Raw genomic sequence first — 72,089 nt, forward strand, 5'->3', positions numbered from 1 at the left:
AGGATCAACTAGTGTTGGTACTTATGCTTAACAAACAATCGATGGACACCAAAAAATTATCACAAAATTAAAGCTAAGTATCAATACTAGATGGACACAAACACATTATTGAAAACAATTGTACTTGAACTTCAGAAATTTAGAAGCACCAACCTTATCTCCTACTTTGATGAAACAAGCAATATAATCTTGTATCAAGTTTTTTAGATGTTGAGCTTCCTCAGTTGCCTAGCATGAAAACTTCTAAAATTAGTTAAATATAAACTTCAAATCCAAGAATATTAGTTTTATATATATATATATATATATATATATATATATATATATATATATATATTCAAGTTTTAATATGTTCAAGTTTTCAATTCAAGTTCATATCTAATTTGTAAACTTAATTAGTTCCAAGTTCAAGTTCTAATTTCAAGTTCAAGTCTAAGTTCAACTTCAAATTCTAAGTTCATGTTCTAAGTTCAAGTTCAAGTTCTAATTTCAAGTTCAAGTTCTAAGTTCTAAGTTCAAGTTCAAATTCTAATTTCAAGTTCAAGTTCTAAGTTCAACTTCAAATTATAAGTTCATGTTCTAAGTTCAAGTTCAAGTTCTAAGTTCAAGTTCAAATTCTAATTTCAAGTTCAAGTTCTAAGTTCAAGTTCAAATTCTAAGTTCAAGTTCAAGTTCTAATTTCAAGTTCAAGTTCAAATTCTAAGTTCAAGTTCAAGTTCTAAGTTCAAGTTTAACTTCTAATTTCAAGTTCAAGTTCTAAGTTCAAGTTCAAGTTCAAGTTCAAAGTTCTAAGTTCAAGTTCAAGTTCAAGTTCAAATTCTAAGTTCAAGTACAAGTTCTAAGTTCAAGTTCAAGTTCTAAGTTCAAGTTCAAATTCTAAGTTCAAGTTCAATCTAAGTTCAAGTTCAAGTTCAAGTTCAAGTTCAAGTTCTAAGTTCAAATTCTAATTTCAAGTTCAAGTTCTAAGTTCAACTTCAAATTCTCAGTTCAAGTTCAAGCTCTAATTTCAAGTTCAAGTTCTAAGTTCACGTTCAAATTCTAAGTTCAACTTCAAGTTCTAAATTCAAGTTCAAGTTCTAATTTCAAGTTCAAGTTCTAAGTTCAAGTTCAAGTTCAAATTCTAAGTTCAACTTCAAGTTCTAAGTTCATGACATTCAAACATTCATCATCTAAATTCATGACATTCATCATCTACTCATAACACTTCAATTACTAATTTCTAACTTCAAATTATTAACACTTTACTAACTAGTCCTAAAATGAAATCCAAAAAATTCCCAATTCAACCTCAAATTACATATTCTCAAGTTTAAACTAGTCCTAAAATACAAAAATGTTAATTCTTCACTAACTAACAATGCCCAATTTAAAAATGTCCAATTTTATTTTTAAAAACCCTAAAATAAAAATCTTCAATTATCTATACCTAACTAACAATAATCAATTCAAATTAACAATTGAATAACACAACCCAACAAACAAAAACAATAATATACTAACAAACAATCAATTATAATCACTAGAATTGAAAAAAAAAAACTAAAATTTAACCCTACCTGTAGTGACGGCGATCGGCGAATGCGGCAGGCGACGGGGAACGGCAACACTGGGAGAGGACGACGACCGGCGACGGCAATGGGGAGGGAGATATATATATATATATATATATATATATATATAGAGAGAGAGAGAGAGAGAGAAGGGAGAGAATAAGAGTGAAGAGAGAGAGAAGGGAGAGAATAAGAGTGAAGAGAGAGAGAGGAAAATAAGAAAATGGCAATATGTCTTTTAGATATTTAATAAAAAGTGATGGACAGCGTCTCTAAGTTCGTCGCTTTTTTTAAATATAGTTGACTAACATTTTGACCAAAAAGTGACGGACTAAGAGACACTATCCGTCGCTTTTTAAAAATAGTTGACTAGATATTTTGACCAAAAAGCAAAGGACTAAGAGATGTCGTCCGTCGCTTTTTTAAAAACTAATTAGTAAAATAAAATAAATTAAAAACGATGGACAACGTGGTTATTTTTTAATTTATATAAAATTATTTTTAATAAAAAGCGACGGACGGCATCTCTATATATATTAAATAAATCATTATTAATTATATATATATATAGCGCAAAAATCCGCGAAAAAAAGAGACGGACTAAGAGATGCCGTCCGTCGCTTTTTTAAAATAATTTAAAAAATAATTATTTTTATTAAAAAGCGACGGACAGTGTGGCAAAAGCCGTCGCTTTTTGGAGCGACGTCGTCCGTTGCTTTTCTGTCCGTCGTTTTTAAGCAGTTTTTTAGTAGTGAAAGGTGTAATTAATTTCACAATCCCCCACTAATGCAAGGATAACGAGTAAGAACAAAATTTGGACAAAAGGAAGGAACATGTACTTAAGTGTCAATATCTTTCGATTTGAATTAACACATAGTGAAATGAGGCAACAATTTAATATCCACAAAGTGAAGTACTCTTGAACTGAATAGATATGAATTGAGATCCCCATAACACATACTATATCCTTAAATTTTAAGCAACCTCCGCGATACCAACAAAGTGTTTTTATGGTCATGCACACACACATTGGGTCTTATGAGTGCTCTAGAAAGACGACATAAGTCTTTCATAAAAGGCGATCACACCCTTACACTCACGTAGGTGATTCCATCAAGTCTATCTCAAATAGACCACCTTAAGGCTATAGAATCATTAAGAGCAAAATAAGCTCAACCTTATAAAACACTGCCTCACGCCATAGGGATTGAAAATGTGGTGTATATTGAGGCCTAACATGTCCACCACATTACCTCAGTCAATGGGCTTTAGCCCCATCCCCTCGATGTTTCAAGGATTATTTTTCTTGTCAAACCCTTGATCATAGGATCCGCCAAATTTCTTTTGGACCTTACATATTCCAAGGAAATAACACCTAGTTTCAACAACTATTTAACCGCACCATGTCTAATGCAAATATGTCTCTTTTTTTCCATTGTACACACTATTTTTGGCAATTCCAATTGATGTTTGTGAGTCACAATAAAGAGAGACTGATGAAGCTTGTCTTCCCCACAATGGCATATTCGAAAGATTTCTCAGTCACTCAGCTTTTTGCCCTGCCAACTCGAGAGCAATGAATTCTGATTCCATGGTAGAACGTGCTATACAAGTATGTTTGGAAGACTTCCACGAAATAGCACATGCACCCAAAGTAAACATATAGCCACTGGTGGAGCTAACTTCATCATTGTCAGTTACCCAGTTTGCATCACAAAAACCTTCTAAAATAGCAGGAAATTTATTAAAATGCAAACACCAATTCATAGTACCTCTCAAATACCTTAGCAAGCGATGAAAAGCATTCTAGTGTTCACTACTGAGATTATGAGTATATCTACTCAATCTACTAACAACATAAACTATATCATGCTGAGTATAGTTCATGAGAAACATTACACTCCCAATTATTTTAACATATTCAGTTTGAGAAACACTAGATTCTTTATTCTTCCTCAAGTGTATGCTAGGATCATAAGGAGTTCTCACTGAGATTACATCAAAACAATCAAACTTTTTCAATATTTTTTCAATGTAATGAGATTGACACAAAGAGAAATCATTAGTAGTTCTTTTGATTTTAACTCTCAAAATCACATCTGCTTCACCAAGGTCTTTTATTTCAAATTTAGAAAACAAAAAGTTCTTGGTCTCATTAATAACATTCACATTAGGACCAAAGAATAACATGTCATCTACATATAGACATATAATCACACAATCTGAACCTATCATCTTAGAATAAACACATGAGTCAGGAATTTACAACAAAGTCATAATCCACTAATGTGATATTAAATTTTTCATACTATTGCTTAGGTGCTTGTTTTAGTCCATACAAGGACTTTCTCAATTTGCATACTTTATCCTCTTGTCCTGGAACCACAAAACCCTCAGGTTGAGTCATATAGATCTCTTCCTCTAAATCACCATTTAGAAATGTTGTTTTGACATCCATTTGATGTACCACTAAATCATGAATAGCGGCTAAAGCAATAAGAGTCATAATGGTCGCTATTTTAGTCATAATATGTATCAAAGTAATCAACACCTTTCTTTTGGTTAAAACCCCTAATCACAAGTCTAGCCTTATATTTAGCAATTGTACCATCAGGTCTCAATTTCTTCTTAAATATCCACTTGCTACTTATGGGTTTACAACCTTTAGATAAATCATACAAGTCCCAAGTGTGATTAGAAACTATAGAGTCTACTTCACTTTTAATAGCCTCTTTTCAAAATATAACATCTATTGATCTCATAGCTTCATCATAAGTCTTAGGGTTTTCTTCTATTAAATAGATAGACATTAATTCATCATTTAAAATATTAATATCAAAATTTTCAGTTAAGAAAGTAGTGATAAAATCATGACTAAAACTTGTCTCAATTCTACATCTTTTCTCCTTATAAGTTCATTTCATGCTCATTGGAAATAACATTAGAAGAAGGCAAAACATGAAAATTAACATACATAGATGTAGAAGCATTATTTTGCACATCACTCGGCACATTATTTTTCAAAGGAAAAATATGCTCAAAAAATTCTGCATCTCTAGATTCACAAATAGAGTGATCATTGAGAGACATAAATCTATATGCATCACTATTTTGAGCATAACCAATAAAGACAGTATTGGAAGTCTTAGAACCAACATTTACTCGTATAAAATCAGGTAGATAAACCTTAGCAAAACACCCCACACTTTCAAAAATTTCAAGTTAGGAGTAAACCATTTCCACAACTCATATGAGGTCTTGTCTAACTTCTTATGAGGGACTCTATTAAGAATATAGCACGCAGACAACACTTGCTTCTCCCCACATATTGTCAGATAGACCAGAGCTTAAGAGTCTATAATTCATCATTTCTTTAAGGATTCTATTTTTTCGTTCGGCTACACCATTTTGTTGGAGAGTATAGGTAGCACTAACCTCATGTATAATACCATTTTTCTCACAAAAATCTTCTAGAGTTTTAGTACTATATTCACCGCCCCTATCAAATATAAATCTCTTGATTTTCCTGTCTAATTGATTTTTCACTTCTGCTTTGAATTTCAACAACATGCTTTCAGCCTCATCTTTAGACCTAAGAAGATATACCGTAGTATATCAAGAAAAGTCATCAACAAAAATAATGTAATACTTTTTTTCACCTTGCTAACAATGTTCTTGAAATCTGCTAAATCTGAATCTATTAGTTCAAGTAATTCGGTCTTTCTACTAATAACAGATTTGAAAGGTTTCTTGACATGTTTTGCTTCTACACACATAGGACATTTAAAAACTCATTAGTTTTTATTATAGGAATTAATTTCATTTTTCTAAGTCTTTTAATAGAAGCAATATTAACATGACCTAGTCTACCATACCACAAATTAATAGACTCAACAATATAAGCAGAATATGAAATACTTGCATTATTGACAATCTCTTGAACAATGTTTAATACAAATAATCCTCCACTAAGATATCCCTTCCTAACAAAGTCTCCTCCACAAGAAATAATTATTTTATTAACTTCAAAAATAAGTTTAAGGCCTACTTTGTTGAGATGTTCTCCGAAAACTAAGTTTCTACGGAGGGAGGGAACGTACAAAACATTGTTCAGGGATAAAGTTTTTCCAGAAGTTAATTTAAGTAAAATTTTTCCTTTACCCATAACTCCAGCAATAGTGGAGTTATCCATGTAAACACACTCTCCATTGGTGGACTCCTCAAAGTCATGGAATAAAATTTTATTGGCACATAAATGCCTTGAAGTGCCTGTGTCTAGCACATAGTCAGTTTTGTTAGCCACCAGATTTGTCTCAACGACTACAACAACAATCACTTCATTACCCTCAGCAAGATGAGCTGGGAAACCACTTTGTCCTTCATGCTTTGAGTCTTGCCCCTTTCTTTATAGCACTTGGCAGCCCTATGACCAAGTTTTCCACAGACAAAATAAGGATCCTTGGATTTTTGAATTTGGCTCTCCGGCTTGTTAAATTGTTTTTTCTTATTCACATGTTCCTTTTCCAAGACTTTCTTCTGTTTGCCTTTGAACATGCCTTTCACAACAGTACCATAAGATTCAACAAGATTAGCTTTAAAAGAATTAAGAGAAAATGTTTCCATCTTATCTTTGAGACGGTTTGCTTCTTCAATCCTCATATGACTGATAAGTTCTTGCAGAGTTAAATTCTTTTTCTTATGTTTTAATTGATTTCTATAATCACTCCAAGCAGAACATTAGCCTGAAATATCTCACACATCTTCATGTCCTCGTTGAGAACATCAACAGTCAAGTTCTCATATTCGTGAACTTGTTCCATTATTGGCTTATTATCAACCATTTGGAATTTAATCCACTAACCGACAACATATTTTTTATTTCCTGCATCATCAACATCATATTTCTCTTCCAAACTATCCCATATTTCTTTAGTAGATTTATAGGTTAAACATAAATCAAATAAAGGATTAGTCATATGATTTAGCAAATGTCCTCTCACAATTTTGTTATCCTTTCCAAACTTCTTTTTAACAACACCATCAACAACTATAACATTGCTAGAATTAGTAGTGGTGTTAGAACCATTCATAGAATGTTCTTTAAATAAAACATCATCAACTTTTAATTGTTCAAAGAAAATTAAAAGTTTTTGTGACCATCATTTAAAATTATTTCCATCAAAGGCTCAAGTTTTGACAAATCAGAAAAAGTTTTGTTCAAAGAAATAGCCATTTATCAATATTGTATGTTAGTAAATTGCTTTTAAATTGTTGGAAAAAATACTACAATATTGATATTAGATTGGAATTATAAAGTAGTAAATAACTTATCACAAACACTGTGTCGTGGCAAGCCACTGCCTTGAAAGCGATTTCGGTTTGACTCCGGTGCAAATCGTTGTAGCCAGTCGCTCCCCAAGGTTCCACAGTTACTTTCAAACACGTGCACTCGTGGCTGAGAGTTTTGAGGTTGCTCAAAATCAATTGCCCAAAAATATTCTAAGAATAAGAAGAAATGAGGAAAAAGTTTTTTCTCTTCTTTTTGTTTATGTTGGTAGGGTTCTCTTCTTGTTCACAAAAGGCCATGCTTATATAGGGTTTGCAAAGAGGAGTTTCAAAGTGAAGAGCTAAATTTGTACAACGTATTGTGAATGTTAATGGCGTTAAAGGTCATTATACCACATTCTACATAAACTCTCCTTTTTGTTTTGGAACGAAAATGTTATTCTCCTTGTAATATATTTTACAAAGAACGAAAATATTGTTCTTTGCATTACACAAAATGAATAAATGTGTAATTAATTTCACAACTATTACTTATTTAAACTTTTGTCGATTATATTTTGATTGTGAATACCATTATAGTTAGATCAAATTAAAATGCTATATCAATATTCATATTTTAACTACTTTATTTTTCTCTCTTTTATTATATTATTCATTCTGATTATTTCGCTATATCTAATCAATTCGATCTTATTATTCTTGAAATTTCATTTACAAATTTAATTGTACATTTTAGGGTAGACAAACATCGTTCTCATAATCATACCGATGACTAGTCCAATTTTATATTAGATTGTGAACAAAAAGTTTAGATTTATAAAAAACGATAATTTAATCCACTATGTATAAGCTAAAATTTTATACCTTAAATCATCTACTATATAAGTAAATAGACAAATAAACAAATAAATGATCTATTAAATCTTTTATTAATGTCTTCAAAGGCGTTTTCGGGGTGTAGCATACCAAAAATGTTCTTGGACACAGGTTAAAGGCATAGGTCTATAGGGCGTAAGCCTTAAATTTGGGGAATAAGTTTCACATGTAAAAACGTAAGCATAAAAACGTACGCTTAGGCATTAATTTCAATTTTTATTATTTTAAAAATATTTTTGATTTCAATTTATTCAAATTCAAAGCGATAGACGTGTTCAATAGATACAAATTCTAATTGAGATTTAGAGACTGGTTAGAGTTGTGCATGTATGAGTAATATACAGATAGTTACAAAAGAATCTATATATTATTTTATGCATGAATTAGTTATTTATATATATATATATATATTAGTTATACAGATTTCTAAATTGTCAACGAAACATCCTATTAATTCTATACATAAATATCATATTTCTTATCTACCTACCAAATATCATACTAATCTTATATATATATATATATATATAAAGAGAACCTTAGGCCCGCCTATATGGCGCCACCACAAATCAAAATTCTCTTTTAATTTATTTATTTCCAAAACTAGCCTTCCCCTTTTAATGAAAAGTTGTGACATTTATGAAAAATTGCGATTTTTATGAAAATTTTTAACTTTAACTAGCCTTCCTCTTTCATGAAAAGTTGTGACATTTATGAAAAATTGTGATTTTTATGAAAAGTTGCGACTTTAATGAATAGTTGCGACTTTTATGAAAAGTTGTGACTTTTATGAAAAGTTGCGACTTTAATGAAGAGTTGCGACTTTTATGAAAAGTTCCGACTTTTATGAAAGGTTGTGACCTTTTCGAATGATTGCAACTTTTTCAAGTAGTTGTAACATTTCTGATAAAGCACAATAAATATTTGTTCACACTACTCTTTGTTGTCTATAAACAGAGAGATTTCCTCTCATTTTAAAACATCTAAAATTCTGAATCTCTTCTTCTTCTTCACAATTAAATATTTGTTTACTTTGCTCCTGTTGAGTAGGTCACTGATACCATTGCTTATGTTACAGATCTTGATATGTATTTTTACAGTCATTAATTTATGCTTATGTTATTAAGGATAAATGATAAAGATGTAATAATTTTCATTTTTCTTTACATTATTAATGTCTGTTACTATGTAATCTTATATGTAAGATAATATAGTGTTTTAGTTTTAATGTACCGATAGATTTTAAGCATTATTTTATAAATTCCATGATACTATTAAATTCCTGTGCGAATAATTTTACTAGTGAATTAATATACGAATAACTTATTTCTCATCGAGCTATACTTTAGTGGTATATTGACAATTATGCCCCTTAATAGAATTCTAGAAATTGTCGCATCATCCAAATTTTATTTTTTTCCCTATAGTGATTTATAAATCTTCAGAGTACAGAATTTGGAGAAGATAGAAAACCCTAAAATCCTCATAGCTATATCGCCGCTCTCGTCCTTACATTTCACTCAAAGCTCCTTCATCGTTTTGATGCCTAGTTTTCAGGTATCCATCTCTCTCTTCTTCTGCTCAATTTTGAGATTTTTATCGCTTTTCTCACCATTTTTACCTACTTTTTTCTCTGATTAGTGAAGTTGGGTAACGTTTGTAGTATAATTAACTATGAATTTTGTACTGTATATAGTTTTTTTCGAAGTGCTGTATGTAGTTGATTGTTTGTTAGCTAATTGGCTGCTGTTAGCTGAAATTAGGTACAGCAGTAGGGTTTTGGCAAATGGCGAGGTTATTGGGTTCTTTTGTTTGCATAAAGTTGTTAAGAAGCTGGTGTTCCATGCTTGAAGTTTATGATATAAACAGATTGTGGTTTCTGTTTGCAGGTCGTTCAAATTATTAGAAAAAAAAATAACTAGCTAAAATGATTGAAATTTTCTTGCTCAATTTTTTTCAAGTTTTTGGGTTTTTCTTTTTGAAAGGGTTGAGTGAGTGTCTTATCTACTTCCACTCACAAATCTTTAGAAGAAAAGTAAAAACTTCAACAATCCAAGCACATTTCATCATCTATAAACATTGTCTTGCTCCTTAAGATGTGTGTCTTTACTAGATGTGTAAATGTGCCCGAGTGTGTGTCATGTACGATAGGTAAGATGGTTTCTAGTCTTTTGAAGTGGATCCATTTTCTGTGCTCTTCTCTCTTGGGATTTGCACTCTTTTCTTAGCGTCTTTGGGTGAATTTAGTGTTTCCAATATTGTAAATAATATTTGGGACCTAGTGGCTCGATATTCCTCTGTTCTCTTTTGCAATTGGTGCTGCGTACTAATTTTTCCCTTTGAGTCAAGTATGTGTTGTTAGATGGATGTGAATTTAGCTGAGTATAACCTTTAGGGTGTGCAGTTTTGCAGTGTGTACTTAATGGTGCGGTTAGTCAAGATATGTTATGTTAACACACTTTACTTTATTCTTGTTGGTGTCTATACCCTTTTAAAGGATTGTTAGCAATGAAGATACATATGAGGTTACTCTTTTGATGGTTGGGGCTCTATGTTATTCTATATCTTTGTAAATCTTGTGTTGGCCTTGGTTTTTTTTTTTTTTTTTTTGGCTTGGCACTTTTTGACCAACCTTTTTTTGATGATTGTGTGTTGTGAGTAACTTCAAGCATATCTTTTGGTAGAGGATGTGTGCTTCATTGAATTTAGCCATATGTTACTGAATATTTTATCAGCCAGCCTTCTTCTTTGTTCTTTTTGGTTTTTGTTTGCGTCAAGTAAATGAATTTTTTTGGTGGTGGCCAGCATGCCCTTAATGCTGAAGAATACAACCTTACCAGTTTCAAAAAAGTAAATGAATTTTTTTTGAATACGATATTCTGTAGTCAATTCCAAAGTGCACCAGTTATACAATCTCCTCCTTCAACATGCTTTCCCTTGTATCTTTTCTTTCATAGTGACAGTAGAATATGTAACCTTCTTTATAGTTCATGCTCTTACTCCCCTTTTTCTTATTTGAAGATATACCTGCCAGCCTGAGTTTTTGAAGCAACAAGTTCCATAAAGATGAGTAAGAAGAAACCACAGGTGTTCCTTGATGTTTCTATTGATGGTGACCCAGTTGAAAGAATGGCTTTTGAGGTATCAAGCTATCCACCAGCTAGCTTTGCTATCCCTAAATATACGTATTTGAACTCACATAACGAGATACTTACAGTTGGCTACCCTTGAGTTATCTTATTTGCAGCTTTTCACCGATGTTGCTCCAAAAACTGCAGAGAACTTTCGTGCACTGTGTACAGGTGACAAATATAAGAGTGCTGCTCATGTATCATATATTAGTCTAAGCCTTTCAGATTGGTTTTCTAGTTACATTCCTTCTGTGACCTTTTATCCTGCCCGTATTCTGCTGAGTTCTTCTGTTTAACATACTTCTGACCTGCATTCAGACCTTATTGTGGTTCCATAACATGAAATTGGGGTTCAGTGCTGCAAAATTGTTCTCCCAAATGTGGAAATTATAAGTGATAAACTCAATCAGACAGATTGAATGGGGACTCACTTTGAGTAATTCCTAGTTCTCTCTTTTTGAAAGATCCAAAGTTGTATTTCTTTTTTGGTGCCGAATTGTTACATACCATAACATAACATAGTGAGAATCTGTCAACTTTCCTGCTGTCTTTGAATTTTCTCTTAATTGTGCTACAATAATTTCTTATATGATGCTTGCCCATGTAAAAGTAACTACCCATGAGAAGGAGGATAAGTACAATACTTTATCAAAAAGACAAAAAGAGTATAAATAATTAACTTGCTGCAAAATATTTTGTAAGCTAACTAGCAACTCCATGTAAAAAGAAAATGTACTCTGACCAGCAAACTGTCTATGGATAAAGAATTACTCGTTCACTTTCTTCATGGAAGTTTGTCTGCTCAGTCTTAATTTATCTCCTTAGATTTCTTTTAATAGAGAAGTGGTTCAGGTTACCTTAACAAGTTCCTTTGCTGGCGTATTGGCTGGTTGCTGTTGGCTGTCGGTTCAAGGTGCCATGGTCATTAGTTCCTTATGTTATAGGGTGACATGAATCGTCATCTAGTGGGAATTGATCTTTGTCTTCTTCCTTTTCTTGGATGCTTTATCCATCTCCATGTTAAGGTGCTGTGGTATCCTCAATTGACATAGGAAGAAATTGTTATTCTTCAGGGGAGAAAGGAGTCAGCTCTAAGATGGGAAGACCATTGCATTATAAAGGAACCTTTTTCCATCATATTGTCAAGGGATCTGTGGCTCAGGTATGTTTGTAGGTTATTGGTATGCTTGTTCTATTGACATGTAGTTTGAATGTGCTCCATTGCGCTGTTACCTTAAAAGAAGTGCTCCATTGCACAGCTCTTAGCTTTGTGGTTGAGCACGGCTAAGAAGTGGTGTTTCCTTTTAGTCAGATATCCTTGTTTATGCTGTAGGATGCAGGGCTGATGGTCACAACTGCATTTCTTGTGATGTAGTTTTAAGGTTGTGTTAACTGAGTCATTCGTCCTCTGTATTACTGAGCTTCAGCATATTATAAGGCTCATTGTTCATGTACTTTTGTGATAGTTAACTAATTGTTTTTTCCCCTCTCTATTTCAGGCTGGTGACTTGCTGAGACAAGATGGTATGCCTTCGATCAACATACTACATTAAGCTTTGTGTATACTCAACTGATGGTCTGCTAAAATACAGTGTTTGATGGACTAATCTTAGTTGATTCTATACTATTAATTTTAGGTTTAATTTTGACCATTTTGTTTTTGCCCTATTGAGGTAACTGTTGGTGAAATGAGATTAGCAAAATTGAGGTACCTGCATGCAGACAAAGACGAGGCGTATGTTTTGGCTTAGTCTTTCTGGGAATAGATAGATGATATAGCACACAGAATTTGTATAGGTTGAATGAGATGTAGGAGTGCTACTAGAGTATTTTACAGAAGGGAGCAGCTTCCGAACAAGTTTGATAGAATGGTTGTGTACCTACAATTTATGTTAGTGAGTGTTGGGTCTCCAAAGCTCTAATTTATCCGAAAGATGAATTGTAATGAAATGTAGGTGTTAAAATGTATGTGCGGGGATATGACTAGATACAATTAGAAACTGCCAGATCTTATACAGGGCCACTGAAGACTTGGCTGAACAGAAAATAATAAAAGCAAGGATCTATATAGAGTATACCGACTAGTTGGTATTAAGACTTGAGTATTGTTACTTTACGTCTAGTGTGTCCAGAGACTCATATGTCCATGTGAATTTAAGTACTAGGTTTTGAGAATCTTAGTTTTAGAGAATCTGTAATTCTAATTTGCCTTGACAACCAAATTATTAGCATTGAAATGAAAAAACTGAATGGAGCAGAGTGAATCAGAAATTCTTGTAGTAAACCCCAATTAATTTGGAGTTGAAGCATAGTTGAATGACTGATTGATGTGATATTGTTGCCTTGTTCCATATACAATACAGTCATCTGTTTTGGATTTGCAGCTTATTAAGTTGGAGCGAATGACATGCTTCTTCATTTCCCCTCTTTGCCCCACTCTCTACACTCTATTGTTCTTCACATAATTTCCAGTATGTCCTATCCTTGGATGTAGGGCTTTCCACAGGCATTTGAACCCTGCCCCGCTTAAATGAGTCTATATGTTACGAAGGAATCATGTTTCACAGTTGGTACTAAAATTTGTTGTTGATGATAGTATCTATGTGTGTTATCTTTTTTATCTATGTCCTAGGAAAAAGTACGACGTTAACCAGTTAAATGAATTATATGAGCTTCTTCCCGTGATATGACCCGAGACACTGAAATATGAGTAGAATGGCGGATTGTAGTCTGGTTTTGTCAATGCCATTGTTGTAGACTGATTGAAAGGGATGTTATGCATGGTTGCACCTTTCTTTGAATGGCCTCTCAGTTGAGGACATTATTGGCTGTGGTTTGTCTCTGGCATTCTCTGTTACATTTGTGAGGATACGCATTTGGCAATGTGAAGGAAACTTGGATGAATTAATATGTGAATATGTCTAGTCTAGAGCCTCAAGAAAATAATAGCAATGAATGGAAAAACAAATTGCTGGTATAAGCGGTGCTTGAGTTGCTTTATATATTAAATTTGCTAATTGTAAATCATGTTACCTTTTGTTGAGTTGAAAAATAATCTCATGTGCATATTTTACAATGAAAGTGTTTCTTGACTCAGTCAAATTTGCAAGGCTGAATGGGAACACTGCAACAGGTTCTGGTTAAAATTCCTGAGTTGATGTGCCTACTTCTTTTCAGGGAACTATGGGGAAAGCATCTATGGGGGAAAGTTTCCAGGTGAGACCTCTTTTATTATTCCCACCATAGTTTTGGAATTTGCCTCATATCTTGTGACTGCTTGATGTTCGTCTCATGTACTGAATGACTGCCCTACTTTTTTTTGAGAGGACTAGAATATAATGGATAGTAAATCAAAACGCAAACAACAGTGTGTGTATTCCTTTTAGCAAAAAAATCATTTATCTTGAAAGAAAATGGGTTTTCCTTTTGTATTGCCTGTGAAGGTTGGGGCTGACTTTGATCTAATTCTACGCTGCTTGGGAGCTTCAATTCATTGGTATTGGACATTGTTCCTCTCAGATAATGGTAGGGGACATGAAGGCTATGTTGCCTGTGCTTTTGTCGATATTGTTTTTGGTTTTCTACTTTATAGTAGTTTGAGAATTTGAAATTTAAATTGCAGTTTGCTTTCTTTTCTAGTGATTTAAGCCTTGTTTTGATTGTTCTGTATGGTTCATTTTGTTCAGAACAATCCCAGGGAAATCTATTATAACTTTACTGCAGAACCGAGGTAATTGGTTATCAGATCAGAGCAGTAGCTGTATGGTAGAATTTTGTGATTAGTCATGATTACCTAGAAAAACTGTCACGAGGGCAAAATTGCGGATTGGCAAAGTTTAGCAGTTTCTATTGTAGAAAAAATTGCCTGTTTGTAATTTTATGGGTAATAATACTTGCGTTATCTGTATATGATGAACATCTTATGTTTGCTGTATATTGACACCTGACTATTCTCTAGGTGTAGGTGATCTTACAAAAATATCTTTTGGAAGGATTTAGTAATGGATCTTTCTTATAATTTCTACATACACAACCTGGCAAACAACTATAGTTTAGGTTATGCTAATTTTGGAATAATGGCTAGTGAGGGGGCATACTTTACAAATTAAAATTATTTTGTTGGTTTTAGTTTTGTAAATCATGGTATAGTGCACTTGCTCAGGTGCAATTAGTTTGCCAATTGCATAAATGAAATGTGTCTAGCATCACCTTTTTGGAGGTGCAATATTTGCAGGGCCTATAGATTTATCTCTTTGATGTGATAGGTTGAACTAATAAATCAACAGAGAAGGGTCACAAATGCCCACGGCTTATTGCAAAAGGTCTAAATACCCTTCATCCACCTATTTTGCTAAAAAAAACCCTTTGGTTACATTTTGGGCTCACTTATTTCCTTTGACTATTGATCAACACTGAATTTTGAAAACATTTATTTAAATTCCACATGGCAGTTTATTATCGGTCCAATTTTGAACTCTTTAACAATTTTTTAATAAAAAAACGACCTCTAGAGGTCAGTTTGCATTATCCCGTTTTTGGCGCTAAAAAACCTGACCTCTAAAGGTCGATCTTGTTAATAATAATAATAATAATAAATACTTCTTATGAATTCGGAAGTCTTTGTGCATTTTTCCAGTTTTTGTCGCTGAAAAAGTCTACATCTTGAGGTCGATCTTGTTTAAAATAATTTTAAAAAAGTTTTTTCACAAAAATAAATTCGAAGAGTATAAATGAAAAAAACAAAATCTGGTAAGTGCTCAGGTCAGGTAAATCGGAAAACTGGGTGAGTGGATTTATTTTAATGAACTTTCTTAAAATTCAGCCTTGACCATTAGTCAAAGGGCACAAGTGAGCCAAAAATATAACTAGAGAGGTATTCTTAGCAAAATAGGTTGATGAAAGGGTGCATTGACCTTTTGCGATAGTCCATGCATTTTTGGCCCTTCTCTGTTAAATCAATTGTTTGAAAGAAAAAAGACAGGCTCTGTAACAAGTGAAATTTATTGAATATTTCAGATGAGTCGCCGAAGATAAAACATGATTCCCAAGGTCTACTATCTATGGCTATTGCTGATCGTGATGCACGCGGTTCTATATTTTCCATCACCTTTCAGGCTGACCATCATCTTGACAGGTTTGTTATAATTTCTCAAGAAAGTTTAGTGCCTCTTGTAGATGCTGATTGTAATTTCCTACTCTGCTGGAAGCTTGCTTTTACAGATTGCTGCATAATATTTTTCTTGACAGGAAATGTGTAGTCTTTGGGAAACTTATTGATGGCCTTGAAGTTCTTAAGAAGATTGAGAGTGTGGGAAATGAAGAGGGAAAACCTGATGTGACTGTGAAGATAATCAATTGTGGCGAGTTACCTGATGGTGAGACTTCTGAAGTTCCATTGCTCTTGGAAGCTTGCTTTGGAATACTCCTTTACTGTTGTTTCTCCATGTAGTTTTTGTTAATTGAAAAGTCTGCAAGTTATGAGGCTTTATTTAATTTTACTTCTCCTTGGTGCAGATAAGAGAAAGCTAAATAAATTGAAAAATGGGAAGCACAAAAAATCCTCCAAAGAGAGAAGGAAAAAGAGGAGGAGATATTATACATCAGAATCAGAGAGCTCTACAGATAGTGATACCGAGTCTTCTGAGTCTGAAAGTGATTCTGACTCAGATGTATCTTCTGATTCTGAAATTAGCTCATCAAGTGATGATAGACGGAGGAAGAGGAAGAGATCTAAAAGAGACAGGCATAGACGTTCCAAAAGAAAGGAGAAGCGACGTGAGAAAAAGCGCAAAAGGCGTGACAAGAAATCTAAGCGCAAATCAAAAAGGTTGTTCTTCAGTATTCTATCTTTTGTTCCATATGTTGTTAAGTTGCGCAGTTTGAGATGCCATATGTTCAATAATGGGGGTAACAATTGGAATATTTTCTTTTATCTCTGACTATAATAATTTCATTCCATGTGGGAATTTAAGAGACTGAAGTTCTTTTCATTCCAATATTCTTTACCAGGGCATCAGACAGTCCTTCAGAAAGTGAGAGTGGACGTGATGGTTTAGAGGAAGATGGTGTAAGACGGTCTTCCGAAGGAAAGCACAAAAGTATGGAAAAGAAAACAGGTATTTCAAAGAATCTTGTATTTGCTGGTCTCTAGCCCTCAGTTACGTAAACATGCTCCTTTGATCGTTTCTGGTTTCAGGAGTCGATTCCAAGTCTGTATATATGCATCAGATTTTTCTCTTTTTCGGATGCATTAAAACTCTATTAATTTGGGAGTTGTAAAAGTTGGCATGCTTTTGTATCTCTTGCATTTTCAAATGATGGTTCCGTCCAGTATAATTGCACCAATAGGCCATGCATAGTGGTGAGAATGTTGTTAATTACTGTAGAATTTTTTGTGTAGGTATACAATAAGACCAATATTTTTCCGACTTGATTCTTAAGGTTTATCTGTAGGATTAAAAAATGCTAACAAGCAAGCAGGTCTAAGGTTACATCAAATAATAAGCCTAACCGCATGATTCCCCAGAATTACTGTATTTTCATAAGTTTTATTTGAATCTTTTCCAAGTCAACGTTCTTTGTTAGGCATGTGCAGCTGGATTCTTTGAGTTTCTTTCGCATCAGGCAAGGTTCTCAGCCTATCATTACTGAACAATTCTAAGAGCCTGTTTGGATTGGTCAAACCCACTTTCAAGTCATTTTTAGTTTTTGGAAGTGTTTGGCAAGGTTAAAATAACTTAAAATAAGTTTAAAATGACTTAAAAAAGTTAAAAACTAAAAGTAAGTCTCCCCTACTTTTTATTTTTAGACTTAAAAGTCATTTAAGTTCGACTTCTTATTTTTTGACTTATAAGCTACTTTTTTTAAGTCAATCCAAACGGGATCTAATTCTGGAGGGGGAGCAGACTGCAGTTGATCTTTTGATCTATAATCCCGCAACTCACCAGCAAATTCTATTTCACCACTTTGTGATTTTTCATGAAAAGTAGATAAATTCTTGAGCTATCCATTTATTTCTCTTTCTGTTTCTAGGTGTACTTTCTTATTCTTCACTTGTTGCTGTCAAGTATTGATCCTTTTTTCTCTAAATTTTACTAAGATTTTTGAAGTTCTATAATATTGTTTCTGGTTTCATAAAGTTCTTTCTATGATGGTACTACATCTGATTCTTCATCTCCCCATCCAAAAGGTTTTCTTGTACACACTTTCTAGTTGATGGGATTATGTTTTGAAAATCTGTAATTCGCTGAAGTTTTTGCATTTACAGTATGGATATTAACATTTAATCTATACTGGTCATATTGCAACCTTCTTGACTCTTTGAAAATCTCTATGATGTAACTTGCTCGTGGTTAACTGGTTTACGGACATTTTGCAGAAGGAAATCATTCTCCTTCGCTTGAGGAGGGAGAAGCAGTTTCTCTTCATCACAAAAAAGAGGCAACTGACATTTTTGAAGGAGAGGAGGTAGAATTTCCCAAGGAGAACGGAGAGCGTCAAAGCAATAATACCAAAATGGAAATTAGATCTGATAAACCTGTTGATAGGCAGCCTGATGTGGTGGATGATCACCCTGGCAAATCTAGGTTTACTCTTCATTTCTCATTGCTACTCGGTTATTCTTTTTGCTTATGGTTTCTTTCAGAATCAGAATTTTATTAGAAGTCATTGAGCAGGAGCAGAAGCATAAGTCCCAAAAGGACAATGAGTAGGAGTATGAGCATTAGTCCTCGGAGGAGTTTAAGCAGAAGTCGAAGTGTTAGCCCAAAGCGTAGTGTGAGCAGAAGCCCAAGTGTGAGATCCAGACGTAGTGTAAGCAGAAGTCCAAGTCGCAGTGGAAGTCCGCATCGCGTCTCACAGAGGAGGAGCAGCAGCATTGTTAAGAGTCGCAGTGGTAGTCCCGCAAGAAGCATTAGTACAAGCCCAGTGGGAGGCAAGAGGGGAGGAAGTGTCAGCGTGAGTCCTCCAGCAAGAGCTCATTCACGCCGAAGGAGCAGCAGAAGTCCCTCAGCATCTCCTAAAAGGCAACTTACCCCAAGTCCACCCAGAACCTCATCAAGGAAATCAGTGAAATCAAAAAGCCGAACACCAGTTAGATCTGATAGAAGGAGTCCAAGTGGAAGCCCTGTTAGGCCTTCTCGAAGGAGCCCAAGCAGAAGTCCTGTTAGGTCTTCGCGGAGGAGTGCAAGCAGAAGTTCGGGTAGGGTTCCTTCAAGGCTTAGGCCTTCTGGAAGGAGCCCTAGCAGAAGCCCTGTCAAGTCTTCTCGACGGAGTGTAAGCCGAAGTTCAGGTAGGGTTCCTTCTAGGCGAAGCCCAAGCCGAAGTCCAGGTAGGGCTCCTAGCAGGAACAATCGACGCAGCTATTCAAGAAGTCCTGGTAGTGCAGGTCGTAGGGCAAGATCTCCAGTGTATGATCGTGCGAGGAGCTCTTCAAGAAGTGCTTCAGTGGATGGATCTCCCAAGCGCATTAGGAGGGGAAGGGGCTTTAGTGAGCGTTACTCCTATGTTCGTAGATACAGGAGTCGGTCTCCTGATCGGTCCCCTGCTAGGCCATACCGTTATGGTGAGCGTGACAGGTGAACATCACAAACCTTTCTAATTTGTACAGGAAATAAAAATAGAAATCTTCTTTCATTAATTTTCTTCTTTTGCAAGATATTCGAGATACAGGAGATCACCTAGGCGTTATAGGAGTCCACCTAGAGGAAGAACACCACCCAGGTCTGGTATCTCTGCTACATGCTACTTTTGTTAGATTTATCTTTGGCAGGGAGCTAATCTGTCACTGCCAAAATGCAGATACAGAGGCAGAAGAAGTCGAAGCCGCAGCGTCTCACGTAGTCCAGTGCGTTACCGTGCTCGCCGTTATAGTCGAAGCCCCGTACAAAGTCGCTCTCCTGTGGACAGATATCGCAGGTCGCCATCAGCTGAACGCCGTAAATCACCTTCTCGGAGCAGAAGCCGATCAGAGTCGAAGTCATCTCGGGGCTCACAATCACCAAAGCAAGTCAGCAGAGGCAAGTCAGTATCATCCTCGGCGAGTCCCCCTGGAAAGGCAGGTCTTGTTTCCTATGGAGATGGATCTCCTGAATCGGGATAGGGAGTACATGTAGTTGCTGAGTAGAGTGCACTGGACATACGTATTTGAGTTTTCACCATTCTGCGACTATGGCTTGGCCAAATGGATAGTCTTTTCCTTTGTAGTGGAGTGTGGACAACGTTTTGGATACTTAATACTTGTGTGCTTGGTGAGTGCGTGTGATTTATGATGCCTTTGAATAATTTGTCATGCTCGGCTATTAGAATTGGCATAGGGAGTAATGTTCAGACTGTTTGCTTACGAAATATTGGATGAGCATCATCACGCAATGTTATCTTGGATTTCTTCCATGGAGGAATTTGGGTTCTTCATGTCAGTGAAGGCCTATTTTGGACTAGTCATTTGTTGGTTTTGGTCGACCTTGATAACTTCCATGGCTTGAATTTGCAGCGGCAGAGCTCTTATTTGTGCCCATTGATATTCTGCATCCTTGTCTCTTTTCTTCTAGGTATATTTTGAAATAGTTCCTGTGTTTCCCTTTTTAATCTGTGGGAATGATCATCTTCAAAATTCAATTGAGAGCCATTTCAGGTTGCTGGCTACAACTTGCATTTGGCAGCAGGGAAAAATTAGTTATGATGCCACTGCCTTGCCATTCTGGTATGATAATCTGTATTGTTAAGCTGATGGCAAAGCGACTTTTGCTTTCTACTTTGGGTAGTGGAAGTTAGTTTTGGGTTTCCTGTTGGGATGGTGGGAAGGAAGAGGCACAAAATAATAGAGATGTAATATCGTTTCCCCTAAGGTGCTTGCTGGGTAGGGATGTTCCCGGTTTGGGTAAAATGTATCCGTATGAAAAATCAAATCAAATCATTTTTTATTTTTTTTTGTATAGTTTTACATTTTTAAAAATTGATGGTATTTGGTTTGACTTTTGTTTTGTTCTAAATAATAGAAGGAATGATTAAATAAATGAATAATTTTGAATGTCTTGTAGTTATTACTAAGATTTATTTGTGAAAGTAAGAAAGTTCAAAACAAAAAGGCCAGCAAAAGGTCAAATTTGGTTGAAGCAGCAAAAATAAAACGCTCATCTTTTATAACTCAAGGCAATTGCTCTGAATATGGAAAGAATCAAACTAATTTTTAGTTCCCATGATGTAATTGACATCCAATGCTCTCTGTATTTATCTACTACATCTACTTTACCGTCCTGCTTGGAGATGACATGGTTCAATTAAAGTTCTAATATATTTCATGATTTCTGGAGATTCTTGTATTAGATGTTCGTCATGTTATTATTTTATGCGGTAATCATAGGATTTGTTATATTCTTTTTGAATGAATTTTGTTGAATGATCGTTTCTTTTATTGAACAGTTTATCATTAATTATCGAATCATGTATTTTATATATCTTTGCCTTTTTTTTTGTTTCTTCTTTGTACATGCTTTTTTAGAGTGGTATCTGATAGGAAGGCCTCTCGAGTTCGACTAACACAAATTATTTGGCTTTTCAAAAGAATATGACAACATCTGGGTACTAGTTTCAATGCCAGGATTTTCAAATTCCATATATGATGGATATATGCAAGCCAGTTATATATCCTAACAATACATAAACTATCAGAAAATAAAATGAAATCTATCAATAGAAAAGATTGAGAAAACAATAAGAAGATACCTCACAAATATAAATGGATTAACTGTGTGCAACATTTTCAGTGACAACAAGTACGCCTCAATCTCGACAATCTCAGTGAGACTCGAAAAAAATCGATCAATACAAACATGATAATTTTTCGCTTAGGAGAAAAAGTTAGACAGATTTGTCAGTACAAATTCATAACCTGAGCTTTAGATTTAAACATAAAAGAAGCAATTGCATCTGGCTTTGAAATCATCATTATTCATTCATGTACAGGCCGTTAACAAACAAAGAGCAATAAATATCAATTAATCATGTTTCAAGGGCCATGTTTTGGCACATCCCTGTCTGTCACTCAATGCTCTCATATGTAGCAAACAGTTCCTTTTGTAACATGTACTTGCTCACCACTATCTGCAGGAGGTTGCTCCCATCGATGAAACGTGGACAAGAGCTTGTCAATCTAACCAAGCATGAATGATGAGACCACACATTAGGGTCAGTACGAAGCATAATTCAAAACTCGGTGGATAATGAGACCGTCCATCTGAACACAGGCTTAGGCTTTATGTTTGGGGAACGGTCAAACCAATGACGTTGCTCCTCTTTACATCGTTTTTTAATAAGCACATCCACGCTACTCCTTCCTCAAGAGGTACATTAGTTGCTTATATTTTAGAATTCAATTGCTAATAATCCAATCGAATCTAACAAGTTAAGCTAAAACACATATTCTTCATTCGATAACTTATGACTTTTTTGTACAAATATAGGGGTAATGAAGATAGAGAAAAACGAGTACCATGCAACCATTCAACAAAGATCACGCTTTCATAAAACTATAAAATCGATATACATTTTTCAGTACTTATTACAATATAGTATTCTTTTTTCAACTGCAGTATTTTGGATCAATAAGTAAATTTCACCATTTTTTTCAAGTACATCCACCATAACCAAACCCTAATTTCTCACCAGCAACATCATACACAATCTCCATTGTCTGCTGTTGTGTGTTCCCGAAAATCCCAATACTATCATCATCTCCATTTCCAGCGAAAGCCAAGCAAACCTGAGATGCACCGTTTACGAAGAAAATACCATTTGGAACCAAGTCCATCTTCGTATTGCCATTGAAGTTGAAGCTGATTTTTGGAATGCTAACGGTAGTGTAGTTGCTTAAATCATAGCAAGTATCAAGCAAAGATAGATCTGGTGCTCTGGGATACTTGCTCATGAACTCCCGGAAAGTTGCTCGCATATTAGCATACGCCGTAGAAGGTAACCGGGTAATCACAGTACCGGAATCTATGATTGTTCCAGCGTTCTTAAACACCATTGGACTTATCGCTAACGCTTTTCCACCAACAGAAATACCCAATACATCAATGAAGTAAAACGATGTTCCTTGTGATGAAGCGAATGGTGTGAACTGGAGGTTCGATTTAGCTCCATTTTTGCCGAAGGTTAAATGGCCATTAGATCCTCTTCTGGTAGGAAGGCAGTAAGAGAAGTATTTCCCGAATTTCGCAGATGTTTGTGATACAATAGAAAGAGGATCCCTGCCTAAACCGATTAATCCGGCGGTTTTCCCGAATAATCCTTTGTTATCTTGCCCACAACCGAACATAAATCCATCAAACACATCTGTTGCTGATAAAGTTAGCTTATCCTTCGCGAAAAACCCAATTGAGGACGATGAATCACCATACTGGATACCGTAAACGCAGGTAGATGAAGAACAAAGAGGAGTATTTCCGGTAGCTGATTTAAGCCCAGAACAAGCTGTGGAACTGCAGGAAATGTTGGAATAAGTTGAAGAAGACGATGGGTTGAAAATTGGTTGTTGTTGAGGAAAGCATGTTTTGAAACAGGGTTCGCATTGAGTCCATGTAAGGTCACTACCGGTGTCGAAGATGAGTGTGAGATCCTTCTTCGGAGTTCCGATTCCGATGGTGACGATGTAGTTTCCGGTGCTAAGAGCGGTGCCGGGTTGCGCCGGGAGAGTGGTTTTTGAGTCTTTTGCTCTGTACTTTTTGGAGGTTTTTTCTGTCTTTCTGAATAGGTTGAAGTTTTGGGCTGCGATTCGGGTTTGGATTGAATCCACTCGGGCTTGATCATGGGCCAAGATTTCTGTTAAAGTTTGGCCTTTTTCACCCTTTTTGTTGAGTTGAGAACATGGCCCATGTTTGTTGATGACCTCCAATGATGTCCCTCCTCTTTTACCTAAAAATGATAATATAAAAAAATTAGTATTAATGTAATAATACTTTTTTTTAATATTATCTTGATATGTTCTTATAATCCTAAAAAAATTCATAGTAATGTTACTTTTCAAACATCATCACATAAATTGAAACGATTAGAGTATCTTTTGTGTGTCTTTGCATCATGCGTGGAGTTAATAGCCTACATACAGGTTTGGCTGGACTCACTGATTTTGTTTAAATAATATATTTGTATTGATAAATTCTTTAAATATGTATGTATGTTAAGCTAGAGTCCAGTTATAAAATTCAAAATTTATAAAGTTGAAATCTTAGCGTCACCGGCTGGGAGGGAAAGTTCAAATATTATTTCCGATATAATAAGTTGAAATTTTTGTGCATATGAAAACAAGTTTACACCGCAAATACAAGTAAGTGATTGGTTGAATATAATTCTTTAAAATCTAAGAGAGATAGTCATAGTTGTTAAATTGCATTTTATATATAATATATCAACAAGACCAGCATGAAGTCTTTCTCTTTCAAAAAACAATTAAAAGGTGGTCAAATAAAAGTCGGGAACATATGGAATAATTTTCCCTAATTTTTTTCTTCAGTATTTGAAGTAATCATTTTGTTTTATTTATAAGATGACAATAACAACAGCGTATCTAGTGAAATTTCATATGAAATTTTAAAAAGATAAAGTGTATCTATCATATCCCTACTTCGTAGAGGTAAAGAGATTATTTTCGGATAAATAAAGACAAGACTATTGTTTTCAACTCTCATCATTTGAATCCTATTTTTCTTAGTTGAAAAGTTAGGCAGAAATTAAATACTTTGATTGATTGCAAATAAAATCATTAATATATACTGATTGCATTTTGACTTCTTGTTAGGTTGTATTTTGAATAAGTCTTCACCAAATTTTGGATAAATCTTTTGTTTATTTTAATCTTCACTATTAGTTAGTTATCTCTATTCTCTTTTTTTTTTTTAAAAAAAAAAAAAACTTGTCCCCCATAGTTGTTTTACTTTTTGGAAACTTGCATGACAAGGTGGAGCTCCAAATAATTGAGAAAGTGAGACAACAAATAAAATAAATAACAAATAGTGAATATGAAAACATCAATAATTGCAAAGTTATAACATGATTAATCAAGATCCTTTTAATATAAGTAGGATTATAATTTAAAACTTATCAATCATTTTTGTAACTATTTGAATACTATTCATGTGAATTTATATATAGGTAAGTTTGTAGAGTAATTAATTCTTTTTGAATTTTTAGAATGTCTCCATCAATAATCTATATTGGTAAAACTTTGGTCCCCAGCATAAATATAACTTCTTATGGGTAAATTAATTTCAATTCGAATATATTAGTAGATGGATTATTGCTTTATTATCAACCCCACAACTTTTTGTAAAGAAAATATCATCCATTCGTTGACCACAACCCCACACCCATCCAACCTCATTTTCACCCCCCCTAAAACAAGAGACAATTAAAAAGGAAAATTACAAAAATAAAGTAGGTTGATGTGAGGTAATATTAAATTAATTTTATTTTATAACATAATGTTTGACTAACCGTAAAATTTAAGAATAAAAAAAAATCTTTTTAACACATAATTAAGAATACTTTTAAATTTAATTTTGTGAGCTTAATCGTATCATAATTGTAGTTTCATGATTATGAAAACAGGTCGTATCTTTTTTACTAAAATACTAAATAAAAAAGAAAGTCACGGAAAATGATACGAAAGGACGACAAAATTTGCCCTCCCTTTCTTTCCTCATCTAAGCTTAGGCCATCACACCACACCACACCAAATAAAAAAAATCAAAGTAGATGAATATTTATAATGAAAATGGTGATATAGCAATGTACAACATTAATATACAAACGTATTAATTAGTATGCCAAAATTAAAACTAAATATATATTGTTTTGAGGATAATATAAAAGGGAGATTTAATTAATTACCTTTGCTAGAAGGCTTGCAAGAAGAAGAAGGAAGAATAGAGGTGAGTTGGATAGTGTGGAAATTGGATTCAATTGTTTTTCTTCCTTCCAAAGCATTGCTTTTCTCCAAAGAGAATGAAAGCAAAATGAGAAGAAAAGAAGAAGAGAGCAACACACTTCTAGTGGCCATTGGTAAACAATAATAGTATTTGGATATTTGACAAAAAGCCCTTTCATCCTATGCTTATTATATAGAGAAGTTTTTTTGGACCTTCCACTTAGACAACTCTATTTTCTTTTCTTTACTCTTCTCTATTATAAAATAATATTCTAGGGGTGGGGTGTAGGGAGAGTATTGGCAAGGGGCAAAGGGAGAGTATTAGTTTCGATTTCAAAATCACAATCTTCAACATAGTATCATAACATGTAGAGTTTCTAGGGGTGGGGTGTAGGGAGGGAGGGGAAGGGGGTTCGGTGGTGGGGGTGGTAGCCGCCGCAGGGACAAAGGGTTGAAGATTGTGATCGTCTCATATAAAAACTTAAGTTGTTTGAAAGAATATACTTTTATTATTAATTTAATTATATTTTCAATACAAATTTATTAAATATGTATGACTGATTCAATGGAAAATTCATAACCCATAAACTCTAGATTGTGATTGAGCCTTTTTGATGGGTTTGTTTCTATTATTAAGGAAATAGTTATTAGATTGAGAAATTGGTAAATTTAGGTAATTTTGCATCTAATAAGATGTCAAGGATCTTAAATGGTATGAACATGAAAGGCAACGCTACCCTTCCTTCGACCGTTAAAATTAGGGAAAATTGTATGAAATAACAAATTATTAATTCAAATTAAATGGTATAGTCATAGTTTATTTTATTTGTAATTCGCAGCAAACATCTCATTTTTTTGCCATCTGGTTACATATAATTTGCTATGGAGCGCAATTATGCAAACTATAACTATAACATATAAAATATGATTTTTATGTTTGCTATATGTGAAAGTTGCTCTTTTTTTAGTCCATCTCAAAACAAAATATCATTTTATTATAATTAGAAACAATTCTACTTTAAAATTTATCTTTTATCCTTAATGAAATAATTTACCACCACACAAATATCTAAAGATTATTTTAAACCACAAGTTTTAAAAATCTTCCTTTATTCCAAACATCATGTCAAGTTAAACGGTGCCACATAAAATTGGAAAGGAGGGAGTATCTAATTTTAGATAATTATCTCATGGATTAATTTATTTAAACATATGTATATATTATCTTAGCTATATTTATATATATATATATATATATATATATATTCAAAGTAAATAAAATAATTCTAGAGTGAGGAACAAAATAGTAGTACTGAAGTCCCTTACTAGACGCAATCAAGTGTATGATTTTGTATCCATTGGAAGGGCATTTAATTTCTAAAATCTTTTCTTAACGTGTGATTAAAAAAAAAAAGGAAAAATTCTCTAAATATAAAATTTATTTTATCATGTTCTTTATAATTTTCTATCATTTGAAAAGAAAATATACAAAAATCTCTATTCTATGATACATCACGTTACGTGATATATCAGTCGAATACATCACTTTACGCGACATATTAGTCGAATACATCACTTTTCGCGATGTATTAAGACATACACGATGTATCGAAATGTTGAGTGATGTATCTGAAACTGAGACGAGATGTATCGGGATATTGAGAGATGTATCAGAAATCAAGACGCGATGTATCAGGATGTTTTGAGATATTGTATCCGGATTCCACCAAATTTAAGAGATTTTGGTAATATGAAAAAAATGGAATATGATGTAACTAGCTCTTAACACTGTGAGATTTGTATAAAATCCCTAAATGAAATTGAACATTTTTCGATTTGTGCTTAACGTCCTTCCGGAAGGCTGTGCCAATTTTATTGAAACCATAATACATAAACACGCCTTGAATTTCAGATGACATATATGTACTTCAATTTTGGTTGTCCATAAATAGATACTTAAATTTGTAAAAAGTACACACTCGTCCTATATAGAAATTCGCGTGAAATATACTCGAATTGATTTGTATTATATATGTCATGTAGGATGTTTGTGGTTATAACTACCTGTTAAACTTTAAGCAAATTTAAGGGTCTATATATACACACCCAAAATTGAAATGCATATATAAATATCAGTTGAGGTCATGACACGTATATTAAACCTCCGCAAGGACTTTAACGTGCTATACAATCTGATTTTTTTTTTTAAAAAAAAACCTCTTAGCTGTCGATTAAGAAAGAATGAACTTTCATTGTCGATCCTGTCAATAAAAATTACTTGCTAATGACACCATAAATGTTTTTAAAAAATTCCTTTAATTGATATGAGAATTTAATGAAAAAGAGTTTTAAAGGATCCATCAATTATATAATTAATTAACAGTTGGCAAATTCAATATGAGTACTAGACAAAATGTGAAAGCTTTTCCAAAGAGTCACCATTCACCATGCCATATATCCACCAACCAATAATATATGGCTTTAATTTGTTTCATGTTTTGCTGTTTCTTACTCATTTTTTCTTTCTTCTTTTCTTTCTTTGTCATTCAGTGTTCAGTATTCATATTAAAGTTCGACAAATTCAAATTTACGTTACATAAAACCTATTTAAAGAAGACATTTTCTATCAAAGATTTTTTTATACTATTAGGAAGGTGTTATTAGAAGGTTAGTACATAGGAGCCAAAATTGATATTATATTTATATATTTTATATCACATTTTCTAGTTCTTTTTTCAAATTACAAAGACTTCAAGGAAAAATAAAATAAAAAACATTTAAAAACTAAGAAGAAGTTAAAGTCGTTGCAATGAAATTAAAATATCGAAGTTTGTACTAAGGTTTGTATATAAATAAATCATTTTGATGACGCTTGCTCTTTGGAAGTAAACTCCATGAGTGAATTATCAGATATTGTTTTAGATATCCAAAAATCTCAAATCCATTAAGCTGTTTCCACTGAAATTTAATATCACACAGACTTCTTTAAAAAATTAAGGTTATAAATATTGTATTTTATAGTGGTACTTTTAAATAATTATAAAATATAGAAAAAATATGTAATTTTATACCATCTTCCTTCCAAGAAAATGATCTAGTTTGACTTGGAACAGAGTTTAAGAAAATAAAAAAAACTTATCAATCTTGTGGTCCTAAATTAAAATTATGTCAAATGTACCAAAATGCACTTTAATCTTGTGGTTTTAAACATGTCATGTGGGAAGTTGAAATTAAAATATTGTCAAAAAGGGAAAGGGGTTTTAAACAAACTAAAAAGGAAAGGAGATCATTCTTTTTTAAACAGAGAGAGTAATACATACAATATTATAGACATAATATATAGCTCAATTGGTTAGCCACATGAATTTTCACCTTATTAATGAGGGTTGGATTATCTGTAATCCCCTTCCCGTTTCCTTCAACTACATACACACATCTATATCCAACTTTTGCTTTAAAAACACATGCGTGCACATACAGTTGGTCATACATACGATCAATTAACTTTTGCTTTCAGTGTATTTTGTTACGTTTGAAAAAAATCGATATGTTTTACAAAAACAAATGCTAAATGCGTTACTCCACCCGTCTCATATTAGTTGATTACTTTCCTTTTTACACGCATATTAAGCATAAATACAAAGATAATGTTACTAATTCACCCTTTAAAAAACTTCTTGGAAATTTTACAAACAAATGTGAACACTTTAAAAAAGAATTAATTGCAAGGGTAATATAGAAAAAATTAATTAATACTTTTTTAATTTAGTAAGGTGATCAACTAATATGAAACAATTATTTTTAGTAAAAATATAGGACAAATGAGTATTTATGAAAATTATTTTGCCCTACATTAGTTTAATTGGCCCACGGAGTTTACTTCTAAATATTTCCTATGTTTGAATGAGAATATATTGAAAGATGTCGTATAATTCTTTTTAGTTTTTTGATGTGTACATTGGTTGACTATCACTTTATATATACGTAGACTTAATTGTCCCACTAAATTTACTTATAATATTTCTCATGATTGAATTGGAATGTAAGGACAGATGGAAAAGGTGAAATATAAATTAAAAAAGAGATCGTAAGAAAATAAGAAAGATGAATGCGTAACTTAGTTATTCTATCAGTTTCAATTTGTGTGATACAAATAGAATATGTAAAGTCAACCAAATTTCTTATATTTTTTTTAAAATATTTCAAATTGTTAATTAATTAAAAAAATAAAAAATAAAAAATACAAATAATATATGAATTATTGGACCCTCGCATTGTTTAGAAATATAAATAATACGAAAAAATTAAGTCCAAAAAAATAATATTGACAATTTCATTATAGTTTGAGAGATTCTTAAACCTTATCCCCAGTAACCATCAACTATTTGGAATCATTCTTAAAGAATTTAAATTCTAACACTTTAGACTTTATATATTTTACTATTTTAGTATGTGAAGATATTGGAAACAAGTATTAATTATTGAAAGACTTAAATTTTTCCATTGTATATAACATTAATAATAGTATTAATGAGTATCATCTTAACTATAAACTTTGTTTCTTTAATTTGTTGTCTTTTTAGATGGTGAAAAGGCGTATTATTGGTTAAAAAGTTGCCCTATAAAGTCCACGACTACAAAATAACCCTAGTTTTTATTAATTTTTACATTTTTTTGCCAACATAACTAGATAATTATGGTAATCAGTGTATACATAATATACTTATTATATATTTATCATATACTGAATAAACACCGACGATACACTACAAGTGGTTGTAGTTAAATTAGGTGAAATAAACTCACATTTAAAAGTCCTTCAATTGAATGGTTTTGGGTCATATTAAACTGTTGAATTCTTTTCACACTTAGTTAAAAGTAGATTAATTATGAAAAAGAAAGTAATAAAAATAATATATGTAGTGTGATTGAATAAGTAAATATGAAAAAAGTGAAGTGTATAAATATCACATCTCTATTTCGTAGAGATAAAGATATTGTCTCTGAAAGACTCTCGACTTAAGTAACGTACGTCAAAATCGCTAAAAGAGAAATACAAAAGTAAAAAGGACATAGCAAATAACAGAGAACACATCACATTCAGAAGAAGAAGAAAAAAAAAAGGAGCAATAACAATACGTCATCACCGAACACATAAAATTAGGAATGGACGTTCAATTCTTTCGAATTTTTATTCTATACTTTGATTTACCGATTTGTAAATAGTATATACCGAATTCATATATAACTTGGAGAACGTTGAAAAGAAAAGGAGGTAAACTAAAGTTAAAAAAACGACAACTAGATAAAGGAAAATAGAATTGAAGAGAAGATAGACGAAATAAATAGAGGTGAAAGTTATTAACCAATAGCCATAAAAATATTGAATATTAACGTTAAAAAGAGTCTCTAATTCTTTACCAAATTGTCACACAATATTTTATATTTAAATATTATATAAAAATAGAATTAAAAATAAAATTGAAATATCAAAATAAAATTGAAGGTAAATTTTCACGCGTTGGTTTAGTAGGGACCAAGACAAAAACAAATGGAAGCTGTCGACATACAACGTCAATTCAAACTATAAAGTATAAACTATGTAGTAATTTATCACGGGAAAAAAATATTTTTGTTGTTATGTACCCAACTATACATATGTAATTTAAAATTATAAATTTTGTATCTTAATTTTTTTCAAAAAATATGATTTGAGATTTAAAAATTTTAAATGTAGAATTTAATTAATAAATTTATATTTTATATAAAGAAAAAGACCCGAAATTTTACATTTTGTAAAAGAAAAAGAGGCATGCTTGATGTAAATATGTTACTTGTAACATGTGAACGACTTATATTAATTAAAGAATAATTTGTTACTATTATTGTGGATTAGTGAATTTATTAAATTATGTATATTCAAAAATTTAAAATATTTTTTTATAAAATGAATTAAGAATTGAGATATGTAACTTAATAATATGGCGTTTTAGCATATTGTGATATCTTATTTACGAATTACGATTTGCTCATTTAGAAAAATTGTAAAAGAATTGATAAATTTTGATAGGTCTCACAACCTATAGCAATTTTGTATTTATGATAAATAATACAACCTAAAAGTATTTTTAAACAAAAACTTTAATTTTAAATAATTAGGGGAGAAGGAAAATAAAACCAACGAAACTTTGTCTAATATGAAATGAAGAAAACTTGAACATTAACTCTTTTCCTTTTGTTTATTTCCCTTATCTTCTTAGAAAATATATTTTTTTAATTGGAAAAATGACAATATATATAGGTCCTACTAAACACATGCAATTTATCCTAATTGCTAAATATAATATTATATATTTATATTGGTTGGCCTATAGTGGAATACTGGAAGTTGTGTAGTGATAAAAAGTTGTTTGTTGCCAACTAATGCTTGAACGTAATTCTGCACTAACGATTTGTTAATATTATAAAATCCATCATTTTCTTAATTATCATGCTTATTGAACTAATTTATTTAATTTGCCAATTGTGAGTAGTGACCAATAATTGTGTTGATCAAATTTCTGTCTGGTTAGTGGTTAAGAGGCAAATTTAGAGTTGTCAAAAAGTAAAAATTTAATGAAATTGACTAACCCAAAAAAAGAAAGATTAAAAAGTGTAGCACTATGGTTTGGTGGAACTTTTAACTAGATTAATTTATGGTCTACTACAAAAATTCTTCCAGTTACATGATCAATTTATACAGAAATTTTGCATGTTATAAAGAATGAAATCGGTAAAATAAATAGATGTTTTCTGTAAAGTTATTTTCTTATATTCAAATTATCAGTGGTCATAAGAGATTAAAATATTTTTCACGGGAATTTTTTATGTTAAAATACAGGAAATCATAATATTGAGTATACACAAAATGTTTTATTGTATCGTTCTTTTTCATTAAAATTATAATTGATTACTATTTTGTATCCAAGGTCGGCTCGAGGATCTCAAGTCACTAAAGGAAGGCAAACTCCAAAATTTTGGGGGGATCAATTATTTTTTTATCCGATGTTTGATAGTAGTATTGAATTTTTTTTATTAATTCAATATATGTTGAATTGTTGAGGCATACAAGGCTGATAAAAAAGGAAAACACTTCTTAACATAAAAAATTTATATGAAGCTTAAACTCAAGACCTCTCGTTTTAAAAAAAATATTAAAATTTAACTTATAAAAAGTTTTGAAAATTAATTTTTATTTTAAAAATATCAAGCTTAAGCCAGTAATGTCATTGAGTCGTTGTTTGTTTAGTAGGTTGACCGATTCAATCAAGTGTATGATGACCAGAATGAGAAAGGGATGTAGAAAAGAATATTGGAAAAAGGACTGTACGCTTATTTTCAAATTGAAGATAGTCGGACGCAGGCTAGGAGGTTAGGTACGAGTTCAATTGAATTTAATAATTTTAGCTTAAATATAATATTTTTAATAAAAAAAATGATTGAGTATATATAAATTGTTAAATTTAGAATTCAATAACTTGGAATGAGATGATGGTAATTGGATGAGGAACTGAAATGCGGAAAATATTTTAATCAATTAAATATAAGAAGATCTATATGTTTTTAACAATATTTTTTTCCTATATAAAGCATGCCCAGAAAGTAGGGTGAAGCTAGCAGATTGTAGATTACGAGTTTAACATAATTCAATAATTTTGGTGAAAATTTTATAGTTACTTTAAGAAATCTATATAACATGTACTCCCTCTGTTCCATATTGACTAATCACCTTTCTAAAATTATTTGTCCCAAATTACTTGATCACTTATTAAATTAAGATAAAATTAATTAAAATTTCTCATTTTACCTATAATTAATATCATCATCATGCTTAATGTTTCCATAATTTCTCTTTGAAAATTTAAACAAAATTAAAGTTTCTATTATTTATCTTTTCAAAGAGTTCATTAAATACTTAATTAATCATTTGTACTCTTGTTTTCACCAATTTGGAGTACTTATACCTTTTGTATGTCATATGTCATCATAAATTATCTTAATATTCATCAATATGTAAATGAGTAAATTAGTCAAACTTATTATTTTATTTATGATTGCTTATGTACAGAGTAAAATAAAAAATGATCAATTATTATAAAATGAAGAAAACATAAATAACTTATTAAAAAATATTTTTAAAATTTAAAATTCACAAACTCAAAATTCTATCCGGACAAAAGCAATACTGAAAGAAGGTAATAGAAAGACTTCATTAGCCGCAACTTACGCAGCATATCTAGGTTTATTGGGACTAGAGAAACGTACACATTGAAGATTATAGTTATATGTCATATAATGCTGACTTTCTCTATTTTATATTAATTGATTTTAAGGTAACAAATATTTATTAAGAAAGATATTTAAGGATATAATTTAAATTATATTTTATTTATTTTGAATTAATTGAATTATTAAAGTATTTTATACTCTTTAAAAAAGAAGATTAAAATTAAATTAGACATAACTTTCCGTTTTTATCTTTATTAATTATTATCAAATTCATTATTAAAATAACTAAACATTAATTATTCCAATACTATTGTTTACTTTGGGTGTCTTTTACTCTTCATTAGTTAGTATTATAATAACTAGTTTCAATACTAACTAATGAAGAGCAAAATTGTAAGAATATTCTAAAAGTAATCTTGAAGATTGAACAATTAAGTTAATTTGAAAATTGAAAAATGTCTCAATAATTCAATTATTTTGAAATGGATGAACTATTGTTTTTTGTGAAATCATAAATACAACTTTGTAAGTAGTGCAATTTATCTCTTAGAAAATATCAAACACCATTAAAGAAAAAAATAAATATGTAAAAAGTTTCAAATATTCATCTTAAACTTTGAACAATTCAATTATTTTAAACAATGAAAAAGAACTCAAATATTCACTTAATAAAGAATAGAAAAGGAAAAATCCTTTTGGCCAGAAAATTTGGCCAGAATGATATTTTACCTATGTTATTTTACCTTTTTAAAAACATTTTTACTCTTTAACTTTAATACCTTTTAATTAAAAAATGGAAAAAAGATCAGTTTATTTTAAAATAAAAAAATATCATAATTTTTTTAAATTTCTGGCCAAATTTTTTGGTTATTTAGCATTATCCAATAGAAAAAAGGTACTCCATTTATCCCTAATTACTTGTCCAATTTTCCTTTTTTACTTGTCCCTTTTTATTTGTCCATTTTGACAAATTAAGAAAGGACAATTTTCTTTAACCTATTATATCCTCAATTAATTACTTTGAAAAAGATAAAATTTCTTGAAAATCATAAATTTTTAATTAATCCACTTCATAATTAATAAAGGTAAAATGATAAACTTACTATGTCAATCATTATTTTCTTAATAAATATGTCAATTTAAAAGTGGATAAGTAATTAGAGATAATGAGAATACTAAATAAGAAGTTTCTTAATGGTGCTAGACCTTCTAAGTCAATGCCTCAATGGTGGATTGAAAAAAAAAGAAAAACAAAAAATCTCATCAAGTTGGATTGCAAACAAACAAGCGCACCTCCTTACTTTTAAATTAAACTAGTCTTGGCACACCTACCCACTAGCCGGTCTTTGTCTCTAGAAAGAAAAAAATGATGGAGGTTTTCTGGATCTTGGTGTGAGAGATAAAAATAAATAGTAATAAAATAAAAAAATATTGATGGGATAAATTTTTTGTATCTTGTTTGATTGTCATGTTTGGGATAACTTATCCCACTATTTATATCATAGTGATGTGATACGTTATCCCATATATATGATGTGATAAGTTATCTCAGGATAGCAAACTCCAGGATAACTAATCCTGGGATAACTTGTTCCCAACCAGTTATGTTTGATCATGTTTCATTTTGAACTTTTGAAATAAAAATTTGTATTTTTTAAAAAATGATGTTAAAAGAGTTGTGTTTAATCATGAATACAAATTAAAGTAACTTTTAATATTTTATAAATAATTTAGACGGAAAAAAGAAAAAAAATACATTTTTATAATTTCTTATGGTCAAACGCCCTCTAAATTGCCAAAATTGTAGGGAAATGGGGAATTCAACTACATTCTTTAGATTTTTATTTTTTTTTATATAAAAATAAAAATTATATAGGGTAAAGAAAGAGGGACTACAGGATGGGAATATAGGTAAGACTGATATTTGAAAATTTTAATATTTACTTTTTAAAAATAGTACTATCATACCAAATTTTTGACATTTTAAAAGTTTGTTTTTTACTATTTTGCAGTATGATAAATTAATACTCCATCATTAGTACTCACTCTCATTATCCTCTAAGGGTGTCACATGTTAAGCTACCCGTCTGTGGTGAAACGAAGTATACTTGAGGAGTGTCGACTGATGCTGATTACTTTATTGAAAAAAAATATGCTTTTTAATATATATATTATCACTTCTTATTGACTATGCAATTTTTTTCTTTATATTTTAATATTTTGTAATTAAAATTTAGAGGAGAAAAATATTAAAAACACTCTTAAATTCGACGCAAATTATTAGTTTCATCTTTGAACTACTGACAACCTTAAAAACATTCTTTTACTTGACTAACTGAATTTAAATACACTCTCAATCTTACAATATGAGTAAAATACACTCATGTTTCAACACTTTTCTCGTCTTTTCATTAAGAGCATCATGCTCCTAAAAGAGTTTGAGACCACTTGTTATGTTATGTGATAGAACGAGGGTGTATCTAAATTTAGTTAATCAAGTAGATGATGATTTTAAAATATGTCAATAATTTAAGAATGAAATTAATAATTTATGCTAAATTAAGAGATATTTTCAATACTTCCTATTCTGCCATGGCTATCCATAGATGACAATTGACACCTTGATTCTTATGTATGCAAGGCCAATGGCCAATTTTATCCGACACAAATGCAACAGTTGCTATATTAGAATGATTTAGGAATCTTCGTTGATTAGCTTCTTGTTATTAATTGTTCCTTACTTTTTTATTAATTGATCTATGTCCTGCGTGAATTGCGTTACAAATTCTTATACATACTCTAAGGTTAAGAATTTTATGTTAATATGTGATAATTCTTTATATTATTCAAATTCCATCCAATGGCTTGTTTGGATGGCTGTTATATTGTATTGTATTTTTAATTCAAATACAATAATTGTTTTGAAAATATAATATTAATATCTCAAAAATATACTCTCTCAATCCTATATTAGATTGACTTGACATCTTATAACAAAAAATTATCTAAATCAGAATATTATTTATTTTTTCCCATTATCCCTACAATTGATATGACCTTTGAGAGTTTTAAACAAATTTTGAAGATCCAAAACTTTCTTTTTTCAAGAGGCTAATTAATATGAACAAAGAACAATTGTAAAGTTAATCAATCTATTAATGGTTTCTTAATCACCGTATAAAATAAAAAATGTCAATCTAATATTAGACGGAAAGAGTAATAATTACTCCTTCCGTTCTTTTTTACTTGTCACTTATTCCTACAATAGATTTTCATTTTTAGTTGTAATTTTTGACATATCAAGAAAAAATAATAATTTTTTTTCTATTATTTACCCTCGGCATTAAATACTTATTTTTCAAGACATTATTTAATAGGGATAGTTTGGTAAAATACCTATATCATTAGTTATTTTTTTAATGGATGTGCCAAGTTAAACTGTGACAAGTAAAAGTGAATGAAGGGAGTATTTTTGACATTTCTCTACATTTAATTGGTCTTTATGACTTTCATTATGAGAATTATTGAACATTGATATACATTTCTTCAACAAGAAGTTAAAGCCAATTGTATCAGATTCATTATTCTGCTTAATTATATATCCATTATTCTTAATCTAGTGTTGGAGGCTTGGAGCTCTTTAGTCATTTTATGGTATGATCTTTATGTATACACTCAAAAGTCATTCCCTTTTTGGCCAAAGATGATATCAAGAATATATAAAACTATTTTCTTCCATCGGATAAAGTATTTTTAAGGATAGTGCTATATGCACACTAAAGCTTATTACAGTTTTTGTGATTTCAATATTTTCAATTGTTTCGAATATTATTTACACTTAAATTTTATTATATGGTATACTAATACTAATTATTATATAATGACGAAATTTTTTATTTTATGTAGAGATTGATTAGTCTAATGGCGTCATTATTTTTTTTTCTTCTCATTTTTTCTATGCTTATTTCCTAATAATTTTATTTTATTTTTTACCCTACTTTATTATAACAACTTTAACACGTACCTTACTTCCTTTTTGTAGTTTATCTTTCAAATTGTTGATATGTGACATTATGTAATAATGAAAAGTCGAAAACGATAAAGTCTATTTAATTATTATATTCATAAAAAATATACAACAAAATATAAATATAAGGGCAAAGGACATAAATCACATACTTTTAAGGCAAAATTACCATTTGTCCCTTATAAGTTTATAATTACAGAAATCCCTCAAACGGATACAATAATATAAGCGCTGATACATTAATCTGATGCGCGAGATACATTAATCGTAAGTAAGATACATTATATTTTATATATGATACACTAATCTGATGTACATTTTATACATGATACACTAATATGATGCGCGAGATACACTAATCTGATGCGTGAGATACACTAATCTGATGTGCAAGATACACTAATCTGATGTGCGAGATACATTAATCTGATGCGCTGATACATTAATCTGATGTGTGAAAATGAGAGATTTTGGGGATTTGTAAAACTAATAGGGGATAATGGTAATAAGAGAACTTAAAGGTGGGATTTCTGTCATTTTTCCTAAATACAATGTGATAAATTGTGAAACGATGCCTCCATCTGTTCCAATCTATGTGTCATTTTTCATTTTTCGAGAGTCAAACAGTTTAAGTTTGACCGAAAATTTGCACGTGAAATCTTCAAATATTTTGAAATGAAATTTATATATTTATAAACTATGTAAAAAGTACTACAAGTCACAATAATTGGCAATTTAAACTAATTAAAAGATATATGAAAAACTTACGGTCAAAGATAACCTTGTTTGAATCTTGAAATCCAAAAAGTGCCACATAAATTGAAACGGAGGAGGAGTAATTGGTTATGGCTTTACCTCAATCGCCATTCTTAAACTCCGCTTTTGAGTTAATCAGATCGGATTAATTAGGAGTCTTTGTTTATTACTTTTTTAATTATATGAAGATGTTTGATTATACTCGGCTATATATCAATTATTTTATTAATGATAAAATGAAAATGTTTGAAAAGAAAAGAAAAGCAATTAGATTGGAAAAAAAAAGCTCATGGGCAATATACATATACCTCAAGAAAAAAAACATAGTGATAGTATTGCTATTTGTAACAAATTTATTATAGAAAGACCAGGTCTTGAGGATTTATAATAAAATACTCAAACTAGAAAGTTAAAATTAGATACTATAAATGAGTTAGAGCCTCTTTGGATTGACTTAATAGTTGATTAAATTTACTTTTAAGTAATTTTTAATTTTGGAGAGTGTTTGGTAAAATTTAAAATAACTTAAAATAAGTTTAAATGATATAAAAAAAGACGTTAAAAGTTAACAGTAGATACTCCCCTACTTTTCATTTTTAACTTAAAAATTACTCCCTATTTGCTTGTTTATTTTTAACTTGACACACTTATTAAGAAAATAATATTTGTTACCATTTTACCCCTATTAATTGACAGAATTTCAAAATCAATTTATCATTAAAGAGTAACTAACTTTTTCAAAAATATTATCTCTCTAAATAAATTGAGGTTATAAAAGATAAAAAAATATCGTCTTTTCTTGATCTGTCAAAAATAACAAGTAAATAAAACAAATAAAAAATTAAAACTGGACAAATAAAAATAGGACAGAGAGTACTAAAATTTGATTTCTTAAAAACTACTAAAAATCTATTTTTTCTTCCTAAAGTTAAGTCAAACGGGCTCTTAAAAAAGTCAACATTTGTAGACATAATTTTACGCGTAGAATATAAAGAATTGAATCTTCTTCTTTTATTCAATTTTACTTTTTTATCTTAAGTATGCTTAGGTTATTAATGCAAAATATTCACTTGGCATTAAAGCAACACGAGATAGTATATGTAAAAGATGGTAATTTTTTTGAGGTTTTTATTTAATTATTTATTTATTTATTTATTAATTCATTGACTTAGTGTTTGCATCAAATTAGTTAGTAACCGGATAAGGAAGAATTTATGCAGTAGTTTTTGTATAATTTATATGATGTTGGGTAGGTAGATAGGAACTCAATACGATGTTTGATTGACAATTTAGAAATCCATATAAGTAATACATGTATAAGTTATCAGGGCTGGCTCTATGTATACAAAAATAAGGCATTGGCCTTAGGCCCCCAATTTTAGGGGCCTCAATTTTTTACCAAGAATAAATTATGTTTTAATTTTTTAAAGAAAAATATTAATTATTTATGATAAAAAGTATATATTTAAAATTATTATTTTATTCTCTTCAACCCAATTCAAATTGAAAAAATCAAGAAAATATTGTTTTATTTTCTTACACTCTCTCTACTAATACTCACATTATTTTCTTCTTAACTCCTTTTACACTCTCTTCTTTAAATTGTTGATAAGTTAGAGTAATATTCTGTCAAAAATATCAATTAATAGTAAAAAAGTGTGGAACAAATTGAATTGTAAATTCTTTTTCCATTTCTTCTTAGATTTTCAAGCATTACAACAATCATAGTAAATTGTGGGGTAACCAAATTATCAACTTCATCAAAGCTATGGTTTTAACTCTTATATTTATTTGAAATTTGTCAACTTATTACTTGTAGAACTATGTTAACAATTCATATAATGATTGCCCGAGTAAAATAATATTTTTCAACGTTAAATTAATAAAATCTTATTTAAAACTAATAATTGAAAAAGAAATCGAATAAATCATTTATATATATAAAAAAATATTAGGTAATACTTTGCATTTAAAAATGTAAGAAAAATAAAATTTAAATAAATGCATGTGAAGTTTATTTAGATTTTAGGCCTCTAATTAAGATTTCGCTTTAGGCCTCCGATTACGTTGAGCCGCTTCTATAAGTTATGAGGAAATCTATGTAGTATTTTATGCAGAATAGAAGATAGAATTACTAGTACATATGTATAATTAATATATGCATAACTAATACTTGCATAAAATAATATATAAATTCTTTCATAACTAATTCCTACATTACTAATATTTTTAGCACTCTAACCAACTACAACTATCCCTAAATACATGACATTGGTCGTTCATTTTTACTTGAATATTTCTAACTTAGTGTCTGTTTGACATTACTGCTAAAAATTGCTTATTTCTAGAAACACTTTTTTAAAAATAATTATTCAGAAAAATGCTTTTAATAAAAATTAATTTGTGTTTGACTAATCTTTTTAAAAAAAGTGCTTTTGGAGTCGAATTACGAAAAATGACAAGTATCAATGTATTTTTAATATTAAATTATTTTATAGAGAAACTATTTTGAATATCCATTATAAAAAAATAATTTAATTTTTATTTATATTAAATTAAAATGTATGTACATATTAACTTCTTAATCAATATAATACCCCTTTTCTGTAGGATTGAAATATTTAATTGTTATTTTTTTTCCAGTATTGCAAAAATATTGTTATTACTTTTTTTTCTATTTCTGCAAAATAATACGTAAAATAATAAATAAATAATAATAATTAGTAAGATTTATTGATAATATGTATATATGAAAGAAATATTTTAGTCTTGTAACTTTTACTTTTTATAAGAAGTAGTAGAATTCTTAGCTTCTCCACAACAACAGAAAATTACTTTTGCTTTCATTTGACAGCAGTGTTATTGATTTTTCTACGCTTAATTTTTCAAAAAAAATATTTTTAACCTCTCAACAATATCGACGAACATGCTCTTAATCGAGATCAATTACGATGTATCTCATAACCTTAAGTCTTTATAAACTGGTTAAATTATTAGTTTTGATCGTATTCAACAAGTTGGGAATTACCTACTGCAGAGTTGACTGATTGACTACTATTTTCTTCACTACAAAAATATAATAATAATAATAATTCATAACAATCAAATTGCGTATGGAAACTGACATCCAATTATCTATGGAATGTTAGTTATATTGCTTTACTTTCTTTTTGTTTGTCCTTTCTTTTACCAATCAACGTCCATTTCAATGGGTTAACGCGTTTTCTTGTGTGCACATTGCATCTTTCTTGCTTGCTAGGGATCGTTTTCAATTTTAAATTTATATCGTGTAAGATTCATTTAAAGAGGAAACATATTATTTACAGTGGCTAGGGAAAAAAAGTCTAACTGAATCTCCTTTGTGTCAAAAATTTATAATGCATAAATAAAAGAGAAAAAAATACTCTTATTATATGTATACACTATTGTTAATGAATCCCCTTAATACGAAGAAAGATTATGATATAATGATAAAAGTTGTTGAAATTTCAACATGATGTCTTAAAAATATCTGGTTAAGAACGAAAAAAATTAATAAATCTCACCAAACTCATTATTGATAGGGACAATCAAGTTAGAAGCAAATGTTCATAATAAAATGGAAAAAAAAGTTGTACATTATTATAGATTGGCTGATTGGCCACTCTTAGCATAAACTTAAAGTGGCTTTTGATAAAGTGCTCTTACTCATTACTAAAAATACTAGAAACTATTGTAATTACAACAACAATCTGCCAAAAAAATAAATATGAAATATCGAACTATATCATAATCAGAAAAAGTACAATAACTCCCAAATTTAAACTTTCAAAAATTTGTTTGCCAGTTTATAATTAAGAATAATATAGTCTTAACAATAGTTTTAAAACACCCAATTTTAGTTAACGAATGATTAAAACTTAGCCACATATATATGACAAGAAATGAGATAAAAATCTACCAAAAACTTTAGGATAAAAGTGCAACAATAATAACATATCTAGATTAAATGTGTAATCTCATAACAAGATCTCAAAAGAGTATACGTACATAGCCTTTCCCTTACGAATATTTCCAAGTATATCATATACTGTATATGTGCCACAAGTTTTAGATTAAAATTTAAATTCCTATGAATATATTTCGTAATCTTAGACAATCAAATTACAATAGTAACTATACTTGGCATGAATTTGAATTTAGTTAGACTTTAATGTGGATATCGGATACCAGAGGAAAAATAAAGAAAGTAACTATAATTTTTTTCTATACAATATTTCATGCATGATGCAGGGTATTAACGAGGATTGCAATGGGATGAATAATATCCCTCCATTCTTAAAAGTCTAGTGTTCAACCCCTAAAAATGAAAAATGATGTTAGAAAGTATTTTCACTTAAGACATTAATATTATGCAACACGAATCTAATATAAAAAAATACTCCAATAAAAATATTGACCACCAGATAGAAAATAACAAACAATATCAAATTCATGCTGCTGGGACAGCTAGGCAGACAAAAGAAAATGGTTATAGAGATTATTCTAAACGTCACACAGCGTGGTCCATTTCCAATTAAAATGTTAGGAACTTCATTTTTCAACTAATATTATAGTTTTAACTTTTTCAAGATTTTGTCATTTGCTTCCAAAAAAAAGTATAGTCATTGTCCACTTGGTTAGTAGAATAACAAAAACAAAGAGCCTTAATTTTCCCAACAAGTTAGATACATACAATTCATATATAAATAATGTGCCATTCAATTATGCCAGCATGACAACTCTTACTTGTCATATTCCATTTCCATCCAAACAAAATAGTCTTCATTTTTTTGTGTGTAAAAATGTTTTCCCCTTTTAAAATTTTGTGAAAAAATTAGTAAATAAGAGTGACTTAGTAAAATATATTTTATGTTTATTTTTTTAATAGGCGTGAAGAGTTAAAATAACGGTTAAAATGGAACGGAGGGAGTATGAACTACTTTACTGATTATTTATAGAGATTTTTAGAAGTGACAATTTCAGCCTAAAAAGTGTTACTGCCCAAATTTAGCGGGTTCAGTTACTAAGCAAAAACAAACGGGGTCAAAATGAATTGAGCCCATACAGCTAACTGGACTAATAAATGGATCGAGATGATGTAGGTTGAATTGAAAATGAGAACTTCCAAAAATAGCAAACATTAGGTACTTAATAGTTATAATTTGCTTAATTATAAATAATATCAAAGTGCTAGAGGAGGAGCGAGGAGGGAGGCGAGCGAGATCTGGGAGAGAGGATAGAGTGTATTTTCTTGTGAATTTTGGAGGAAAAAAAAATACAAATACAAATTGATTTGTATCCAAATAAAACATATTAAGAGGAGAGAGGCGAGTAAAATCTAGAGAGGGAGGAGACATGCGAGCCATATTGAGAGAGGGAGGAGAGACTATTGTATTTTACATTTACTTTACACTGTATTATGTATTTATTTTGCATTGCATTCTGTATTTATTTCGTATCAATTGTATTTTGTATTTATTTTGCATTGTATTCTCTATTTATTTTGTATCATTTGTATTCGAAATACAACGAATACAATGGTATTCATCCTCTCTTTGATTGGATACAAATACATTTGATAGGGAGGATGATTGCATATTGTATTCGTATGAATACAAAACAATTGATACAAAATACAAAATACAATTTTTCGAATACAATTAAAATAAAAACACAAAAGTCTCACCTATATTTGATTGAATACAATTGATACATAATATATAACATTTGGATGGATTTCATCTTATTGGTGAGAGAGAGAAAAACAAAGGGCGAGAGAGAGGAGAGGGCAAGAGAGAGAGGGAGGAGAGGCAAGGGAGTTATTCCTACCGTCAACTATCAGTGATATTGCTAGTGCTAAGCCAAACCCAGATTACACACATTGGATACAACAAGATCACTTGATCCTTAGTCTTCTTATCTCATTCCTATCCAAAGAAATGCTTCCAAAATCATTGGACTAAATAAAACGAAGGCGGTCTCAGACGCACTTGCAGCTACTCTATCTTCTCCATCTAATACACGAGTTCTCAATTTTCGTATGCAACTACAGAACTTAAAACAAGACGATCTCTCTATCACACAATACCTACACAAGGCCAAACTCATCTCGGATGAATTGTTTTGTATTGGACAACCACTTACTCTTGCAGACCAAAAAAAATATATCCTTAAAGGGTTAAGCTCAGAGTTGAGGCGCGTGAGAGATGTTTGGATGTCACAAAAGATAAAAAAAGTGTACAAAATTACAAAAAATGGGTTCGGAGTGATAATAGGACTGTAGTTTAGTTAAAGTATTTCTCTAAAAATTCGGTCATAATCTCGAGAATTACTTGTGGCTTATCCCAATTATTTTTCTAGTAAATTTAAAGATGCATTTATTTTTCTTATAAATGGATAAATCACTAGCTAGTTTTGTCTTTAATTTTGAAGTTATATATGGTCACAGGTAACAATTGATATTTGATATGTTATTGAGTACACATTGATTATTTATTAGGAAGTATTATTATCATTGTTGTTGGGATAAACAATCATTTGGTAGTTTTTCATGTTACCTTTGTGATTTGTGAACATTCACAAATATCAGTTGTTAATGTTAATTATTTTTCTTATAAATGGATAGGTCACATTTGTCTTTAATTTTGAAAGAGTAAATACATCAAATTCCCTTTGAGCTTGGTAGCAAAATTTTCTTTAGCACTTTAACTATACATACGTTTATTATTTTATTTATCGCCTAATTCACTTCACATAAATTCAATATACCCCTAAGATTAAAATACTAGTCTCACAATGGCAAGCACATTCCACACACGCCATATCATCGACAAATCAAAATCACATCATTATATGTGGTGGGTTCCCCAACTCATTATGGAGGTCCTCATAAAGTTTTTTTAGAAATTTTTTTTGGGTGTTCCGAAACGCCAGATTCATGGGCATTAACATACGAAAAATGAAGGAATTTGGGTAATTTCTAAAAAGGAGCCTGTAAATGCGGAAATAAGCGTTAAAAATAGTGTGAGTTTACGTAGTGGTTCCCCAACTCATTACATAGGTCCTCATAAAGCTTTTTTAGAAAAAAATTTTGGGTGCTCCGAGACGCTAGATCTCCATGGGCACACGAAAATTGAGGAATTTAGGTAATTCCTAAAAAGAGGCATGTAAATGCGAAAATATGCGTTAAAGATGGTGCGCGTATACGTGATGGTTCCCAAACCATTACGGAGGTCCTCATAAAGTTCTTTTAGAAATTTTTTTTGGGTGCTCCGAGGCACCAGATCCATGGGAATTATACACATGAAAAATTGAGGAATTTGTGTAATTCCTAAAAAGGGCCTGTAGACATTAAAAAAATGGTATGAATAAACGTGGTGGTTCCCCAACTCATTATGGACGTCCTTATAAAGTTTTTTTAGAAAAATAATTTGTCGCTCCGAGGCGCCAGATCCATGGAAATACACACGAAAAATGAAGAAATTTGGGTAATTTCTAAAAAGGAGCCTGTAAATGCGGAAATAAGCGTTAAAAATAGTGTGAGTTTACGTAGTGGTTCCCCAACTCATTACAGAGGTCCTCATAAAGTTTTTTTAGAAAAAAATTTTGGGTGCTCCGAGACGCTAGATCTCCATAGGCACAGGAAAATCGAGGAATTTGGGTAATTCCTAAAAAGAGGCATGTAAATGCGAAAATAGGCATTAAAGATGGTGTGAGTATACGTGATGGTTCCCAAACCATTACGGAGGTCCTCATAAAGTTCTTTTAGAAATTTTTTTTGGGTGCTCCGAGGCGCCAGATCCATGGGAATTATACACACGAAAAATTGAGGAATTTGTGTAATTCCTATAAAGGGCCTGTAAATGTGGAAATAGACATTAAAAAAATGGTGTGAGTAAACGTGGTGGTTCCCCAACTCATTATGGACGTCCCATAAAGTTTTTTAGAAAAATAATTTGTCGCTCCGAGGCGCCAGATCCATGGAAATACACACGAAAAATCAAGGAATTTAGGTAATAGCATGTAAATGCGGAAATAGGCGTTAAAAATAGTGTGAGTATATGTGGTGGTTCCCCATCTTATTACAAAGGTCTTCATAAAGTTTTTTTAGAATTTTTTTTGGGTACTCCGAGGTGCCCGATCCATAGGGATTTACACACGAAAAATGATGAAATTTGAGGTAATTCCTAAAAAAGGACTTGTAATGCGGAAATAGGCGGAAAAATGATGAACTACGGTTCCCCGAGGCCCCCCCTCCCCCTCGAGGCGCCATGCCTTGAGGCCCCCCGAGGCACGGCACTGTGCCTCGAACCCCCAACCCCTAGCCTCAAGGCGCCACCCAACTCCTTAATTACTCAAAGAAATAAACAATATTCACACTTGGACATTTTTTTTAAGGAAAACACATATTTTTAATTATATTTTTTTTTCAAAGATTAGTTATTATTATTATTTTAATTCTTTTGGGCCTAATGTGCTGATTTTCTTTGGACCTTTTTCTACTGTCATAGAAAAAACTAACATAAAGACTGCCAAAAGTGAGATGGGATTTTAGCCCAAGTTATATCAAAATTGTTGCTGGAAATCTTGGGAGCTTTTGGGCCTATTTCTGCCACTATACAGTGTGTATCACCTGTACATATCAGATATTAAACATATTCTGTTGTATACTGCGTATATACAACATATTTCCTACTACAAGGCCCTGTAATGCAATTTTCCAGCCTTAAATCTGGGTCTTCAACCTATATTTCAACGTTTTGACTTGTATATCAATATATATACAAAACATATACAACCCATTTTTTGGACTCTTGAACACTTGTAAGTAATTTTTAGCCTCTCGTACATCTGTTTCTGACTCAAAAAAGGGCTTGAGCCTCCTTGGCTCAAAGTGAAAGGTAGAAGAGGCAAAAAAAATGAAGAAGTCCGCTGGACTTAGAGTCGCATGCTGATAAGAAAGAAAATGAAAAACAGTAGAACAGAAGCAAACATATACTACTTTGATAATCACAATCTATATATTATACATATGATATATAGAATCTGTATAATACGAGTTTGACTAAATCAAAATAGTAGAACAGAAGCAAACATATACTACTTTGATAATCACAAACTTACACTAATCTGGGAAGGATGTGGGATGTTTGTAAAATCACTTTTATTTAGTCTAATTCCAACTTCATGGTGACAACTTTAATAAACTTTAAACAAATAAACTATTGCAAATCCCATGACCTCCTAATTCGACATCATAAGAGGTTTACTAATAAGAACAAAGTAAGGAAAATTATACTAAAACATACGAGAACCACTGATCTTTAAAAAAAGGACAGACCCATTATATTTTATCATACACATACTTGAAATGATGCTAAGGAGACAACTTAGTTTACTAAATTTTATTCAGAACATTATGTTATACCCCATTTTAACTGGGTTAAAATAGTGTACAACATTTTGTAGATTTCTAAAGTTAATAACTAAGTCAAGAAGTCGCCACCTAATTATTACGGTGAATTAGGACACCTAAATTGATTAAAGTTATTTTCTAAAGTTAACTTCATTTTAAGGTCTACTAAACTTAAGATTCTAGGTAAGGGTTCAACTAATCTAAAGGGAAGGGGTTAGGCATACTTTAAGATCCATTAAAAATGGTTAATCGGCCGAGCTTAAATTATTTAATTAGGCTAAGTGTAAGAAAGTAGGAATTAAAAAGACTCAAAGAAATTAGCTAGAAAACATTTGTTTAATCACATTTTTGCAAACTTGAACGAACTCTATGAATTTGAAATAAATGACAGAAGTAAAAAAAAAACAAAAAAGAAAGAAGAGGAAATAACCATTAGCATAAAACAAACTTTACTAGCCTCCAAACTCTATGACTTAAAAATGGAATACAAAATCTGATTTGTACTTACAGATATTTGTATATTTTAAAAAATGTCTTAAAAATCAATTTGAAAACAAAAGTTGATTCCCTTTTAAAATCTTTTGGAAGTGGAAAGTTATGGTTACATAGAATAATATATTGATAACTAAATTATGAATAGCTAGGTGATTATGTCTAACATGCTCATTTCTTCTACGTTAGTTATCCATGAAAAAAAACAAAACCAAACATATTCAAATCACACAAGTTAAACATGTAAAAAAAACAAACACATAAAAATGAATAATGCTAAAATAAAAACTATAGAAGACAATCCCAAGTAAATTTGCTTGGTTTGCTATTTGGACAGTATGAAATATCATAGACTCCATGTGCAGGTATGATGGTATCGAGTCATGAGACTCGAATTTGCTAGAGTCTCGAGTGAAGACTCTATTTTTGCTCCGGAAATGTTCATGCAAATAAAACGAGAATGAAGAGATTAGTAAAACAATTCGACTTTAAATAAATTAGATATAAGATCAAGTAAAACTATATATCAAATATACTATTCAGAATAAGAAATATACAAGCATCTGAACAAGACACTCAATTAGCATTGATGATTTCTTCCAACTAACAATGGCTATATCATAAAAAGAAAACTATTTTTAGTACAAGATAAATCTCAATTATATTAGATTTTAACTTTAAACGAAATATCATTTCTATTAAGCATGAACAATGGAATACGATGCATGAGTCTTGGCGGAATTTTATGACATTCACTTAAAAATGACAACTTATACACAAGCTTATGTTAATCGAATATACACCGAAGGTCTAAAATAGTGTTCTCACAAACATGAAACAGAGCTAAAATGATATCAAAAGACGTGATCTATAACTAAGAAAAATAATGAAAATCCTTTTAAAACAAGCTTCTGTTTAGGAAAAAATAAAATAAACTACAAATTCCTTATTATTATAAAGTCACCAGATAAATATTAAAACAACAGCAACAACTAAATTCATGTAAATATGTAATCCTAAAACCAACAACACTGTTATTATGACTAAAGCCAACATAGATCATTTTTTTTATATACATAACCTTCTCCAAATAAGCATCACATTTAATACAGTAATGAAGAAGCAAAGACAATAGACATTTTAACACGGCAATGAAGAAACAGAGAGAATGGGAAGGTGAATATCACATGTTGCGGGGAAGTGAAGCTAGGTCGTCGGCTTTGAATCTACTCTCTCGTTATGAACAAATTCGGACTTCAAACTAAATGAGTTTTAAAGAAAAGTAAACAGAAAATGCCAGAGTTTCAGGGATGATGATAGCTAAATGTTATGTATAAGTTCGACCTTGTATGATGATGTTCTTGTGAGTATTCCTGTCCCTCTTTTGTTAAAGATATGAGGTCGTATTTATTGGAGATGAAAGCTGGAATTTTGGGCGGGATTTGAAAGGTTTGGTTGAGTCAAAAGACCCGTTTGAAATTTGAAAGAAAAGGCTGTTGAATCTGCCTTCTCTGTAGAAAAATCAGAAGTTTTAAATATTTTTTGGACTCATGTTTGACTAAATCTCTGAAGGCGAGGAAGCTGTCAAGACTTGCACGAAAAAGGAATGGTTGAAGTCTGCCATTGTTGAAAGTTGTATGCGTTTCTTCACAAAAATAGAAGAGGGAGAAAAATGACGTATGTAACTTGTAGCGGCTGATTTGTAGTATTAAAAAATAGGACTATATTAAGATGTTAAGTATAATGGACTTGTTCTTTTAGTTGGGCTGCTGCGTTGGGCTGTAGTAGAGTATAGCCAAATTGCTGAATATTTTAGACTTGTAAATGGGCTGAAATATTGCTGAATTACTGAATTGTTGGAGCATTTTGGGCCTTTTTTCTTCTTTAAATTAATTCAAGTGAGCTTCTAATTCAATAATTAGTATAATATATATTACGTAAAAAGTTTAGTAAGTAAAAAATTTGAAATAAAATAATGACAATCTATTTTAAACAAAACGACAATAAAGTACTAATAGTAACATTGATAAAAAATATAATTTTGAAATAGTGAAAATGATACTAAAGATGATAAACATAAAAAATAATTAAAGTTAAAGTAATATTAATAATTACGATAGCAATAGTGATAAATGAAAAATAATTAGTGAATTATAAAGTATTCGACTTATTAGTAATTTAGTAGCTCAACGAAATAAATTAGAAGAAAGGAGGGACAAAAATTGGTGTCAACACATTATAGTTCTGATCGAACAATTTCAAAGCGAGGTCCACGAGTAAAACTATGTGATTCCCAGTATTCAGGAGCAAGTAACAATTCAAAATAAAACTCACGCGGGGTGAAAATATAACAACAAAAGGAGCATTTTAAGGGCAGAATTATCAAAACCAAACAAACCCAAGACTTTTGAACTCTTTAAAGATGAGGATAATGGGGCACATATGGAGTTACTTGACAGATTCACTACCCAATCGTATAACTTAAACAAAACAGACAGTAACTAACATAGGGGGGCACCAAAAGATGTCGAAATTAACAAAGGGAAACAACGAGATTGAAAACTCCAACAGACCAAGACATAGAAAAAAGGAGCAGGTTCAACAACATTCAAACAAAACAGATTTAATACCAAAAGAGGAATAAACACACATGATTAACTTTGTTAGCAACTACACATGCTTGAACAAAGGAAGACAAGAAGATATCAAATAAACCATCGAATTAGCTAGTTTCTAATACCCCTTTAGCTACACGAGGACAAGTATCAACAGTGACGAAACTAAACGCAGAACATTTGAAGCTTGAAGACGTATGAGGTATGAAAATCAAAGTAGGACAAACATGACTCAAAACGAACATGAAAATCAAGCTTGAGTACAGATTCAAGTTCATACACTAGCTTAAGGAAACGAATGAATGACACGACATTGAATATTGATCATTGACACTGGTTCATAACCACTAAAAATAAACTAAGATAAACAAAATAACTCATGTCTAATCATGATACACTTCTGGACAACATCTATTAATTAGAAAATGCAACCATTTGACAACGAAAATGAATGTGTTCGAAATCGAGCCATAACAAGAACTCGACTCTTAATCATGGATTTTTGACCAAACCAAAATCATGAAAAGGAATAACTCCGGGCAAAGAGAAACAGAACCAACACAAAATGGCAAACCAAGAACTCAATGACAAATAACAAACATCATGGACCTTGAGATGCTGGCAACACCATATAGAAAAAAAAATCAAATGAAGCACTCTAAAATCACGTAATGAAACATTGACGCTAGACCACTAATCTTTTTTAGCATGATTGAAATTTGCACCAATGAACCAATAATACTGTATGTTGGGGAAAACCACGAATCAAGCCAAAGAAATAAAATAAATAAACCCCTGGGCATACTAACTAACAACATTAGATGACAGAGATACACTTCCTAAAATGAATGAAATAGTAAGGATCAATCCTTTTCTTGTGGCTGTGAAAGAAGGGCCCAACAGTCTAGATTTAACAGAGGAAACAAGCATGTATGAATTAATTATATTTAAACAATAACAATTGCACAAGAAGGAACTATACTTAAACTAATCTTCTTTTAGAATAAGAGCATAACACATTAAATCAATTTAAGTGAATACACATATAACTAAGGGACTGGACAAGAAAGTTAAAAAGAAAAACAACCATGCCACATAAATATCCATCAGATAATGCTACTTGTTTTACATTTAAAATTCAACCAAGTTGTACCAAAATATTTTCACTCCAATCTGGAGCTAAACAAACCATTTGGATCGAACTATTCAATAAAACTTGAAGACTCGTGGTATCAAATATCATTCAATCTCATCACATATATGATGGCTAAAATAAAGGACACATGAAAAGATTATGCTAAGAACACACTGTTAACTTAAACCAACATGAAATTATATTCACATGATACTATAACACACCTCAGATTATGAAGAAGCACATTAACATGAAAATGGATACCTAAAAAAAGAACAACTACAGTATTGAATAAAATTTCCAAATTTTGACTAATGAGTAAAACTTAAAATAAACTGAGCTACACTTGGAAAAAAAAGGCAACAATCAGATTTTTGCAGCCCCATTTTGAAACCTAAAACATTTTCAACAAACAAAGAAACAAACACCTATTTAGAGGTGATTTAACAATAAGCATATGATCAAAGTTAAAATGAGATTACCTTTCTTGGAGCAGTAAAACTGAGACCGAGAGAACATGACTTCTCACCGACTTTGAGAGATTCCGACGGAAATTCGAGTTACAAGCAGTAGACCCAAAACCTCAATATATGAATATCAATCGCCCTAGATTCTACCTCGTGTATTCTCTAGTGTCTCCAACCTCTATATTTTCCAACTCTAAAACTGAAGACAAAAGGGGTTTAAACAGAGGGTATTTTTGGATTCGAATTGGGGGGAAATTTTGGGTAAAACGGATAAGAACTGGAGATATTTGGAATTCAAAAATTGAATTTTCGTTTTAGTATAAGGAACATGACTGATTCTTGTACAAAATTTAAATTCTCCAACAAATTTGCATTGATAGCTATGTATTTGTTGTTGTATTAACGAGCCATTTAGAGATGTTGATGTATGTGATCGTTGGCTGAGTTTCGTAAATGTTGGTAAGCTGCTGTGTACTGACGTTGGAGTTCTTTTGATGTGGGCTGGGTCGACTTGGAATCCAGAACTGAGGAGTTGGGTCGGTAATTAAGAGTTGGGCCGGAGGAAATGGGCAAAGTTTGGGGTTGCTCATTTGTATTGTTAATTTTGGGTCTTAATAGTTTTAAAATAGGAAAAATCACCCCATATATACATTTAAGAGTCAATATTATAGGTTTTAAATCGACTTTTAAAAAATTCTTGCTTATAACAGTTTAATTACGTGTTATAACATATCACTAATTATTATAAATTAATTAAATTTTACTTTATTAAATAAGTAATTTTTTATAATTTTATATTATTATTAAATTATTTAAATAAAGAATACCCCATAATTATCTCTTACGCAATTATAGGGATTTGCATTGATTATTGTTCCTTTTTTACCGTTACAAGTCATACCCCCACACCCCACCTATATCCCTCATCCCACGTTAAAAAAAAACAGAAATTCATCTTTCATCTCTTTCATCCATACTCCATTGAAGCCGGTTTTTCAACATCTAAAAACTGATTAGGAGAAATATATTCTCCATACAATCAAAACAAAAGGGCAGATCTCTAAGTTGTAATTTTCAATAATTTTAGTATTTTGGAGAAACCCCATTTGATAATTGTATTGCAAGAAAGTTTATTTTACCATTTTCATGGAGGTGAATCAGAGGTGTTTTGAGGTTGATCCTTTCTAGGTTTTGCTGATTTGAGTTCTTACTACGTGGGGAATGGTAAAAAATCGAATCTTTATTGATTTTGCTAATGTTTTTGGGAGATTTATGGCCATGTGTAGTGTAGATTGGAGTTTATTATAGGAGGTAAAGATGTTTTTGAAACCTTATGTTGTTTGGACTCTTGGAAAGTACTGTTGAGTGTGTGTTGTGTCCTCCAAAAGTTAATTGGGTTTTTTACTACATGGGATATGGTTAAATCAATTTAGTAGATTTTTTTTGTTAAAATTGTTATATTATGCATATTATTGGTATGAAAGCTGACTTAATATATGATTTATGAATATGGTATGAATTTTGTCTAATGTTGGCATGAATTGGTATAAAAATTGTATGATGTATTACTTATATTTGGTGTGAAACTTGTTTAAATCTTGTATGAAGTTGGTACACAGTTTAGAGGAAATCTATTTTTTTTGCAAATTATTCTTATTATGTCTACTAATCTTGTATGAAACATGAATAATATTGGTATTAAAGCTGACTTAATTACGTTACGATTTATGAATATGGTATGAAATGTGTTTTAACATTGGTATGAAATTGATTTATTGTTGGTATGAAAGTTGACTTAAGTTGTGTATTATTTTTATCAAAAATGGTTTGATATCAGTGGTCCAATTATGTGAATTGATTGTAGTTTGTTAAATCACCCATTTCTTTTTGTATAAATTATGACTAATGTTGGTATGAAATTGGTATTTTCTTATAATACCTATTTTTTATAATAAGGTCTCTTTTTCAATTTCTCCAACTAGGTTGATGGCAATGCGGAAAAACAAAGAACGATGATGGCGCGATTAGTGAGAGTGAAGTAACTGGGATTGTTGCTAGCAAATTTGATGAATTCCGCATAGCAAAAGAACATGCTCCAGATACTAGCAATTATCCTACACCAAGACTACGCAGATCAAATTTGAGATAGTTGATTGCAGCTTAGACTCTTTAGTATTTCATGTCTTTTTAACTTTTGAACGATATATATTTGTTTTTGATACAGTTTTAAGTATTGAATGATATAGAATATGCACTGTTTTCTTCAAGTCAGTTATCAATTACATATGAATTACAGATTGACTCTCATAATTTCAGGATACGAGTTATATACAGACTGCATATCAATTGGATACAAATTTCTGGATATAAGTTATATACAAATTACATAACAATTGGATACATAAACAGTTTAGTTTTGATATTTAATTGGAGATCAAAATGAACACTATATAATTGGTATCCAAACTGTATATAGTTGACATCCAATTATTCATACCAACATTTATTCAACCTGAAGGATCCCATGTACCACCATGTTTAATTAATATAGATAAGCAGTCGTCCATCACAACAAAATCAAGATTTTAAACAAAAAAAAACTTGATTTACACAATTCTGGAAAAAAAAAATGAACTGAGAGTAACGTAGAAGAAAATGGATAAAATAAGACTTTTTAATTAATTTTAACAGATTAGAGTGAATTAAGGAAACTAAATATTCCTAATTAGTTTGAATCTCCTAAATTTATGCTAATTAATAATTATCATCAATCAATTCAAATTTTATTAATACACCTATTTCCATTTTTTTCTTTTTTTTTCTTCAAAATCGATTTATTTTCCTTTTTTATCTTTTTATTTTTTTTCAAAATCGATTTTTTATCCTTTTTATTTTTTTCAAAACAGATTTTTACAATTAATTAAAAAATCTTTTTTATTTAATAAAATGTTACAACCTGAATTTTTTTATTGTTACAACTTGAAAGTTTTATTCTACTGCTATAACTTAAAAATACTAGTCTAATAAATGTCATATATGAAATTTTCACTTTAAAATAAAAGGGTTAGGGAGATTATACAAATTAAAATGGCTAAATGGATTGCAATTATAGCCATTTTGAATTCAAAATATAGCCGAATTGAATTAATTTAGTGAATCCGGCTAGAATTAAAACACGATAGAGTTAATACTAATAATTAATTAACAACCTTCTTAATCTCAATGAAAACAAAATAATGAACTTAATTATAAAATAAGTTATTCACTTGTATTAAGTTTGTGACTTGTAGATCATAGCTGGCTAGATCCCCGCTCTTTGTATTTGTGTGTACCCTAAGCTTGACATTCTCCTATGTCCATTTGAATCTCGTCTATCAATTCTTAAATCTCCCGAGACGTTTTTCAGTACTTTTGTAGATGTCAAAAAGATTAACCGATGAGAGCAAATCCTCTACCAATTTTTTATTGGGGAGGCAAAAGTCGATAAAGCAATGCCATCTTCATTTCCAGAAAGTGCAAATCTCAAGCCACATTCTTACTAAAAGATACATAAATTCTTGGAGGGTCTTTGGATTGCTTTAATAGGCTCTAAATAAAGTCAAAAATACATGGCAGTCCAAAGTGTAAACAGATCTTTGTATTTGATGTTTTCAATTCATTTTGCATTTTAATCTAAAAGTAATTTGGCCTTATTGTATCAGTTGCATGTCTTTCTACTTCATTAACAAGAAAAAGACATAGATCAAAAGCAAAGAGTTTGTGAATATACAAAACAAGAAAAGCTACACAAATTCAATCCTATGTAGTATACATATAACTTGTCTAAAGTGATAGTCTATACTTGATACCTGCTAAAAAGTAACTAAATTGACTAGTAGTGAGTACTACTAAAACATGTCTTGGACATCGTGATGCTAAAATGTTTGTTATTTTGATAATAAAGTTTACATCAATCTCCAATCAACTTGATATTCTGAGAACATAGACTTGTGTATCTATCAAATAAATATGACCTGGAACGAAAAGAGAAAATAAAGAGGCAAACTCTGTTGAATAGTAAATGTTACAAAAAGTTGTATTTTTATAGAAGAGAACTTTTCCTAAAAGCATTATTAAATATCCCAAACTAGAAAATCAATCTGACAAGTCAATGGGGCATTTGAGTTTCTAATCTCAACTAAATTCCATTGATGACTAAGAGGTGTATTAAAGAATTATTTCAATTCCAGTTCCCATATACTCCCAAAAGACAAAAGAATTTGATCCTATCCTTCAGTCTAGATTTCCTCAAAGATAACATGGTAAACAATGATATCGACGTATTTATTATATTCCATCATTTTGAGCAACAAATACAGAATCAACGTCCCGTAAGAATGAAGCTATTTATCTTAAAGATCATCTGCTCATATCTTCTTATTTCAAAATGAATCAAGTTGGAACGAATTTTAGTCTGTTGAGCCTTAAAACCTTCTACATGTAACTATTTTTGCCTTTCAATATTTGTCTGCTTACCCTAGGTTAGATAATCCTTTTCTAGAAAAACAATTGGGCAAATTTGAGGCAACCAATGCTATAGTTATTTTAAGATGGATAACAGCAAGATGAAGGCACACAATAGATTGAAGCATTAAGAGATTTTAGGTGGACTTTGAAATCTTTCTAGACCTTGTATACTAAGTTGATACTTACAAAAAAGTAGTAATTCACATACACATTAATATCTAACCTGATATGATAACCACATGACATGAGGAAGTGAGACATTCCTTTTATATACATTTCATATCTTTCAAAAGTAAAATGTTGAATACAAGACAAGCCAAAATTCAAACGTATGCTAAAAAGAGAAGCAAAACAAGAACCATAATGGAGTTTCAACACGAAAAGTCTTATATGATATGGTACATTTTATTTCAAATTTTTAATTCTTGATCCAAAAGCCTCACTGAACACACACACACACACACATATATATATATATAGAATAAATAAGTTGTAGAACCCCAATCAAGAAGCAATTAAATTGTCAATAACATACCGTAATAATTATTCCACTAAGCGGACGATTTCTTAAGAATAATATTGTTCCAAGAAACTATGCTTCAAACATTTTTCTCTCAAACTAATAAGTGATAGTTTAGGTATAAAACTCACATTCTCAACAGTCTAGGTATGAAATAAGAAAAAAGGATAGTTTAAATGTGTTTTTGATATTTATCTCAATAAACAAACGTTACTAGTACTAACGTTTTAAGCATAATATGTTACAGCCAGTAACGTTTTATAATTTATTACTCAGAGATACATTTTACCGCTAAAATGTTACTCACGGTAACCTTTCTTTAGAATTTAAAATCAAATAGCACAAATTTAGAATTAAGCATATTTATCTATAAAACGTTAATTTCCTTTCACTTAGCTGTTGTTGCCCAAGATACCAACAATGCACGTCGTTTATTTTCTCCTTGTTCTCCCTTTTGAACAAGACTATTGCTTGTGGGCAGTCATGTTCAATTGGATCTCTTTCTTGTAAAAAAAAAAGATCAAACAAACAAATAACAATAATGATTTTTTCATATTTCTCACCTAGCGTTCGATAAATTATAATGATAGATTATTACCACCTCAGATTAATACCCTGATGAGAGAAACATTCTCTCAAGTTAGAAAATCAATATTATACATGTTGAGAATACTAAGTGAAGCCTAGCTGCTGCTAGAAAACTTGATAAGCTCACCATATTTATAAAAGAATAATTCAAATGTCATAGACATGTGCTCACAAGATAATACACTTTAACTGAGAAACCCCTGCTCGTGAATCCATGTCTGCATATATTTGCCCAAGAATTTCAATTACAACATAAGTATCGTGGTAGGACAGGAAAATTCAATCGACAAAATATGATTTTATCAGTTATAACAAAGTATATTTGCATAACAATTTTGAACAAGAGTATCAAAATTGGTTACGAATACGACATGAGCAAGAGTATCAAAATTAACTATTGAAGCAACATGGAAGTCAACGTTTTAAGTGCGAGCTTGTTTTAAGTGCAACTATAATTGTGAGCTTGTTTACTTTGTTGGTTCCAAGATTAGATAAATTCTCATAATTAATGGTGATGCAAGGTTGCTACAAAGAAAAGTGATTCAATGTCAACTACCTTACTAACATTAAGTAATTCTTTATTTTCTTAAACTCAATGTCAACACAAAATAGGTCAAACAAATTTTAAATGGAGAAAGTACATACTACTAGTAAGGGTGTGTTTGGTATGAAAATGTTTTCCAATTTCTCATGTTTGGTTGGCTTAAGAGTTTTGGAAAATATTTTGTAAATCAACTTATTTTCCTAAAATTTATGGAAAAAATGACTTTCCTTCAAAAATTAAGGAAAATATTTTCCAGAAAACTCTCCTCCAACCTCAAATTAGTTTCTTAGCCCACCCCTTACCCCCGACCCTTCGCATTCAAGAAAAAAAACTAACAATTTAAAATTTTATTTTTAAAAAATAGTTCAAATTTTAAAATTTTTGGTTTTTTTATCCCGCCCAACCTACCCCACCCCCTTGCCCAGCGCCCACCCCCTCCCCAATATTTTTTTAAAAAATAAGTATTATTTTTATTTTTTTTACCCCATTCATACCCCCCCCCCCCCCCCCCCCCGCAAAAAAAAAAAGTAATTAGAAGTTCTTTTAGAAAAATATTCTTAAATTTTATTTTTAGCACCACCCTATCCGACTCCCTTACCATCCCCCCACCCCCCGAATACACACAAAATAAATGTAGTATATATATATTTTTTAAAACAAATCTCAGTTTGAAATTTAGGTCCCGAATCGAGTATGATTGGATTCCGACTCAAAAGTTGGGGTCAAAATCTCAATTTGAAAATCGAATTGGGTCTCACATTGATTATTGGTTGTTGGGGGTGAGTCCCAATTTGGAAATCAGGTCTCTTTTCGTATGTCAAAGTCGAAAACCGAATTGATGATTGTGATCAAGTTTGGGTGTCGGGGTCAGGTCGTGGGTCAAATATCCCATCTCAATTGGAATGTCAGGCTCAGATCAAAAGTCGAAGTCAGATCTCAAGGTTGAATTTCAGATCGACCATCGGGGTTGTGTCCGAGTTCACGTGTCAGGGCCATGTCCTAGATCGATTATCGAGGTTGGTTTCAAAGCCAAAAATTATTTTCCTAAAAAGTATTTCTTCTCTCTAGTAAAAAATTAAAAATATTTTTCATTCACAAACCCAACACTAAAAACTATTTTTTGAAAAATATTTTCTACTTGCTAACCTAACATGAGAAAATAAATCAAAAATCCACTTATTTCCAAAAAAATATTTTCCATGAACTTAAGTAATACTAATAGATTATATTAAAATTTGTGGATACGAACATCTATATTAACTATCCATTGTGATTAAGGACAAAATGAATTTGGCTTTACTGGTTTCATGATACCATTGGTGACCTATTCCGAATTTTCCATGAACTTAAGTAATACTAATAGATTATATTAAAATTTGTGGATACGAACATCTATATTAACTATCCATTGTGATTAAGGACAAAATGAATTTGGCTTTACTGGTTTCATGATACCATATGGTGACCTATTCCAAATGTACAATGCTGCAAGTGAAAATTACATGAATTAAAAATACTACTCAAGGCACCCATTCGAGAGCTGAGCAAGATGCTCTTCAGTATCAGTAAAAAAAATAAAACAATTGTAGTCCGCCACAAAGATTGTGAGAGTAATTGGTGATATAGTACTCTCTCATCAGCCCTTATAAACGCCTGAAGGATCAACATTCTGCACAATCCAAGCATGCTCAAGTACCTTTTTCATCTGTATCCCACAAAGATGAAATCAAAAGAACAAGTTAGGCCCGAGACTACGAGCTGTTGTATTTCAAAGCATTTCAATGGATTAGAGAAAAACCTGACTAATGAGGTTTTTTGAGATCCACTTGCACAATCCTGTCATATCCACAGGAAAACCTTGTCAATTACCCACAGACCCACGAGTGTTCAGCTAGTAATATTATAATAGTCTCCTGCCATTTCAAACTCATCCGTGCAAGATTTTGAAGTTGAGAAAGATTCTGAAAGTAACTAGTGACTGAAGATTTGAAAATAGCAATTCACACATTTTCTAAGAGGGGAATTGTGTATAAAAATGTATTATTTCTTCTAAAGTAACGTCATCTCACCTCCTATATGTATCGAGGTGTTCCTTTGCTTCAAATGGGACATCCCGTACAGAAACTCAAAGCATAGGATACAAAGGCTCTAAATGTCCACACTTGCATCATGCCAACACTTCCCACTGCAAGTTCAACAATTAACGTATCAGAAAAAAATGTAAAAACAGATAACGAAATGCTAAAACCTAAACTCTAATACATGCCCATGTGACGGTAAAAAGCAATGTACAACAAAATAAAAGAAATTTAAAACGAAAAAACAACACCACATGAAGTCATGGTAATATAGTAACCCTTCGGGGTGGCCCAGTGGTTTGAGCTTGGGACTTCCATGTTGGAGGTCTCAAGTTCGAAATCCCTTGCCAGCGAAAGCAAGGGGTTTGCCTTCTGGGTCGAGCTTGTCGCACCAGGCTTGCCTAGTGCGGGTTACCTCTCCTATGTGGTTTGCGAGCTATTGCATAGGAGCGGGGGTTTTATCCTGTGCGCACCCAAAGGGTAGCGGCTGCGGGTTTCCCTTGTCATAAAAAAAAAAGTCATGGTAATATATTATCTCTGGAAAAAACTTCTGACATCTTGTATAACATGAAAACATGCTAATGTAACTTTTTTTGCATATAACATTCGTATCATATAACATGCATACCCATCTCAGGTGGCAAATAGTCTAGTGCCACACATAGTACGCCTTCGATTAAAGGTATGCACTGACCACCCAAAGTCGGTAATTTTGAGTTCACCCTAAAAGCAGAAATATGCAAAAATAATTAATTTCAGTTGTCATTTTACTGCAATGCATTGTATACTGTTTAGCAATGCTAAATTTATACCCCAGCACGCTAGTCGACATAGCAACGACGCGAAAGGTAGCTTAGACACCCCAGAAAGGTGACTCATTACTACTATCAATGCTAACGTGGGACAGGAGCAACTCTCTCTCATATGCAGCATTGGTACAACTAGTCACTCCTCAAAATGGAATACCAGGATCTACGGGAGTTAGAAATAGCTTCTCTCCCTTATCTGGTACAGAATTGGAAGGTGCGCAGGGTGGAAAGTCACCTGAAGGGAGGAACAAACAAATGAGCATATGAATTGGTTGTTTTGGACCGTCAGGGCCTTAAATGGGCCCTTCAAACAAATGGAGATGAGGACATACCTAAAAAAACATAGAATAACACTTGCAGGACTAATAGAAACAAAGTGAAGCATCATAATTTTAATAAAAGCATTGTACAGGTGGCACATGGATGGAGTTATGCTCACAACTCTCAATTGGATTATATGGAAAGCTGCTAAAATTAGAGTCTCAATTGAGGAAGTGCATGAGCAATAAATACATCCATTGTAAAATGGTTGATAAAATCCTCAGACTTCCAATGTTTGATAATTGGTATACACAAAGAATACAATGAAAGAGAGGAAAAAGGCTTTGGGAAAGGGACTGTATTGACTAGGCGCAAGTATAACTACACCTTGGTGCAGATGTGCTGACTTGAACAGCCCACTTAAGCACAATGATAGAATTGGAGGGCAAGAGGTGGCAGCATGTGAGTTCAAAGATTTTCAGCAAACAGTAGACATCTTGCAGCTCGAAGTCTACATGTCAAACATACACGTGGTCAAATGGACATATCTGCACTATAGATAGAGCATTATGTAGTGATCCATGGATGATGCAATTTGGAACAATTACAACGCAATTTAAAGAGAATGGGTTCTCTGACCATTCTTCTATACATATTAAGCACCACAGATGTGGGGACTATCTAAAGCGGCCTTTTACATTCTTACGGAGCAGGAAGAGTTCATACAGTAGTGACCAACGTATGGTACACACAAATACAAGGTAATGCCATGTATGTGCTTTGGCAAATACATGGCCCCCCACCCCAGGAAGGCCTCGCCCTGAGATCAGCCCCTCTACCCCAATCCCCCCGCCACGAGACCCGCCCCTCCCCTTGAGGCCACCCCACCCACCCCCACCCTCGAGTAGGCCTCACCCCGAGCCCCGCCCCTCACCCAAGAAGGCCTTACCGCGTGGCCCGCCCATCCCCCAAGCCAGGCCTCTCCCTAAGGCCTGCACCACCCCGGCAGGCCTCGCCCTGAGGCCCGCACCCCCCGATAGGCCTCTCCTTCAGTCCCGCCCCTTCCCCCAGGCAGGCCTCGCCCTGAGGCTCGCCACTTCCACTAGGCAGGCCTTGCCTTGAGGCCCGCCCCTCCCTCAGGCAGGCCTCACCTTGAGGCCCGCCCCTCCCCTCCAACCTAAGCAGGCCTCGCCCCTCCCCCCACCCAAGGCAGGCCTCTCCCTGAGGCCAGCCCTCCTACACCCAAGGCAGGCCTTGTCGCGAGGCCTGCCCCTCCCTCCCACCCCAGGCAGGCCTTCCCCTGAGTCCCACCCTTCCACACCCCAGGCAAGCCTCGCCGTGAGGCACTCACCGTCACCCTCGGCAGGCCTCGCCCTGAGGGCCGCCCTACCCCACCAAAGGCAGGCCTCGACCTGAGGCCCTCCCCGCCCCAACCTAAGGAGGCCTCGCCCTAAGGTCCGCCCCGCCCAACACGAGGCAGACCTTGCCCCACCCCGGCAAACCCTGTCCCTCCCCCAGACAGGCCTCTCCCTTAGGCCCGCCCCTCGACAGATCTTTGAAATGAAAGATCTTAGTAAGACAAAATTTTGTCTTGGCCTTCAGATTTAACATTTGACAAATGAAATATTTATCCATCAATCAACATATACTGAAAAGATTTTGAAGCGATTTTACATGGATAAATCACACCCATTGAGTACCCCAATGGTTGTGAGATCTCTTGATATAAATAAAGATCCATTCCGACCTTAAGAAAAGGACGAAGAGATTCTTGGTGATGAAACACCATATCTCAGTGCTCTCGGGGCACTAATGTACCTTGCCAACAATACCCGACCAGATATTTGCTTCGCAGTTAGTTTATTGGCGAGATTCAGCTCATGTCCAACAAGAAGACATTGGAAATGTGTTAAACATATATTCAGATATCTTCAAGGAACAATTGATATGGGGTTGTTGTATTCTAATGCATCCAAGTCAGAATTGATCGGTTATGCAGATGCGGGATATTTGTCTAACCCACATAAAGCTAGATCTCAGACAGGCTATTTATTCACATATGGAGGTACAACTATATCATGGCGTTCAATGAATTAAGCAAACAATAGTTGCTACTTCTTCAAATCATGCAGAGATAATAACCATTCATGACGTTAGTCGTGAGTGTGTATGGTTAAGATCAATGACTCAACAGATTTTGCAATTATGCGGTCTTTCCGTGCAAACAAAGATTCCAACAATATTGTATGAAGATAATACTGCTTGCATAGCTCAATTAAAGAGAGGATATATCAAAGGAGACCGAACAAAGCATATTTCACCTAAGTTCTTTTTCACACATGATCTTCAACAAAATGGTGAGATAAATGTTCAACAGATTCGTTCGAGTGATAATCTTGCAGATTTATTCACTAAGGCATTGCTAACGTCAACATTTGAGAAGCTAAGATATAAGATTGGAATGCGTCGTCTCCAAGATATCAAATAAATTTTTCATCAGGGGGAGTAAAATACGCGATGTACTCTTTTTCCCTTAGCCAAGGTTTTGTCCCATTTGGTTTTCCTGGTAAGTTTTTTAATGAGGCAACACTCAAGGTGTATTACAAGATGTGTGTACTCTTTTTCCTTCACTAGGCTTTTTCCCACTGGGTTTTTCCTAGTAAGGTTTTAACGAGGCACATTATCTATAAACATCAAAGGGGGAGTGTTACAAATCCATTTAATATGGATGTTTCTTTTCATCAACCTAGCGTAATGCATGTATTAATCTAATGTAAGAATTAAAGATTACTAACGTATTTTGGTTAAGGTAGTAAACGGATGATTTCTACCTCTTATAAAAGGGTCTTCTTCACCCTTAAGACATACACAATTGAAGAGATTAAAATAAAGCTCTCAACTTTATACTTTCCATCACACTTTGCCTTACTTTCTTGTTTAAGTATTCCTGCATTTTTCTCTTGTTTTACAACATAACACAATTTAAATGCTACTTTTTAATTATTAGCCTTTATTTTGACTATTCTCAAATTATTAGGAGGGAGGAAGAGAGAGAGGGCGGGAGGAGGGGGGGAGAGAGATTAAAGTTGAGAATGGGAAATAGCGCCACAACTACGAACCGAAAGCACATTTATCTATCACATTTTATTTAAATTTTAACTTCGCATTACTACAAAATAGAGATAGAGATAGAGATATTGATGGGTTGACTATTTATTAAATTATAATTTCATATTACTGCAAAAATATAAATTGATAAATTTTGTATAGCTTGAGAATGTAATTTTCCTACCTAAACTATCATCTAATAATTAGCAAAACACACTTAGACGCTGACAAGACCAAATATCTATCTAGGAATGGTTCTAGGCGTGTTTGTTAATAAAATCTTTGTTCACTTGACATATATAACAACTATATTATTTGCCGACACATTATTTTTTTCTTACTCTATTTAAAATTGACTTTTTTAAAATCCTAAACTCTCCTTCTTTCAATTTAGAGATATCGATATCACGACTGAGGCGAGACCATGACTAAGAAGGCGGAGAAGAACATGGTGGATGTCACGGTTGAAATAAATAAATTTATACGGTGATTGTTTTTACCTTTAACCTTAACTTTTAATATAGTACTTACCATGATAAATTGTTTTTTAACATGACAGAAATTTTAAATAAAAAGAGAGCATATGCACATCACTAGAAACTAATCGAGTTGTGTTTTACTAACTATTGAATAATATTTCAAATAAAAATTCACATTTTCAATTATTTAGATATGAAACTTAAAAATTAAAATAATTATCCTTAGCTCTAAATTATACAATAATATTATTAATGTAGAAGATAAAAGAAACAAAGAATGAAGAAAATTATGGAGATCACTATTAACGTGGGGAGATGAAAGAAAGAAAAAAAATTAAAAAATAAGTAGGGTGATAACTAAACAAATTTACATCTACCCAAAACCACCTGGTGTGGACTGATATTAAAAAAAAAACGATAACTATGGGTAGATAGAATAATACTCCACAATCAGGTTCAATGTATAAAGAAATAATAGTTTAATTGAAATATTTTTTTCCTTAGGAAAGAATGATTAATCAATTTTTAAGGAACATTTTAGTAATTCAATTTTTTGTTTGGGAACTTTCATTTTTAGTATAGTGTGATGATTATTAATTTTGCTTCTTTTCAAAAATATTTATTGTTTCGTAACTGTCAACTGTATTTATAGCATGTATACATTACATATTTCAATTTTGTTTATTTTTTATTTCATTGCATTAAACTTTCTCCCGATGAGGTGTATTCCAATTGATGGTTCATTAATTGTGGTTATACACCATTGATATAACCTGAAATTTCAATGTTTTTTTTTCAACTCCATATGCACTTCCACGCCAATGTCATTATATACTAGTATATTTAATTATTTATAGACATACAACTCCATTCGACGGTATAGTTGATTTGTATTGTTTTACGAGGCTACTTCATAACTGAAGCACCAAGGTCTACGTACGAAACATGCTTTTTGATCACGATACCCCATCTAATTGTAATAATGATATAATAATGTCACATTCTATTGCTCAAATGTAGAAATAAAAATTGTTGTACTTCACAATTTTGTTGTTTTCGAAATGATGAGATAGTGTGATTTAAGTATTCTAAATTATGAAAGAGATATTTTAATGGTGGACAAAGGTTGTATACGTGCTCCAAATTACTGTATCAATGGGAGATAAAATCTTTATCTGCTTCAAAATTCTGTATCAACGGTAGACAAAAGCTTTATATGCTAAAACAGAACTCAATGAAGAATTTTCTTTTCTAAATTCCACAAAATTTCCAATGGAGATTTCAACAAATGTATCGAATTCAATTTTAATTGATGATTCAACTGGACAATTTTATTACCTACGATTTCAATGGATGATTCGTGCTTTACAAGTGTGTTATAATTTTTCAGTACTGAGAAATATGTTTCATTTTTATACAAAATCTTCTTAAAAGCGCGATTCACACTAAATCATAACAATTTCAATTACGAAAATCATCTTATATCATTGCCAATCAAGTTATTATATATACACAAATACACTTATACTGGCGCACGAATATAATACATCCACAAAAATTCAAAATAAAATACTATTTACATATTGTAAATACACAAGCTATTGAAATATTGATCCATAACAATTAATCAAATCTAAAACCACGTCACGGTCACGGTCACGGTCACGGTCACGGAGAGGTGTTAATTTTTCTTAATCATAGGCAAAACTAGTAATGTAGTGGTAAAGAAGGGCCGAAGTTGGCGTTGGGCTTTAGCATACCAGCCCTGCAATATTTTTTGTTTTCACCCTAAAAATGGCTTTCCCGCCCAAGCCACCTTTTACTATTTTGTTGCTATTTTTTCCGTAAATCTCTCAGAGATTGTTTATCATCATCATCCTTCTTATGCACATAATTGTGACTTACCAAAGTTTTCAGGAGATCAAAGAGAAAGAGAAATGCAGAAAGAGCATAATTACTTCTGTTGTTACTTGAGAACTAGGGTTACACTAGTTCAAAATGGATTCCCCTGAGCCTTCATCAAAAATCACCGCTACCATCAATAATACTTTGTCTTCAGACCCTGTACCTGCCCAAGTAAAATTCACATATGCATTTTACATTTTCTGTCAAATTTGATTTGATTTAATGGGTGGTTATTGGATGCTTTTGTTTTGTTTTCTGATTGCTTGGTGTAGTAGGTCTACGTGAAGGTGGAATTGGGTTGAGTTTTTTTGTTTTCTTTCGAAATTTTGTTGGGATTTTTTTGTTATTAGAATAGTTTGGATTTTAGGATTTTGTTTTGGGTTGAGATTAAGTGCAAGTTAATTTCAAGTGGGTTGAGGTATTCTAATTAAATTTGTTGAATTAATTCTTAGGTAACTCATTTAGTTTCTGATAATTTGATTTAATGAGATTTTGTGAGTTAGAAGTAGGATGTTAAGTGTTTTCAATTGACCAGTGTTTGGGATTGAAGTAGGATGAATATTTGAGTTCTAGGTCTTGTAGGAGGAATCAAAGATTGTATATGCTAGAGTTTATGTTCTGGCTATTGGATTTGATTGATTCTTAAGTTTGGATCAAAGACCATTCTCCGATTTTTCGGATTATCTTGTTCAATAGGATTCTAAATATTTTGCATTGTTAACAATTGTGACTTATAGTAAGTACTTTTTAAGTAGTTTCTAAATATGTAAAGTTTTGTTTGAAAAAAAGATTAAAGATTCGCCAAACGGTAGTTAGTTTGACCTTCGTACTCCGAATCAATCCAAACAAATTGAAACAGAGAGAGCAGTGTATTATTAGATACTTTTCATATCCTTGTCGTAACCACTCAAATTTTGCTTTCAGTTAATTTACAATTTCTTGAAGCCCTCTGCATTGAACCCTGAATTATTGTCAACTTAACCAGTTTCTAGATTAAGGGTGTATGTTGGTTGCTCTAAGGAATGAGTTGTTTCCTCATTCAATGTATTTCTCTTACTTTTTTATTTTGGTCGCAGGATTCACCTGTCTTCAATTATATTAGCAACCTCTCTCCCATACAGCCTGTCAAGGGCGCTCCGATTGTGCAAGATTTCTCAGGGCTGAATTCTCCTCCTCTTCTGCTTACCTCACCCCGAATTAATACACACAGTCGATCGAGCCTTTTGAAAAGGTGTTATAAAATTATCTTTAAGAGTCTTTGTATTTATAATGTTGATAAATTATACTATTCATTCCCATCAGGCAAAAACTAACTATTTCAGAACCTTAAACATATCTCAGGAGCCAGTTTCCTAAATTATCCACTGAAGTGTTTTCTGGGAAGAATGAGGATTATAACAATGCTATCACAGATTCAGATGGCACTGGAGTATTTTTTTCTCCATTGAGAAGTGGACTAAGCCCTTTTGTTCAGAAAGTATCTGATAATAACATCTCTGTACATGAGCAAAGTGGGACTCCCATAAGATGTGTGGAATTCTTAGTTGATGTTTCAAACTCAGAGTCTGGCAATCCTTCGAATTCAAATAATACGAGCCCAGAAGTAGCTGATAGTATTCCTCAATCTCCTAATAGTGCAGAAGATTCAAAGGTGTCTGTCGTTAACAATGCAAGTAAAGATGAAAGAAAAGACGAGATTCCAGAAGATGCAGCCCGTGTTGTTGTAGAGGAAGCTGAAGAGGACAATAAGGGAAAGTTCCCATCCAATCAGAAATATACTGGGGTTTACAGTACCTCCGATCCTGACCTGCCATCTCATGGTTTCTGCACAAAGATTGTTCCCGGCTTGGCTGCTCATAGTTCGTTGCATTATCATTATGGTGACCAACAAATGGCTCAGGTAAATACCATTCCTTTCTATTTGATTTTGGTAGGAACTCATGTTCTATGAACTATCTATGTCATTTGAATTTTGCAGCTTTCAACAGCTGGCCACACTATGTTGGACGAGGCTTCTAATATACCGATCAAATCTCTGGAGACTGCACATGATTGCAGAGATGATAGTGATAAGATTAGAATGTCAATTGCACCAGATGAAGGCATTGCGCTGCATGATTCTCAAACCAAGGTATGAGATATTCATATCTTGATGCTATAGCCCAAAACTGAACCAACATTGGTACTTATGAAAATTTAGTGAGATATAGGAAAATGAGTGATATACTTCCTCTTGCAACTCGCAATGTTCTTATGTCCTGTCAACATGCTTGCTTAACGTTTTAATGGTCATTGGCTCATACCAAAATCCTCAGTGCATAACTTGTCTTTTTAATTTATGTTCAGTTTATTTTAGCTTTGCAATTCAGTATATTTTACTACAACTCACTTCAACATCAATAAGCTTATTATCATTGTTTCAGAAGATGAAATAAGACATTCCTTTTATACTAATGAATTGAAGTTAAAATCATGAAGAAGTTCATTTATGTTTTTGATAATAGAGAAATCCCTCATGAGTTAGCTTGCCCAACTTCAGTTGGTCCACACGTTAAACTTGAGAGGGTATGGCCCCACCGTTTTCCCTGCTCCCATGTAAATACCAAGCTTCAGTTAGCGGCAAGATTTGAACTCGTGACTTGCACCCTACCCTCTGAACCAAATCCCTAGTGGCTTGTTGTCTCTACTTGAATGCACTTCCATTTAAATGATGTAAAGCTTCATCTCATAACACCTTGCCCTCTAACTCTAAACTGATCTTGGATGGAGGAAACAACTACTTTTTTCCCACACAAAATCACTGTTGCTTTTGGAAAAAGTAGAATGAGGAACTTAACAATCTTGATTACACTATTGCATTTTATTACGACAAATGAACACCATATAGTTCTGGCCTTAATGGTTACAAAATATGTAGGCTGGTCAACATCAAAGCGGAATAAGTAGGCGCTGTCTCCAATTTGAAGATGCTCAACAGAAGATGGCACCAGCTAGCTCAAGTTCACAAAATGCTTCAGGTATTGCGAGCTGTTCAATACAACCAGTCAGTCCTGCTGTCATAGAGGTTGTAGAACCAGTTTCATCAAATAGATCATCAAAATTGACCCAACTGGTATCTTCTTCTGTTAATTCTGAAAGCCTAAATGTGAAAGTCTCCAAGCCATCTGGTATTGGCTTGCACTTAAATAGTATAGTTAATGGTATGGAAGCTGGTTCTGGTGTAACTGTAAGTGTGAAATCAACTCAGAGGGGAAACTTGAGCATTCGGGGGAAGAAGTTGACGTCCATGATGAGCTGTCACCCTTCTAAGAACTTGAAGAATTGCTTGATATCTTCGAATGTGGTTGGGAACAACTTGACAATTGGTGACAATGACGGTAAACATGAAAGTTATGGGTCAGATGCAGAAAATGTTGCAGCATCTTTGTCTCTTAATAATGCCAAACCTTTAAGTGACACTGTGCTCTTGAAGCCAACAGAGCATACTCCAAGTAACAAAAGGAAGTTTAACTCTGAACACATCGACAGCAATATGGATTACAATCAGTCAAGCCCCCAAAAGAAAAGGCAAGTGTGTTTGTTATCTCTAGGAACTGGATAGCTTAAATTGTCTGCATACTTCTTACAGAATTGCATGTTTGTGTAATTCAGGAAGAAAACCTCAGATGGAAATGATGGTGATGGGTGCAAACGCTGCAATTGTAAGAAGACTAAGTGCTTGAAACTGTAAGTTTGAAATATTTGTGTCACTGATCTTCAACATGTTACATATCTACTGATTTTGTTGTTTATATTCAGTTATTGTGATTGCTTTGCTGCTGGAGTATATTGTGTGGACTCTTGCACTTGCCAAGGCTGCTTCAACAGACCAGAATATGAAGACACTGTTCTTGATGTGCGGCAGCAAATCCAGTCTCGGAATCCCCTGGCATTTGCTCCAAAAATTGTGCAGCATTCCACTAGTTCCCCTGCAAATATTCTTGGGGTATTCCACTCTTCTGAGAGTTTCTTTTATTTAGGAAGCTCAATCTCCTGATAATTGACATAGCCACTTGCAATGTTACAGGAGGGTGGAGCAAGTTTTACGCCTTCCTCTGCAAGGCACAAAAGAGGGTGCAACTGCAAGAAGTCAATGTGTTTGAAAAAGTACTGTGAGTGCTATCAGGTACATTTCTCTCAGATACCATGCATTGTAAATACTCTCTGATTTTTCTCAATTATCTGAGTAAGTCCTTTTTCTTCTGTCTTAATAGGCAAATGTTGGATGTTCCAGCGGATGCCGCTGCGAAGGATGTAAAAATGTCTTTGGTCCGAAGGAAGGTATTAGTA

The 72,089-nt window shown here is 32.2% G+C and overlaps 3 protein-coding genes across 6 annotated transcripts in view; 2 read left to right on the top strand and 1 right to left on the bottom strand.

Annotated features, from left to right (window-relative positions):
- Positions 1-9,126: 9,126 nt before the first annotated feature.
- LOC125838494 (peptidyl-prolyl cis-trans isomerase CYP95) lies at positions 9,127-20,350 on the top strand. 4 transcript variants are annotated; one of them, XM_049517531.1, is made up of 15 exons: positions 10,960-11,014; positions 11,917-12,005; positions 12,177-12,225; positions 12,343-12,367; positions 14,021-14,059; positions 14,287-14,368; positions 14,530-14,573; positions 15,860-15,977; positions 16,091-16,218; positions 16,358-16,670; positions 16,853-16,959; positions 18,222-18,429; positions 18,520-19,419; positions 19,499-19,564; positions 19,643-20,350. In XM_049517531.1, exons 8-15 carry the CDS (start codon positions 15,904-15,906, stop codon positions 19,941-19,943), a joined length of 2,097 nt encoding a protein of 698 aa, XP_049373488.1. In that variant the 5' UTR covers positions 10,960-11,014; positions 11,917-12,005; positions 12,177-12,225; positions 12,343-12,367; positions 14,021-14,059; positions 14,287-14,368; positions 14,530-14,573; positions 15,860-15,903; the 3' UTR covers positions 19,944-20,350. The 4 variants fall into 4 exon arrangements, with proteins under 4 accessions (XP_049373484.1, XP_049373488.1, XP_049373486.1 ...); XM_049517527.1 differs by lacking the exons at positions 12,177-12,225; positions 14,287-14,368; positions 14,530-14,573 and adding exons at positions 9,127-9,269; positions 10,734-10,853; XM_049517529.1 differs by lacking the exon at positions 14,530-14,573.
- Positions 20,351-22,341: 1,991 nt separating this feature from the next.
- On the bottom strand, positions 22,342-26,202 carry LOC125838548 (aspartyl protease family protein At5g10770-like). The gene is made up of 2 exons (XM_049517594.1): positions 25,730-26,202; positions 22,342-23,755 (listed from the first exon to the last, which is right to left on the bottom strand). The coding sequence occupies exons 1-2, from the start codon at positions 25,896-25,898 to the stop codon at positions 22,467-22,469; spliced, it is 1,458 nt and encodes a 485-aa protein (XP_049373551.1). The 5' UTR covers positions 25,899-26,202; the 3' UTR covers positions 22,342-22,466.
- Positions 26,203-67,598: 41,396 nt separating this feature from the next.
- Positions 67,599-72,089, top strand: part of LOC125838714 (CRC domain-containing protein TSO1-like) — a 6,909-nt gene continuing 2,418 nt past the window's right edge. The window contains exons 1-9 of the mRNA XM_049517754.1: positions 67,599-67,931; positions 68,837-68,991; positions 69,102-69,660; positions 69,739-69,891; positions 70,678-71,331; positions 71,416-71,486; positions 71,559-71,745; positions 71,827-71,925; positions 72,014-72,080. Of these exons, the coding sequence (XP_049373711.1) occupies positions 67,854-67,931; positions 68,837-68,991; positions 69,102-69,660; positions 69,739-69,891; positions 70,678-71,331; positions 71,416-71,486; positions 71,559-71,745; positions 71,827-71,925; positions 72,014-72,080 (2,023 nt within the window). The 5' untranslated portion in view covers positions 67,599-67,853. The remainder of the gene's footprint in view (positions 67,932-68,836; positions 68,992-69,101; positions 69,661-69,738; positions 69,892-70,677; positions 71,332-71,415; positions 71,487-71,558; positions 71,746-71,826; positions 71,926-72,013; positions 72,081-72,089) is intronic.

The sequence above is a fragment of the Solanum verrucosum genome, unplaced genomic scaffold (genome assembly GCF_900185275.1).
Source record: "Solanum verrucosum unplaced genomic scaffold, falcon-dt-bn FXZP01000182.1, whole genome shotgun sequence".
Lineage (NCBI taxonomy): Eukaryota > Viridiplantae > Streptophyta > Magnoliopsida > Solanales > Solanaceae > Solanum > Solanum verrucosum.

Bases quoted from the DNA above. Each gene is read 5' to 3' on its own strand.
- LOC125838494 (XM_049517527.1), top strand. From the start codon at position 10,779: ATGAGTAAGAAGAAACCACAGGTGTTCCTTGATGTTTCTATTGATGGT. The intron at 11,015-11,916 runs GTGACAAATATA...GTTATTCTTCAG, and splicing joins CTTTCGTGCACTGTGTACAG to GGGAGAAAGGAGTCAGCTCT. The intron at 16,219-16,357 runs GTGAGACTTCTG...TCCTTGGTGCAG, and splicing joins TTGTGGCGAGTTACCTGATG to ATAAGAGAAAGCTAAATAAA.
- LOC125838548 (XM_049517594.1), bottom strand. From the start codon at position 25,898: ATGGCCACTAGAAGTGTGTTGCTCTCTTCTTCTTTTCTTCTCATTTTG. The intron at 23,756-25,729 runs GTAATTAATTAA...TATCATTTTTAG, and splicing joins TTGCAAGCCTTCTAGCAAAG to GTAAAAGAGGAGGGACATCA.